Raw genomic sequence first — 71904 nt, 5'->3', positions numbered from 1 at the left:
GAGATGGAACATCAAGCACAATGTCACACCCACGTCATGATGCGTCTCACAATCCAAAACATTTGCACATAAAAATAATTAAACATGGCATGGTGTGGAGGTACGTCATCTCAGGTGAGTGCATGTAGATGGTGCGAGGAGACTTCAATCCTAACTATCCTCTAAATGACATTAACACACTTTACACTACCCGGGGTCTCTCCCTGCCAATCCATTGGCCAACTTACACTATGGGTTCTAAAAACCAATTCCCATTGACCAAACTGTGGTGCCTCCTCAATTTGGGGTCTCACTCCCCCGATGCAACTCCCTGTGCCCTTGCACAATTTCCGGGCTGGGTCGTGCAGCTCTCCCAGCAGGTCTACCCACCTGCACACCTCCACCACTGTAGTTGCCACCCGAGCTTACCTAGCTCCTCACCCTAACCTAACTAACTGGGGAAGGCCCCTTCTGGCTCTGTCACCCCACTCGGTGCCCTCTGGCACTGGGCTACCCGGCTCCGTCCTCCGGATCCTCGGGCCCCATCCACAACAACTCTACCGGCTCCCAGAGCCCACCTGCGGCCTCACCTGGCCGACATCCTCACAGTGGTGGAGTGCCCAAACCAACTACACACACTAACAGGCTACACGCCCAGCCATTTCCACAACACTAATGCACCCATCCAAATACCATTCTTTCACCTCGCACCACAGATGCCAATATCCAACCACAATTTACCTATACCCTCTACCTAACACTTACACTACCCGCCCCGGGTATTCGTGATGGGGGTCCACTCTTCCCCCATTCACACCTCCGCACCATCCACTCCACTCCACAGTTTCCACCATACCCACTCCACTACCATCCATTCCAATACTCCATATACTTCACACTACCATTTATTCCATACACCTGTTCCTCATACCTGTTGTTGCACACCTGTGCACTCACACCTGGTGCCACCTGCACCCTCCTTCCTTCCTGGACCATTTGGTCAACACAACACACCTCACCATCACCATCACTCAAACACTGCTCCATACACCTGTTCAGTTGCACAACTGTGCAATCACACCTGTTCAATCACACCTGTTCACCATACACTTCCACAATACACTTCTGAATACACCTCCAACACTCACACGGCATCATCTGAACTACCTGTTGCCCTGCTAACTTAGTGCTCCCCGTCTTCCCTTTAAACTAAGCACATACCACGTCATTATCATCCACTCTAATCTACCTGCGTCCCCACTACAGGTATCCTTGTCACTACCTAATCTTAACGTTACCTAATGTCAATCTCTAGGGCCCTACACACGATATATCCTAACCCACCTGGGCTAGTTTTTACTGCCATACACCCCATAACCTAGTGCTCCTTTGCCCCCCGCTGTGAGGGATGGTGGATTGGCCATCCCATCACATGGGGCATCTCTTACTATAAATTTTGCTCGTCCAATTTCCACAAATCAAAAATTTGCCAATCATCTGCCAATCACTGTACCATTACCAATCATCACTCTGCCAATCCTTTGCCAATCTTCAAATTTTGTTTTTCTAATTTCGGGGCCAAAACACTATTCTCGTCATTACAGTCTACTTACTAATGCCTCTCGGTGCGCCAATTCACTTCCACAGCCCGGCTTCGTAAAGCCGAGCAATGAATGCGGGTTGTTTGGTGCCGGCGGCTGGATACGTCCCGCATTCGGTGCAGGGAAGGACGCTTACCCGGGCCGAGATCCCACACACCATCTCGGCACAGAGCCGTCCAATGGCCCGATCTCGACCTGCCGGAACGTCTCAACAAAAAGGGGTCGCCATGACGACCCTTCCTATCGGGCTGCCCGCTCCGCCTAGTGGAGCACGGACGCGGCCGTTCAAAGCGATGCCCAGCGTGGATCGCGTACGGCGGTCCTTTCGAACCCGCCGTGGTTAGGATCCCCGCTGGTCCTCGCAGCACGCGAAGCTGCCCGACACGCACCGAGGGCCCGATTCGGCTATATGTCGTTCTAACCGCTAACCCGGTTACCGTCGATGCCTCACCTGCATGCTTACACCCCGCAGCCCGTTCCTTGCTCATACATCCAGCTGTTCCCATGCTCCTCGTCATTGCACCTTCTCTTACACACCCAGGTACACTCATTCCGCTCACAGACTTGGTCACACACCTGACCACCGAACACCTTGGCACACATTTGTCGTTCGCACACCTCACCAACACACCTCTTCGCGCCCCCTCCTCGGCCACCTCCTCTGTGACAACCACAGGTGTGCTCTCTCTCGCACACCCAACCACGTGTCTCACTACCAATTCCAGCGTGCATTCCCACACACGCTCTACCATTTCAGGTGTGCTTCCTTCCATTCCAGGTGTACATCCTCTCTCACCTGTCACAACCAACTCACGCACCGTGTCACTCTTACCACTTTTACCACCACTCTTGATAGCGCACTCACCCTTACTCTCGACAGCACACTCTTTCCTCATGCACCTGTCCGTTACACACCTTTCTCGCGCACACTCTTGCGCACACTCTCCCGTTACACCCTCTGTAACACTCACCACAGGTGTGCATTCTCCCTCATTCTTGACAGCGCACTCTTTCCCCATGCACCTGTCCGTTACACACCTTTCTCGCGCATCCTCTTGCGCACACTCTCCCGTTACTTCCTCCGTAACACTCACCACCGGCGTACATTCTCTCGTTACATCCTCTGTAACACTCCTCACTACGCGCTTCCATGTGCTCCCTCGCACACGCGCTACGACCGACTCACTCTCGACAGCACACTCACTCCTCGGCACGCACTTTTTCCTCACACACCCCAGAGTCGGACATTCTCGCACACCTCCTCCTTCGCACTCTGCTCCTGTCGCACACTTCACCAGCGGCCTCTCACGAACACCCGGATCCAAATCAACCCCCAAGCCGACTGAAGCTTTCCTCACATCATGTACATTTCCACGTATATCGCCACTCACCTAGGCACCTCGTCTCCGCACCTCCTTCGCCACCTGCAAACTCTTTATTTGGTTAGCGAGCACAACATCACGATTTGAGCACCGACCTTGTACCAATTCCATTACTTCCTCCTTTATCTCCCTCTTAGTTTCTGTCCGTCCCTTCTTAATTTCACTCACCTCTTCTTCCACTTCCTCTAATTTTTGCTTCACCTCTTTTATTTCCCGGTGCGTCTCCTCAAGTTCGTCCTCTAAGGCTACCGTGACCGTCTCTATGTGCATCCTCACCTGCCGGTCCTTCGTCTCCATTATCTCTGTCACCTCGTCCAACCTCGTTGTCAGTCCCTCACGTACCATCTGACATTGCCTCTGTGTCGCTATTAAGTCATTTTTGATTTCTTTTTGTGTCGCTTTCAACCCTCCTAGTACCGCAATGTTCCTTTGAACCTGCTCCACTAACTCTTTTTGTCCCTCCGTCAGCTGTTCCACCTCCTCCGTCAGGTCCTCTATTCCCCCCTGTAACCTTGCCGTCCCATTTCTCACCTCTTTCTCTATACGCTTTTCACCTCGCTTTACCTCCTCGCGTACCCCCGAGACCTCCTCACTTACACCTCGTCGTATCTCCTCTTTCATCTCCTCCCTCTCTTTTGTAGATGCCGCCCTCATCTGTCCCAATTCATCCCTCTGAGCATCCAATTTGGTTTCTACCCCGATTTTCACCTCCTCTATCTGCTCTCCCATTTGTTTAATTTCTCGGGCGGATTGCTCCCCTATCTCCCGCAATTTGCCTTCCATCCTATTTTCTAACCCCATTAACCCATTTTTCACCCCCTCTATCTGATTCTCCTGGGCAGCCATTCTATTTTCCACCCCCGTTAACCCATTCTTTACCTCTTTTATCCCGTTGTCTAACCCCTCAAATTTAGCTTCTAGCCGTTCCCCCATTTCTCCCATTTTGCCCCCCATTTCTCCCATTTGGCCCCCCATTTCTCCCATTTTGCCCCCCAATTCATCCCTCAGGTCTTCACTTGTCTGGACCATGAGCGCCTTTATTTGTATCATAAAGAGGTCCCAATTCACCGGTGCTGCTACGGTCACGGGCGCCGCCAGATTTGGTGCCGCTGTAACCGTGTGCGCAAAGGCGCCATTTTGCGCGCCCGTAACCTCGTGCGCGAGAGCGCCATTTTGCGCGTCTGAAACCTCCGCAACCACATTGCCATTTTTCTCCTCCTCCCTTTCCTCCACATACATTTCCCCGAGGTCCTGGGTCGATTCTACCCCGATTTTCTCTCCCACCGGCATCCCGTCGCCTTGACCAGCCATGGCGCGATTTCAAAATTCGGGTTTTGTAAAACAAAAGCAATTTCGGTACTTTGTAATTTTGAGCGCGTTAAACGCTTCAGGTCCGAATCCGACACTCCTGACACCAATTGTTACGGTCCGCGGTTAAGGATGTTATATTTGCCGAGCGGAGGCTCCGCGACCGAACAGTTGTTCCCTGACTAAACCCGATTCACCCAAACGTTGGCCGTATCGCGCCACAGATATTCAATGGGGAAAAGACTAAGACGACGAATGCAAAGAGGAAGACGAAGAAGACGTACAGAAGAGTAACGGGGTTTATTATTATTTACTCACACATAAGCAAAAAGAGCAGTCACGGGTATTTACAGCGGACATGAAAACGCAGGTGACACAGTGAAAATTACTAGCTTATACAGACTTAGTTACTACCCAGGACAGCACGAACAAAACAAACTCACGTACGCAAATGGGGAACTTGCAGGCAGGAATGGCTGGAAAGGATGAGCAGGTGGGATCACAGGGCACAGCGAGCAGGTCCACTCCGGGCGGGAAGCGGGGAGCCGGCAGCTCCTTGTAATCCGCTTTACAGCGCACGCCGGCAGCTCCTGGTATTCGGCTTTACAGCGCACGCCGGCAGCTCCTGGTATTCGGCTTTACAGCGCACGCCGGCAGGGTCACTCGCTGCCCCGTCAGGGCTTCACGCGGCTGGTTGAAACGGGGCTGGACTCATCTGCCGTATCTCTTTGCAACTCGTTCGTAAAAGTTCTTCTGCTTTCTCTTGGACCCTTTCTTTGTCGTGTACCTCTCCACGCAGCTCAGCTCGTATTCCCTTTCTCTCACTTCTCTCCAGCGCGGGACTGACACGCCCTCCTACGCACCTGGACTCATCTGCCGTATCTCTGGTGTCGCTTGTCCCAGCGATCGTCGCACCCTTCTGTCCAAACCTTCAGCGCGGGTCTGACATGCCCCCCTCGGTTTTGGTACCGCCCTCCCCCCCGTGCTCTGTTTCGTGACCTTGTATGGTAATCCCACGGGCTTGTCTCCTTATTTGGGCATGGCGCCGACGGCACGCCCCTCGTGGTGAGCCACGGGCTTGTTTCCTTATTTGGGCATGGGGCTGAACAGCCCCGCCCTTCGTGGCACGCCCTGGGCTTGCCTCTCCCTGGCGACCCCGCCCCTCCTGTTCAAACAGAGCACGGAGCACATATTCACTATCGCAGCGAAATGAGAGGGCGTGCATCCCACGCATGTGAACTGCTTTACCCACAGATGGAGAGTTTGGCTGGGAAATGGAATGATTGAAGGGGAGCTATTCTTAATTGATTCGGTGCAATGGAGTATTATTTTAATGGAAGAGAAGGCCTTACTCTAAAACACATAATAAGATATAAGCTACTGAACAAGGGTTTTATCGGGTCCTGCAATGTGGTGTTTCATGGAATAACTACCGGGACGCCCTTTTTACCTTTACACAACTCTGGAGGCAGGAGGGGCCATATCCAACCAATGTTACACAACAATTTACCACTACAATACACACAATCAAAAAAAATGCAATCCTCATATCCGCAACAATATATTGACTATTGTGGGAGCTATGCTCCCACGATAAAACCGGACAAAATGAACGACGCCAGGAATGAAGTTTCACTGAGCTATTTATTTCCAGCTCACTCAAAAGAACTCAAAAGCACTGAATCAGCCCATCGAACGGGCGGCAATTTTTAAGTAAAGTTCAACACACAAAAGCCACGCCTCTCAGGCGGGGCGTGGTATGCAAATATGTAAGCCAAGTGTTCGCCCGGGAAAGGCAAGTCTGGACACGCCCGGGTGAGTCCGGAAAAGTGACCGCTCGCCGGTTGCGTCATCGGCCGGTGCAAGGTAATTGTGTCATGCTTCCGGTAACCGCTACATGCGCCCCCCCCAGAATTAACATGCACCTGGAGAGTCAGTTTGAGGGGGGTCTTGATGACCTGGCCGAAACGACCCCTGGTGATTCGTGTGGGGGTGGTAGGTGGCGTGGCGGTGGATGATCGGGCGGGGGGCTTGGTTGACGGGGGACGGCCCCGTCGTGGGGGAAGGGCCAACCGTGAAGGTTGGTCGAGGTCCAAATGGGCCGGCTTGAGGCGGTCCATGGAGATGCGGTCCAGCTTGCTGCCGATGTCGATGATTGATAAACGACTTGTCGTCCCTCTTCAGGACCCGGAAAGGTCCATCGTACGGCGGCCGGAGCGGTCCCCGGTGCGCGTCGTGCTGGATAAAAACTTACTCCGCAGTGCGAAGTGCTGGGGGGACGTGGGGTTGGGGGCAGCCGTGGTGGGACGTGGACACGGGGGCAAATCTCCTGGCGGCCTCCTGGAGGACCGAGCGTTGGCGAGCCGCGGACCAGGGGCCGGTGGCGTCAGGGATGAACTCGCCTGGCACGCGCAGTGGCTGGCCGTAGACCAGCTCGGCGGTGGAAGCCTGGAGCGCCTCTTTAGAGGCCGTTCGGAGGCCCAATAGGACCCACGGGAGCCTGTCGGCCCAACCGTCGTCCTGGAGGCTGGCCCTGAGAGCGGCCTTCATCGAGCGGTGGAACCGCTCGCACAAGCCGTTGGCTTGGGGGTGGTAGGCCGTGGTGCGGTATATCTTGACCCCCAAGGCCTGGGCGACCGCGCCCCAAAGCTCGGAGGCGAATTGCGGGCCTCTGTCAGAGGAGATGTCCGAGGGCGCGCCGAAACAGGCAATCCAGGTGCCAATGAAGGCCTGCGCCACGTCGGCGGATGTCGTTGATGCCAGCGGGACGGCCTCCGGCCACCTGGGGGTCCTGTCCACCATCGTGAGGAGGTGGGTGAAGCCCCGCGAGGAGGGAAGGGGTCCCACCAGGTCCACATTGACGTGGTCGAAGCGCCGCACGGGCACGTCGAATGGTGCCAACGGGGCCTGGGTGTGCCGGTGGACCTTCGCGCGCTGGCAGGCAACACAGGCGTTGGCCCAGTCGTGGACTTCCTTACGGAGCCTGTGCCAGACGAACTTTGCTGCCACGAGCTTCTGTGATGCTTTCCGGCCCGGGTGTGAAAGGCCGTGGAGGGCGTCAAAATGTGCCGCTGCCATCCGGTGGGCACGATGGGATGAGGTTGGCCCAGGGAAGTGTCGCACAGGAGAACCGTGCCTGTGTCCTCGAAGGGGACGTCGGCCAATCGCAGGCCTGTGTCCGCTGTCCGGAGGGTTTGCACCGTGGGGTCGGCGGTCTGGTCGGTCGCCATGCGGGCGAAGTCCATACCCAGGTGGACAGCGTTCGCGCCGGACCGGGAGAGGCAATCGGCCACAGCGTTGTCCTTGCCCGCGACGTGCCGGATGTCCGTCGTAAATTCGGACACGGCGGAGAGGTGGCGCTGCTGGCGGGCCGACGACGGCTCCGTAACCTTGGCCATGGCGAAGACCAGGGGTTTGTGGTCCACAAACGCCGTGAACGGGCGGCCCTCTACTAGATGGCGGAAGTGGCGAATGGCCAGGTAAAGGCCAAGGAGCTCGCGGTCGAAAGCGCGATACTTGCGCTCGTTAGGGCGAAGCTGCCGGCTGAAGAAGGCCAGCGGTTCCCAAGCCCCGTTCACCCACTGTTCATGCACGGCGCCCACCGCGTAGTCGGAAGCGTCCGTGGTGAGGGCGATGGGTGCGTCGAGCGCCGGGTGCGCCAGCACGGTCGCGTTGGCGAGGGCCAGCTTAGCGCCCGTGAACGCCGCGTCCATCTCTGTGGTCCAGGCAACGTCGTGCTTGGCCGGCTTGCCCCAGAGGGCTTCGTACAGGGGGCGCATGAGTTGGGCGGCGCGAGGCACGAACCGGTGGAAGAAATTTACCATCCCCAAAAATTCCTGTAGGGCCTTGATGGAGCAGGGGCGCGGGAAACTTGTGACTGCCTCCACCTTGGTAGGCAGCGGAACGGCCCCACGCTTCGTGATGCGGTGCCCCAGGAAGTCGATGGCCGTTACGCCAAACTGGCATTTCGCCGGGTTGATGATGAGGCCGTGCTGGCCGAGGCGCTCAAAACGCGTGCGCAGGTGGATGAGGTGCTCCGCCCGGGAAGTGCTGGCGACGAGAATGTCATCCAAGTAGACAAAGAGGAAGGTGAGGTCGCGCAGCACGCTGTGCATCAGCCGCTGGAAGGCCTGGGCCGCGTTCTTAAGGCCGAACGGCATGCGCAGGAAGTCGAAGAGGCCAAAAGGTGTAATTACCGCCGTCTTCGGCACGTCGGCCGGCCAGACAGGTACCTGGTGGTAGCCCCAAATGAGGTCGACCTTGGAAAAGATCACCCGTCCCGCCAAACGGGCGGAAAAGTCCTGTATGTGTGGTATCGGGTACAAGTCGGGGGTGGTGGCGTCATTGAGGCGGCGGTAATCGCCGCATGGTCGCCATCCGCCACCCGGTTTGGGCACGATGTGCAGGGGCGAGGCCCACGCGCTATTCGAGCGCCGCACAATGCCCAATCGCTCCAGCGCGTCGAATTCCGCCTTCACCACGGCGGGTTTGGCCGGGTCGAGGCGGCGAGCCCTGGCGTAGACCGGTGGACCTGTGGTCAGGATGTGGTGTTCGACGCCGTGCTTGACGGCGACGGCCGAAAACGTCGGCTGCGTGAGGGCGGGAAACTCGACGAGTAGGCGGGTGAAATCGTCCACGGCCGGGAGTGCGCAGGCTAGCTTGGTCGGAGCGGAGCCGCTCAATGAGCAAGCGAGCGAGCTGAAGGTCTCCGCGTTGATGAGCCGACACCGTTTGACGTCGACCAAAAGCCCATGCGCACAAAGAAAATCTGCACCCAGCAAGGCCATGGGCATGTTCGCCGTGATGAAGTCCCACCTGAAGCGCTGGCCCCCGAAGCAGAATGCGACGCTGCGCGAACCGAAGGTGTGGATGGAGGAGCCGTTTGCGGTGACCAAGGCGGGGCCGCAAAGCGCGGCCTGTTTGTCCTGCACCGAGGCGGGTATCACGCTCAGCTGAGCACCGGTGACGCACAAAAAACGCCGCCCGGACGCTGTGTCCGTGATAAACAGAAGGCTGCCAGAATGGCCGACGCTCATGGCAGGCAGCGAGCGCCAGCCTGGTCGTCTCCCGACCTGCCGAAAGTGCACGGTGGGCGGCACGTTCTGGCCTTCTGCCCGCACCTGGCGTGGTAATAGCACATGGTCCGCTGTGGTGGAGGCTCCAGCGGTCGCGTCGGGTTCGGTCGATGGGGCGTCGCGGCAGCCGCTGCTGCCGGTAGTGCTGACTCGGCCGGTGGTGGCGCCGGTCGTGGCGCGGGCGTTGCCTCGGTCGGCCCAGGGTTCCAGGCGGCCGCTCCGACGTGTCGCCTGGCCGAGAAAAATTTATCGGCCTCCTTGGGCAGGGCGCGAGGGTCCGTGATGGGCGAGTTAGCCAAAGCTAACCGTACTTGCCCGGGTAGCTGCCGGAGGAACAGCTCGCGGAAGAGGAAATCCGGGCCGTGGTCGCCGAGTAGAGCCAGCATGTGGTCCATGCACTCGGATGGACGGGCCTCACCCAGCTCCGGGAGGTCGAGTAGTTGTCGCGCGCGTTCGGTCTCCGTGAGTCCAAACGCACCGAGGAGTAGGCCTTTGAGCGCGCCGTATTTGTCGGCGTTCGGCGGGTTCTGTAGGAAGCTCAGGACCCGGGCCGCGGTGGAGGCGTTTAGCGCGGAGACCACATGGTGGTAGCGCGTTGTGTCCTCCGTAATGTTCCGCAGGGCGAATTGGGAAACCGCTTGGGCGAACCAGACGGCCGCGTGCGATTCCCAAAAGCCCGGGAGCTTCAAAGGTGCAGATGACTCCATCGCCATGGTCTTGAAAAGGGGTCACCAATTGTGGGAGCTATGCTCGCATGATAAAACCGGACAAAATGAACGACGCCAGGAATGAAGTTTCACTGAGCTATTTATTTCCAACTCACTCGAAAGAACTCAAAAGCACTGAATCAGCCCATCGAACGGGTGGCAATTTATAAGTAAAGTTCAACACACAAAAGCCATGCTTCTCAGGCGGGGCGTGGTATGCAAATAGGTAAGCCAAGTGTTCGCCCGGGAAAGGCAAATCTGGACATGCCCGGGCGAGGCCGGACAAGTGACCGCTCGCCGCTTCCGTCATCGGCCGGTGCAAGGTAATTGTGTCATGCTTCCGGTAACCGCTACAATGTATATATATATATATATATATATGTATATATATATATATATATTGTAACGATTTTGAGAAGTGTAACGGGTTTTGAGAAGTGTAACGGGTTTTGAGAAGTGTAACGGGTTTTGAGGAGTGTAACAATTTTGGAGGAAGGGTAACGGATGTGAAGAGTATGGTTTTGGTATGGTAACATCCTGGTAATGTAAATAATGGTCGCAGCCGTCCTCCTAATTAATTTCATAGAACATACACGCAGGTCACGATATATCTTTTAAATAGTGTATTTCCTTATTCCATGTAGGCTAAGTATGTGTTTTCCACTAGATTGACTTTGCATTGTATCAAACAAAATAAGCGTAGGCCCTTCCAATTTCCCCAAAACCTCCCTTCCAATTGCCTTCCGCATTTTGGCTGGTTTTCTTCAAACCACCATTGGCCACGAGGTAAGGTTGGAGAAGAAAGGCGTGGCTCCACCTCGTCAGAAGAGGGCAGGAGTGAACCGGCCCTAACAGCCAATCAACACCGCGGTGAGTGACCCGGTAGGCGTGCCCTCGGAGCCGGCGGCTTAATTCCGCCGGAGATGATAAAAGCGACTGCAGGGGACTGCTTTACGAGTCCAGATGAGAGATGACTGGAGAGAGGCCTTGAGAGATACGCTGGGGGATGACCTGGAAGAGGAGCGCAATCCACCGCAAGCCCTACCTACCTACCTCCCTGCCTGCCTGCAATACCCCCCTGTCGTTGGAGAGACGCGCTGAACGGAGGGAGACGGCTCCACCCCAGGAAGAGGAGCAGGTGTGCCGAGCCAGCGCGTGACGGCCGCGGATACGCGACGGAGGTTTTCCCGCCAAAAACCGCGAGGGGTGCTGCGGCCTCCGACCTTGCCTTCCTCCACGCGTCCACCTCAGCTATTCCTTCCTGCAATATCCACCGTGTGAGTGTGAACGTCCTGTCCTACTCGTTTGTCTTGGGGATTAAGTAAATGAAATAGAATAAGTTAACAATGCACTGTGTGACTGCTCTTTTCCATCTATTGCTGTAAATAATATTGGTCGCTCTAAAATATTGCTTGTGTGTGTATAATAAATCTGTTCTTCCTCCAAACTCTGTCTTTCTTCTCTCTTCTTCTCTTTCGGTCGCTTTAGAGATTTCCCGATTGAATATCCGTGGGGCGATCTGGTCAACGTCGGGTGAAATCGGGTTTTAATCGGGGAGTAACTGTTCGGACGCGGTTAAATACACCACCGCTCGGTCCATATAACATCTAAAAGCCGCGTCTGTAACAATTGGTGTCTGGGAGTGGAATTCGGGTCCCGAACCAAATTTTTAAAACATCTAGAAAAAAAAAAATTTTTGGTCAAAATTACGAGCTGCCGAAATTTATTTTGTTTTATAAAGCAAAACCCGAATTTTGAGATCGCGCCATGGACAATCAAGGCGATCGGAAGTCGGTGGGAGAAATAGACAGGGTGGAATCGACCCAGGACCTCGGGGAAATGTATATGGAGGATAGGGAGGAGGAGAAAAATAGCAATGTGGTTGCGGAGGTTTCAGACGCACAGAATGGCGCCCTCGCGCACGTGGTTGAGGGGGCCACGGTCGCGGAACCAATGAGCGCGGCCCAAATGCAAGCCTTCATGGCCCAATTCATGGTGGAAATGCAGAAAAAAAACGACAGTATGGAACAAATGGAAAGCAGAATTATGGGGCAAATGGGGGTAATGAGGGACGAAGCGAGGGGTACCGGTGGGAAGTTAGACAATAATTTTGAGGGATTAGACAAGAAATTTGGGAAGTTAGACAATAATTTTGAGGAGTTAGACAAGAAATTTGGGAAGTTAGACAATAATTTTGAGGGGTTAGACAACGGGATAAAAGAGGTAAAGAATGGGTTAACGGGGGTGGAAAACAGAATGGCTGCCCAGGAGAATCAGTTAGAGGGGGTAAAAAATGGGTTAATGGGGTTAGAAAATAGGATGGAGGACAAATTGCGGGAAATAGGGGAACAATCCGCCCGGGAAATCGAACAGATGGGGAACCAGATGGAGGAAATACGACGAGGGGTGAGTGAGGAGGTCTCGGGGCTACGCGAGGAGGTAAAGCGAGGCGAAAAGCGTATCGAGAAAGAGGTGAGAAATAATACGGTAAAGTTACAGGGGGGAATAGAAGATCTGACGAAAGGAGTAGAACAGCTGACGGTGGGACAAAAAGAACTAGCGGACCAAGTGGAAAAGAACACTGCAATCATCGGGGGTTTAAAAGCAACACAAAAGGACATTAAAAATGAATTAATAGCGACACAAAAGGAATGTCAAATGGTACATGAGGGATTGACGAAGAGGTTGGAAGAGGTGACAGAAGTAATGGAGACGAAGGACCGGGAGGTAAGGACGCACATAGAAACGGTTAAAGTAGCAATGGAGGAAGAAATCGAGGGGGCGCACCGGGAGCTGAAAGAGGTAAAGGAAAAATTAGAGGAGGTGGAAGAAGGGGTGAGTGAAATTAAGAAGAGACGGAGGGAAGCTAAGAGGGAGATAAAGGAGGAAGTCATGGAATATGTACAAGGTCTGTGTTCAAATCATGATGCGGTGCTCACTAACCAAATAAAAAGTTTGCAGGTGGCAGAGGAGGTGCGACGAGGTACGGAGGTGAGTGGCAATGTACATGATGTGAGGGGAGATTCAGTCGGCTTGGGGGGTGGTGTAGACCCGGGTGTTCGTGAGGGACCAATGGTAAGATGTATGACTGGTCCGGAGTGTATGGACAGAAGAGGTGTGCAAGGAGGTTTGGCTATGGGAAGTGAGGGGGGTGCTGGTGAGCAAGGCTGTGGGGGTATGGCATGGGTAGCGGGTTGCGGAGGGGCGACCCAGGCATCGACACCGGGAGGGGTAGTGTTTGGAGGGACGGGGGATGCGCGGGAGCCCCCCGGGAATAGCGTACTGTGGGAGCCCGAGCGGTTTGGTCCCGCGTTGATCCCGCAAGGAGTGACGCGCGGGGTCCGACCTTCGGGCGCCCACAAGGTCCCACTCGCGCCGTATGACGGCAAGAGTGATTTGAGGGCGTACCTGGCGCAGTTTGAGTATGTGTGTAAAGGCAACGGTTGGAATCCGGACGAAGGTGGAGTACACCTGGTGGGGGCACTGCGCGGTGCGGCGGCGGAGGTGCTGACAGCTTTACCACCGGGTGCTCTCACCCTGCCAGCTCTCCGTGCGGCTTTAATTAACCGTTTCGGTATCGAGCAGCAAAGCGAGCTTGTTAAAGCTCAACTTGCGCAGCGTAAACGCAAGCCCCAGGAGACCATCGGGGAACTTGCTCACGATATTCGCCGCGCAGTAGGGATTGCACACGCAGACATGGCAGCGAGTTCCCAGGAAAGCCTGGCGCTGGATCATTTTATTCAGGCCCTTCCGGATCTGGAGCTCCGACAACAGCTCGCCATGTGGCGCCCGCAGACCATGAGTCAGGCGGCCGACGCTGCAGCCCGTTGGGAAGCAGCGAGGCCCCTGGCCCGGGGAGGCGAGCGCCATGCAGTGGCGGTGCGTCAGATGGGGCCCGTGATGGGGGGCGGCCCCCCAAGGGGGCCCGCCCCCGACGGGGGCCCTGATCTGGAAAGCATGGTCCAGAGGTTAGTGGATCGGCGCCTGGCGGGACCTGGACCATGGCAGGCGGCCCCAGCGGTGGCACCCGGTAGTCCCCGACAGAGTACCCCAATTCGGACATACAGGGGGGGGAATTTGGAATACCGGAGGCAAGCACCTTACCAGGTGAGGTGCTATAACTGTGCTCGGATGGGTCACCGTGCGTGGGAGTGTCGAGCTCCGCGCCGGGACGTTTCCCGCCAACCGATGCCCTCAACTCCGCCCAGTATCGATCGGCCTAGCCGACCACAGACACCCCCCCGCCAGGGCCCGGGAAACTAGAACGTGCCGGGCATGCAGGGCGGTGTTCGGCAGTAGGGGATGGAGAGAAGCCCTCGTTGACGCGACAGGTCATTCATTGTGGCCAAATTGGGACGGGTAGTTTGACAATTCGGTGCAAAATTGCCGGCGTGGGGGTAGACGCCGTGGTGGACACGGGAGCCAGCGCCACGATCATCAGCCCCGTGGTCCTTAATTCGAGTGCAGACGGCTGGGGTAAAATCCAGCGTCTGGAAAATCATAGTTTGCAGTTGGCTACCGGGGCAACGGCTCCGATCATAGGGCGTGGTTTTGTGACCCTCAAGTTGGGATCGGTAAAGCAAGAGATCGAGGTTTGGGTGGCGGAGGTGTGCGACCCATGCTTAATAGGGTTGGATTTGTTGACTGCCAGCGGTTGTAAAATCGACTTGAGTCGGGGGATCCTGCGATGGGGAGTGGAAGAGCTACCATTGGAGGGGGTGAGCACGGCCGAGAGGGTGGAGCTGGAGGCTCCTGAGGCCGTGACCATCCCTCCGGGGGCCGAGGCCGTAGTGCCGGCCCGATGGTCAGCTCGCCCGACATGGCAGGAATCCTGCGGCCTGGTCGAACCGGTGGCAGCGCTATCCGTACCTGGTTTAATCGTGGGCCGTACCCTTGTAAAAACGGACGGGCCGGTGGTGGCCGTCCGAGTAATTAATATTAGCACAGAACCACGCACTATAGTGAGGGGCACGAAGGTAGCTGGCTGCACCCCAGTTAGAGAAGTCGCGTCAGTGAGGGGCGAGAACGTCCAGCCGAGCCGGCCCCAGGGGGAGCCTTCAATAAGTTCTAGGAATTGGCCCGATTCCATTTGCGAGATGGTAAATCGTAGTAGCATAGAGTTGGGAGGTACCCAGAGGGAGGCCTTACACAAACTGGTTGGGTCCCATTTGGACCTCTTCTCCCTGTCCACCGAGGATATTGGACGTACGGGCCTGGTGAAACATCAGATCCACACCGGTGAGGCCCGGCCTATTCGTCAGGCCGCCCGACGGCTCCCTTGGAGCAAGAGGGCGGAAGCTGACGAGCAGGTTGAAAAAATGCTCGACGCAGGCGTGATCGAGCCCTCGGGAAGTCCTTGGATGTCACCTGTTGTGCTGGTCAAAAAGAAGGATGGGACCACGCGGTTCTGCGTGGACTATCGCCAGCTAAACAACGTGACACTCAAGGACTCATATCCCCTGCCAAGGATTGATGACACCCTCGATGCCGTTGCGGGCTCAAATTGGTTCACAACTTTGGACCTCAAGAGTGGGTATTGGCAGGTGGAGATGGATAGGGCAGGGAAGGAGAAAACGGCATTTTCCACAGGTAAGGGACTGTACCAGTTTACTGTGATGCCGTTTGGTTTGTGTAACGCCCCCGCCACCTTTGAAAGATTGATGGAGCATGTACTAGGCGGCATGCCATGGCAATCATGCCTGGTGTACCTGGATGACGTCCTGGTACATGCCCAAACGTTCCCCCAGGCAGTAGCGAATTTGGACCAGGTGTTCGGGTGCCTCAGACAGGCAGGGTTGAAGCTGAACCCGAGTAAGTGCACTTTGTTTGCAAGAGAGGTGGCCTATCTAGGTCACGTGATCGGCCGCGAGGGGGTAAAAACGGACCCAGACAAAATTAAAGCGGTAGAGGAGTGGCCCGCACCATGTACCATCAAAGAGGTGCGGGGATTTTTGGGACTCTGCTCCTACTACCGGCGCTTTGTGGCGAAATTTGCGGAGTTGGCCCGTCCCCTCCACCGGCTTACGGAGAAGGGGACGCGATTTAATTGGACACCGGAGTGCCACGAGGCCTTCCAGAAATTGAAGGGGTGTCTAACATCCGCACCCCTTCTAGCTTACCCCACTAGTAACGGGGCATTTACCCTGGACACGGATGCGAGCCAGGAAGGATTGGGCGCAGTTTTGTCCCAGACACAGGAGGGCGTGGAGAGAGTGATTGGTTACTATAGTCGGGCCTTAAGTAGGCCCGAGCGAAATTATTGCGTCACTCGCAAAGAGTTATTGGCCATGCTGGCTGCCATGAACCATTTCCACCCGTACCTGTACGGGCGGAAATTTTTGGTTAGAACTGACCATTCCTCCTTGCAATGGCTCCTTCGGTTCAAGGAACCGGAGGGCCAAATTGCAAGGTGGTTGGAAAAGTTGCAGCAGTACGATTTTGATGTGGCCCATAGGGCCGGGAAGGCCCATGGTAATGCGGACGCACTCTCTCGGCGTCCTTGTCTGGGGGAAAACTGTAAATTTTGTGCGAGACACGAGGAGAGGGAACAATTGGGCGATTCCGCCCCGATTCTCGTCGTCCGGGCAACCCGGGTGAGAGGGCCAATTTTGCCACTAACCGCGGACGAGGAATTTGGAGAGTTGGCTTGGAGCACGGCCCAGCAGGAGGATCCTGTTCTGGGGCCGGTGTTCCAATGGGTCAAATTGGGGCAAAGGCCAAAGGGGGAAGAGGTCACCCCCCTCGGGGCGCAAACAAAGGCATATTGGGCTCAGTGGCAGACCCTGGAGTTGAAAGGCAACATCTTATATCGCAAGTGGGTGGAGGTTCCCTCTGATAGAACTTCCTGGCTGGTGATAGTCCCTGACAAATTCAAGAACGTCATATTGCAACAGGTGCATGGTACCCGCTCCGGCGGCCATTTGGGCAGGACAAAGACAATATCTCGGGTCCGCCGGAGGTTCTATTGGGTGAATATGGGGCGTGACATACAGGACTGGTGTCGGAGATGCGACGCCTGTTCTGCCAAAAAGGGACCAGCACGGAGGATGAGGGCCCCCCTTCAATTACATCAGGTGGGGGCCCCCCTTGAGCGGGTGGCTATGGATATTCTAGGACCGCTGCCCCGCACCCGCCAAGGTAATAAGTATATCCTCGTTGTAATGGACTATTTCACCAAGTGGCCGGAGGCCTATGCCCTCCCCAACCAAGAAGCAGGGGTGGTAGCACAGGCCTTCGTAGAAGGATTTGTATGTCGGCACGGGATTCCACAGGAGCTGCACACCGATCAGGGTCGAAATTTTGAAAGCCAATTGCTAAAAGATGTGTGCAGACTCCTGTCAATTCGGAAAACCAGGACCACGCCCTTGCGGCCACAATCTGACGGGATGGTGGAAAGGTTCAATCGAACATTGATCCAACAACTGGCATTGTTCACCACCACCCGTCAGGATGACTGGGACGAACATCTCCCGTACCTGTTGATGGCCTACCGAACTAGCCAGCACGGGGCCACCGCATGCAGTCCAGCGTTGCTTATGTATGGGCGGGAGTTACGGGCTCCCGCCGACTTGCTATGCGGTCCCGTGCCAGACACCACGGATACACCGCCGAGGGAGGGGTACGCACGTCACCTGGAGGAAGGCATGGAGCGGGTCCATGCCTTCGCCCGCCGCCAGCTCCATCTGGCGGGGGCCAAGATGAAGCGCAGGTACGACGACCGGAGCCAGGGGAGTCAATACGCTCCGGGGATGAAGATTTGGTTCTTTAATCCCCGGAGGCGGAAGGGAAGGTGCCCAAAACTCACCTCCCCCTGGCAAGGCCCAGGAGTCGTCCTGTCGCAAATCTGTGACGTGGTCATTAAGATCAAAATGGGGCCACGGACCCCCCCTCGGATCGTCCATGCCGACCGGATAAGACCTTATGCCGGCGAGCAGGCGCCCTCATGGATCGCCTCGGCTCTAGATGCCGAGGCAGGACCCAGTACCTCTTGCGACGGGGGCTCGTAGCGTCAGAGGACTGGGGGGATGGTAGTAGGAGATGCCCCGCTGTGGGGGGGATGGCAACTCTGTCATCCCTCACCAGTGGGGCAAATGCGCTATAGATTATGGGGTTTATGGCAGTGAAAACGAGCCAGGGAGGGCTTGGATAATGATAGGGATCTAGCGAAGATGACCTTAGGTAACGATAAGGTTAGTTAGTGACTGATACCTGTAGTGGGGACGCAGGTAGGTTAGTGTGGTTGATAATGACGTGGGAGCGCAATAGTTTAAAGGGACGACTGGGAAGCGCAAGTTTCAGAGGGGAGGAGTTAGCTGAGATGATGCCGTGTGTGGGAGTGATTGAACAGGTGTGATTGCACAGGTGTGCAACTGAACAGGTGGATGGAGCAGTGTATGAGTGAGTGATGGTGATTGTGTATTGTGATGACCAAGTGGTCCAGGAAGAAAGGAGGGTGCAGGTGGCACCAGGTGAGATTGCACAGGTGTGCAACGACAGGTGAATGGAGGGCAGGTGTATGGAATAAATGGTATGGAGTATTGGAATGGATGGTCGTGGAGTGAGTATGGTGGAAATTGTGGAGTGGAGTGGATGGTGCGAAGGTGTGAATGGGGGAAGAGTGGACCCCCATCACGGATACCCGGGGCGGGTAGTGTAAGTGGTAGGTAGAGGGTATAGGTAAATTGTAGTTGGATATTGGCATCTGTGGTGCGGGTGACAGAATGGTATGTGGATGGGTGCGTTGGTGTTGTGGAAATGGCTGGGCGTGTAGCCTGTTAGTGTGTGTAGTTGGTTTGGGCACTCCACCACTGTAAGGATGTCGGCCAGGTGAGGCCGCAGGTGGGCTCTGGGAGCCGGTAGTAGTTGTGTGGATGGGGCCCGAGGATCCGGAGGACGGACCCGGGTAGCCCAGTGCCAGAGGGCACCAAGGGGTGACAGAGCCAGGAGAGGGGCTGCCCCCAGTTAGATAGGTTAGGGTGAGGAGCTAGGTAAGCTCGGGTGGCAACTACAGTGGTGGAGGTGTGCAGGTGGGTAGACCTGTTGGGAGAGGTACACGTCGCAGCCCAGAAATTGTGCTAGAGCACCGGGAGATGAATCGGGGGAGTGAGACCCCAAAATTGAGGAGCACCACAGTTTGGCCAATGGGAATTGGTTATTAGAACCCATAGTGTAAGTTGGCCAATGAATTGGCAGGGAAAGACCCCGGGTAGTGTAAAGTGTGTTAAAATCATTTAGAGGATAGTTAGGATGAAGGATCTCCTCACACCATCTGCATCCACTCACCTGAGGTGACAGGTACTCCACACCATGCCATGTTTTGATTATTTTTTATGATGCAAATGTTTGGATTGTGAGACGCATCATGACGTGGGTGTGACATTGTGCTTTGATGTTCCATCTCTGCCTCCTTATGAGGATTGGTGATGAATTTGGTGATGGCAAATTTTGAAGTAGAGGGATTGTGGTGACGAATTTGGTATAAGGGAAATATGGGGAGGACGTGACAGTAGTGACGAATTTGTAAATGGGTAGATTTTGTAAATATGGGGTAAGAGCAAGGGTAGTGTAGGTGACAGGGGGGTGACGTACGGTAGGGACGAGCTTTCTCACTTCGCCCTCCGTACGCATTTCACCTTGCATTGCCTTGTTTGACGTGTACCCTTGTGACCTTACCCCTCGCTCAATTGTCTTTCTTTTGTCTCCCACATGACCTGTGCGCCATTGGGTGCCGAGGGGAGCGTGCGTGAGGTGGCCATTGTGCGCCCGAGATTCCCAGAACCAGCATGCATTGCGTTGATGTACCACTTTATGGACCGCTGTTCTGCGGCCAAGTACCACTTGATGGACCCCAGGTTCTGGGGCAGGGCACCTCTGTTGGAAACCGGCCATAGTGGCCAGGGAATCTTGCTTGCGGACCTCGGTAAGGTGGCACCTATGCCAAGGAGGTGGACCACCCTTAGTTGGCCCCTGAGGCCCTAAATAAAAATGGACACAAGTTGTGCTTTTTATTATGTCCAAATAGGCCGCATGAAGCCTGAAGACGTCGGGAAGAACATCGGCCCAGCAGAGAAAGAGAAGACCACCACCAGTTGTTTTGTTGTGTTTATTATGAACCATGGTAACCGCACCGGATGGTGTTTTTGGGTGCTTTGTGGTGTTTGGGTGCTTTTGGGTGCTTTGGTGGTATTGGTACTGGTGCATCGATGCAATGCGTGCTGTCTCCTCCCTCCCAACAGGAATTTCTTTTTCTTGTTCCCTAAAAAGAAAAAAAAAAAAAAAGAGAAAAACACAGGTCCTGGGTTGCGTTGTAAATAAGAAATCACGTCATTGTAAATAATGCTCCCCACCGTAAATGTATAGTTTGAGAATAATCCCGTAATTCGGTTAGCTGTGGGCTTGAGTCTGTTAGACAGGATGCAATGCAATAGGGGGACATACTTATTTGTGTTTTAAAATTGTCACACTCAGGGTCAGGTTAATTGTAGAGGGAATTACACCTACATGTCACACTCAGTTAAGTCTAGTAGGCCCGAGGACGTGCCTGAAGAAAGGAGGGTGCAGTGTAACGATTTTGAGAAGTGTAACGGGTTTTGAGAAGTGTAACGGGTTTTGAGAAGTGTAACGGGTTTTGAGGAGTGTAACAATTTTGGAGGAAGGGTAACGGATGTGAAGAGTATGGTTTTGGTATGGTAACATCCTGGTAATGTAAATAATGGTCGCAGCCGTCCTCCTAATTAATTTCATAGAACATACACGCAGGTCACGATATATCTTTTAAATAGTGTATTTCCTTATTCCATGTAGGCTAAGTATGTGTTTTCCACTAGATTGACTTTGCATTGTATCAAACAAAATAAGCGTAGGCCCTTCCAATTTCCCCAAAACCTCCCTTCCAATTGCCTTCCGCATTTTGGCTGGTTTTCTTCAAACCACCATTGGCCACGAGGTAAGGTTGGAGAAGAAAGGCGTGGCTCCACCTCGTCAGAAGAGGGCAGGAGTGAACCGGCCCTAACAGCCAATCAACACCGCGGTGAGTGACCCGGTAGGCGTGCCCTCGGAGCCGGCGGCTTAATTCCGCCGGAGATGATAAAAGCGACTGCAGGGGACTGCTTTACGAGTCCAGATGAGAGATGACTGGAGAGAGGCCTTGAGAGATACGCTGGGGGATGACCTGGAAGAGGAGCGCAATCCACCGCAAGCCCTACCTACCTACCTCCCTGCCTGCCTGCAATACCCCCCTGTCGTTGGAGAGACGCGCTGAACGGAGGGAGACGGCTCCACCCCAGGAAGAGGAGCAGGTGTGCCGAGCCAGCGCGTGACGGCCGCGGATACGCGACGGAGGTTTTCCCGCCAAAAACCGCGAGGGGTGCTGCGGCCTCCGACCTTGCCTTCCTCCACGCGTCCACCTCAGCTATTCCTTCCTGCAATATCCACCGTGTGAGTGTGAACGTCCTGTCCTACTCGTTTGTCTTGGGGATTAAGTAAATGAAATAGAATAAGTTAACAATGCACTGTGTGACTGCTCTTTTCCATCTATTGCTGTAAATAATATTGGTCGCTCTAAAATATTGCTTGTGTGTGTATAATAAATCTGTTCTTCCTCCAAACTCTGTCTTTCTTCTCTCTTCTTCTCTTTCGGTCGCTTTAGAGATTTCCCGATTGAATATCCGTGGGGCGATCTGGTCAACGTCGGGTGAAATCGGGTTTTAATCGGGGAGTAACTGTTCGGACGCGGTTAAATACACCACCGCTCGGTCCATATAACATCTAAAAGCCGCGTCTGTAACAATATATATATATATATATATATATATATATATATATATATATATATATATATATATATATATATATATATATATATATATATACATGTATATATATATATATATATATGTAGGGAGCTGTAATGCCCCTCCCCCTTTGTATATCCTTGCTGCTTTACCAATTACCAAGTATAACCAATTTTATGTTTTGTTTTGACTTACTATTGTACTCTTTTATGATACTGAGTTCTTTCTTGTGCATTGAGGATGTGTAATATCCTAATAAGGAGTTCTCTGCCTGTGTGCTCTGGCCTGCGTGGGCACAATCTCTAGTTCCCCTTCCCAGGCCTTGGAGGCAACTGTTATCTCTCTTTGCCTTTCTCCTGACTTTTCCATTATCTTGCAAGCTGACAGTTTTATGAGTGTCCACTCCCTTTGTACTTTCCCAAGCTAGCTTCTATACAGAAAGTTGTAAACATGTTGCCACATAATGCTGACCATCTCCTTATCAGAGCTAACCCATGACTGGCCTTGGATGAACTTCCTTTAATTAACTGAACAACAGGATGGGACTATGGTGGGAGGCCCAATGAGCCCATTCTGTCTCTGTGTCTTGTGAGCTAACTCCACCCCTGACTTTCTTTATATAAAGCAATGTTAATTGAATTATTTCAGAGCATCTTGTTGTACTGTTGGTCATTCCTTGTGAGTTTCAATACAACTTTGCTGTCCTCAAGCTTGTGTACTCGAGTTCCAATAAATATATCCGTTGCTCCTTTCTTCTGAGTCTTCTGAGTCCCAAGTCCTAAGTCCCAATCCGACAAGTGGTGGCAGCGGTGGGATCAGTCTGGGCAGTCCGGGACGCGGTCCCAGGCAAGTGAGTGGTGAGAGACCAGCTGGCAGTTGATCCGGGTCAGGTGAGCTGTGGTTTTCTTTTGTTTTTCCTTTTTAGCCTGGGGGTCAGTCCAAATTGTAACCCACTCTCTCTTGCTCGGTTGCCGTTTGTTCCGTTCCCTGCTCATACCTGTTCCACGAACCTAAATTTAATTACGGACCGCTTGGGTCCTGGAGCAACTGATTGTTTATGGACTCGTTAGGGTAACGTTACGTAAGGGAAAGTGCCCCACGTTGGGCGCCTGAGGTTAAGGGGTAATAGATCTCTGGGTTGTGAGGGTAAGGATAAGGGCGGCGTCCCGATCCGAGGCCTACCCGGGAGACGTCGGGATTTTAAGTAAGATCAGAACTATTACACGGGCGTAGGACGCCAGGAAAGTGCAGTAAGGGTAGGATAGACGGCTGTGTAGGCGGACGAGCCTCTCAGGAGAGTAGGTAGCGCGGCCGTACCACGCGAGGCGGGCGAACCTCACGGGTACAAGGCTGCGAGCCTCTCAGAGTTAGGTAGTGTAGCTGTGCCGCGAGGCGGGAGATCCTCACGAGTACAAGGCTACGTCGGTAAACTAAGGTTTCTTAGGATGGGTAACAGTATGGGTAATAAGACAGTAAAGGCAGGTGAACCGCTTAGACATACCCCAGCATTTTTTATGTTTAAGAGGCATGGCTATGATGCTGTGAGACCAGGGAAGTCATGGGTTGCATTGACGAAGGATTTAGGAGAACCGTGGCCCGAAGGAGGGTCTTTTGCGCTGGAAAAATTGGACGTGTTGTATGAGACATTAGACAAGTTTGAACAGACCACGAAACACTTCCCGCCGGACTACTGGAAAGTCTTTGGCTGGTGGAAGGAAGAAGCGATGAAGCGACACGCAAAGTCGAAACAGGCCAGCTTGGCCGGTGAGGTAACAAAACTCAAGGGTCTGAGGAAACAGGCGAATAAAGAGCAGGATGAAGCGCTTAAGGAAATAGAAAAGCAGGCCAACGCGCGACTGATGCCGCTCGTTGAAAACCCAGACCCCGCGAGAGGGGAGGTAGCGACCAATCTACCCTCCCCAGCCCCAGACCTAAACCCTGTCCCGGGGTTTCAGGCACCACCTATCCTTTCTGCGCCCCTGCTACCACCCCCCTATAACCCCGCTACCATCGCGCCCCAGATACCCCAGAACCACCCGAGCCAGGAAAGACTGTTTGCACAACTCGGGGCTAATGGAATAGATGACGGGACCGACATCGCAGGGTTCCCGCCACCGATAGGACCGGATGGGTTATACCCCTCACTGGTAGGTTGTAATGAGAAAAGGACCTCACAAACTACCCCATTGGAATGTCAGGAAATAAAGGGAAGAAAAACATTGTGCCCCGTACAAGTTATCGGAGTTGACGCCCAAGGACAGGGGGTTCGAGAAAGGGTACCATGGAAAGAATCCTCTTTAACTGTAATGCGGGAAAGGATTCAACATTTGCTTATTGAGGATCCACGGCAGATAGTGCCGACCATGTCGAATTGGTTTATAGCTGGCGAGTGCGACTATCGAGACATAACTCATATGGGAGTATCCGTGCTCCCACCCAAAGTATGGGAAAGGGCTAGACTAAGGGCACACTGGCCGCCGGCCGATCCAAGGGCGGTGGGTGCAAACCCCCAGATAACACTAGTGCAATGGGATGCACTGAAGGTCCGGCTGCTGGGTGCCATCGAACATGCGCTGTTGCCAGCAGGGGGTCCGGATTGGGGAAAAATTGGGGCCATAAAACAAAAGGCAGGAGAACCAATTGGAGAGTACCGAGAAAGGTTGGAAAAGGCCATTGCGCGCTGGGGAGGACTGGGTCCGATGCAGCTGGTAGGGCTACCCCAACCATTGGTAAATCAATATCTAATCGAGGGGCTTCGGCCGGTATTAAAGAAACAGGTACAGACCGTCCTTTTCGGCTGGAAGGGAATGACAACCAACGAATTATGCGACAAACTGGAACAATGCCCGGGCTCCTCCCTAGAGGAGAAGAAGGATATTAAGGAGGAAATATTGCAAATGTTTGTCCAAGAGAAACGGGCTCAATTTAATCAGAATAAAAAGGGGGATCAGAGTCAGAACTACATACACGAACAGTGCCAGAAGTGGGGACCTGTTCGAGGTCCAGAGGAACATAGGAGGAGTTGTTATCCTCTTTTCTATAAGGGCCAATTTCCCAACGGAGAGTGGATCCACAACGAAAATGAAAACTGCGACGGTTGTACTGAGGAAGACTTTGGACTAATTAATATGAACGAGGTAAAACAACAATGGACAATACCACCCCCTCTTCCCCCTCCTCCTCAAAACCCTCAAACTTGGACTGTGCAAGGGCCCCCTCCCCAAAATTGGTATCCACCAAGACCCCTTCTCCAAAACCCCGGACCACCCCCCAATAGTGGGATGCAGAACGGACCAAGGGGGAACTGGGCTCCGCCTCGGGGCCCGCCGCAGTGGCAACCAGTGAACCAGTCACATTGGGGGCCGCCAGAACGCCGGCAGGGCGGAAGGGGCGCTGTAGAGGGACGACCTATGCCCTCCGCACCACCGGTTCCGCAGGAACCGTGCCATTATTGCAAGCAGATGGGACACTGGATACGTGATTGCCCAAAGGCTCGTAAGGGGTTTCAGCCCCAATACAATAGAGGGGCCTATTGACGGGACGCTGGCGAGTCGCCCAAGGAGTGTCCTCTCTTGACCATGACACCGGCAGAGGAACCAACCATGATGTTGGACGTGGAGGGAAGACAATTAGAATTCCTCGTAGATACGGGTGCGACTCGCAGCACAATTAACAAGGGGCAATTGCCCTCTTTGCGCCCTACGGCCAGGAACGTTCAAATACTGGGTGTTTCGGGTTTACCCCAAGCGCTTCCTATTTCGGAGGAAGTGCGAGTAACATGCGGCCCGCTGGAGGCTAAACATGCTTTCTTGATGACCACTACCGCCCCGACGAATTTGCTGGGACGGGATTTGTTGTGCCGATTGGGCTGTCAGATCTCATGTACCGAGGAGGGAGTTTTTGTAGACGTCGCGGAATCTAAACGCGACTTGGTAATGACGGCCTTGTCTCGGCCCGGCCCCACCGTGTATTGGTGGCGCATGGATGAATGGGCTCTGGCTACCTGGACGCATATCATAGATAATGTGTGTTTGGACAATGCAGTTCTGCGAGATTGGCTACAACTGCACGAAATTTCGATAAAAACCTTAAAGGATAATCCACCCCATTGCACTGCGTACTATGATGCAACGGGCGACGACGAGAATTATCGAGAAAAGGTTAAGGAAAAGCTGGGCGAACGCACGCCCATACACTTATCACGGATGTGGATCGGCCGCGAGGGAATAGGAATTGAGGCAGTCCTAACCTCGAGTCAGCGTGCGTTGACCCAATACCCCGAAGGAGCGGCCGCCCATGTTACCCTCACTACTGCCAAGGGGTGGCCGCCGGAAAGTGTAGGTTGGATGGTAGGGAGGTTACGAGAAGTCCCCCTACAAGGCTATCGGAGTAAGAAAGGCCGCTGGACTTTGAAACGGCTCCAAAATGGCGAAGGTTTTTCAATTGACTTCAAGACACAACGGAGGGATGGAGTGTTCGAAGCGACAGAGTTGCCTCCTAAGGGCACCTATGCCATGAGGGCAGTGCTGACGGACCCGGGTGAGTCGGATTACCTCCTAGCGGAGGTGCCAGACAATTTATGGCCCAAAAGCGACGGCGAGGTTGGACGGATGCGAGACGCCGAACCTCTAGTGATAGCAGTGCAGCCGGGGATGCGCTTGCCAAATGTAAAACAGTATAAGCTACGACCTGAGGCCGACGTAGGCATAGCACCAGTGATTCAATCCCTAGTGGAACAGAAGATTATCGTGGAAACTAACAGCCCATGTAATACACCAATTTTGCCAGTTAAAAAGCCGTCAAAGGACAAATGGAGGTTTGTACAGGATTTAAGGGAGGTGAACAAGGTGATACAGGGCATACACCCACTAGTTCCAAACGGAGAAACCCTCATGATGTCAATTCCGCCGGACGCAACATACTTCACGGTCATCGACCTTTGTTCTGCGTTTTTCTCTGTGCCCATCGCGCCTGAGTCACAATACTTGTTCGCTTTCACCCATAGGGGGCGCCAGTATACTTGGACAGTACTACCTCAGGGGTTTTCAGATAGCCCCACTCTGTTTTCCCGGGCGCTGCACCGCGACCTAGCGGATGTGGAATTGAAGGGAGGGTCAGTGTTGCTGCAATACGTTGACGATTTGTTGATTTGCTCCCCTTCAAAGGAGGCGTGCGAAATGGATTCTTTGGCCCTATTAAAGGCCTTGGCGGCCAAAGGCCACAAAGTAGGCAGACCAAAACTTCAGTTTGTGCGGCAGGTTGTAACTTACTTGGGACATGCCATTTCGCACGGAAAACGAGAATTGGATGCTGGACGAGTGACCGCTATTATGGAGCTGCCTCGCCCTTACTCGCAACGGCAACTGCTGCGCTTCCTAGGTATGACGGGATATTGCCGCACTTGGATACTTGATTTTGCGCTGCTAGCTAAGCCACTATACGAGGCAACCAGATCAACCGCCTCGGACGAATTGGTATGGACACCAGAAATGAGGCGAGGTTTTGACGGGCTGAAACAGGCGCTGGTTACGGCACCGTCATTAGGACTCCCGGATTATGCGAAACCATTTACCCTTTACACTCACGCCGTGGGAGGTTTCGCCCAGTCAGTTTTGACACAGACCCATGGGGATAAGGAGCGGCCGGTAGCCTACTTTAGTAAAAGGTTAGACCCGGTCGAACAAGGGTTTCCGGTGTGCCTGCAAGCCGTGGCAGCGGCCAGGTACGCAGTAGAAAGAACAGCGGACATTGTTATGGGACACCCAGTAACGCTACGGGTACCACATTGCGTCACTTCGCTGTTGTTACAGCGAAGCACACAGCATTTGTCTAACACTAGATTAATGCAATACGAATCCGCACTGATCACTGCAGCCAACATCACGATCGAACGTTGCACGACACTCAACCCAGCCTCACTGATGCCCACCCCAGAGGAGGGCGAACCTCATGTGTGCACCGACGTTGTGCAGCTAGTCTCCACGGTGCGATCGGATTTAAAGGACAATCCCTTAGAATATCCCGACTGTACATATTATGTCGATGGATCAGCTAGGCGCGCATGGGACGGGTCTCTGTTGTCCGGGTACGCCGTGTGCTCGGATAGCGAAACGGTAGAGAGCGGGCGTCTTCCACCTACATTTTCCGCACAGCAGGCGGAGCTGTGCGCCTTGACCAGAGCGTGCAGCTTGGCGGAAGGCCTTGCCGTCAACATTTACACAGATTCGGCCTACGCTCACGGCGTTGTCCACGATAAAGGGGCCATCTGGAAGATGAGAGGTTTTCTCACATCTGCCGGTTCAGTAATAAAGAATGGCGCGCTAGTAGAAGGGCTCCTCCGAAGTATTTTACTTCCCCGCGCTATCGCGGTAATTAAGTGTCGTGGCCACCAAAGGGCGGACACTGACGTTGCCCGGGGCAATGCAAGGGCGGACGAGGCGGCAGGAAAGGCCGCCAACCAACAGATAGAACGCAACATGCCGATGGTGACACGAGCACAGAAGACAGCCGCACAGATTGCTGACATACCGACTGTGGGACCACCCGCCACACCAACTAAGGACGATATCATAAATTTGCAAAATGCTGCACCGACGGCCGAACACGAGGTCTGGCTCAAACGAGGAGCGATACGCCCTGGGCCAGGGGAAATGTGGACCCTTGATGAAAAACCTATAGCACCCCAGGCTTTACTACCTTGGCTGGCACGCATGGCTCATCAGAATGGTCATGTGTGCCAGAGGGGGGTGATGGGACAGATAGACTACACTTGGGCAGCGCCAGGACTGTCACGGATTGTATCCGAAGTGTGCCGATCGTGTGTGGTCTGCCAGCAACACAATAGAGGGGCGCCACCGAGACATGCACATGATGGGGGACGGCCCCCGCCTAGTGGGCCGTTCGCAACTATTGAGTTCGATTTTACAGAATTGGAACCAAGCATGTCGTTTCGCTATGTGTTGGTAATCATAGATACGTTCACCAAATGGGTCGAAGCATACCCATGCGTCAAATCCGATGCTCCGACAGTAGTGAAGCGCCTCGTGCGGGATTTTATGTGCAGATTTGGCATTCCCCAGATAATTTCGTCAGATCAAGGAGGCCATTTCACGGCGCAGGTGGTTAAGGGCATCCTGAAGGCGTTGGGCGTTAAACAATCCTTCCATTGCGTCTACCACCCACAGTCCTCAGGACTTGTGGAACGAACGAACAAGACTTTAAAGAATAAACTAGCGAAACTTTGCGCAGACACAGGCTTGAGGTGGCCAGAGGCTCTTCCGCTTGCATTGATGAGCATTCGTTCCACCCCGGGTCGCACTACGGGCCTTTCCCCCCACGAAATATTAATGGGACGACCTATGAGCTTGCCCGTTTCGGCACCAACAGACATGTCCACCCTTGCTTTGCCAGTAATGGATGACATGCTTTTGAGATTTTGCATAGGCTTGTCGAATGTGGCACGCAGCATCCATGCTCGAGTACGAGAGGCGCTGCCTGAACCAATAGGCCACGCCATCCACAACTTCCAGGCCGGCGACTGGGTGCTTGTAAAGCACTTCACCCGCAAGGCTGCTTTGGAGCCACGGTGGAAGGGACCATTCCAGGTGCTACTAGTCACACCGACGGCAGTCTTCTGCGAGGGTAAACCTTCGTGGATCCACGCCACCCATTGTAAGTTGTCCATTCCCGCACCACAAGTCACACAAGACACCGCACCCCTCACTGCTGAAGACACCGCACCTCACACTGCCGAAGACAATGCATCGCCTAGGGCACCACAGTCTCCTAAGGGCGGCGATGACGGTCATGATGATGGGAATTCTGGGTAGCTGCCTCAAACCCCCTGCCGGAGATAGGCTCTTGAACTTTGAGCGACTGAGAAAGGACCTCCCCAAGTACCCAGGACCCGACAACTATTCAGCATTTTCCCTCTACCCCGTCAAGTATATAACGGCTAACTGGGGAGACAAAATAGCGGTGAATTGCTGCAACCTGGAAACGAGCTTTAAGTGGTTATCTGTAAGATGGGCGGAAGCTATAGTGGTACACAATAACACACCGCAGGCACGCATGACAAGCACACGCCTAGTCCTGACTAAGGTTAGGAAAGTGGAAAATGGAACATATGGGGACATAAGCGGCCGACATGCCCGAGGATATGGATGGGGCAAGGGTGTTGAGAATACTACCCTCATGTTGCATTATGCCCCCATTGGTCCGGATACAACAATGATACTTGAATGTGGAATATGGCCCCCTCGCACGACAATCCCAAATGGAACCACATCTTACCTTCGACCTAGTTGCGCCGCTTACGTTATTAAGACTCCGCCTGCCCAGAAAGTAAGAAAGAAGCCAGAGGAGAACACATACTGGAAGGTCGCACGGCATATGGCCACATTACAAAATAGGACACGGTGTTGGATGTGTATGCACCTTCCCCGCACCAGCACAACAGGAATACCAATGGTAGCGTTACCCCTATCACTCAATGATTTGTGCTCAAAGCCACTAGACACCAAATGCCTTAGTACAACCCTGACAAGCCAAGGTTCTGACGGAACTGCGTGTAAACGAGTTTTCCAGTACTCGCCCCCCATCCAGTCCCAACACTTTGAGGAACGCCCGGCGCCGGTTTGGGTTAAACCGGCTAGGGGGGCCCTCTGCTTAGAAGGAAAGGGCCAAATAACGGTAGGCAAATCTGTGTGTAGAGCTACCCTCCTCGCGGACCCTAGGGAAGGGAAACACATGCTGTTAGTAAATGTTACGAGTTCGCCCTTACATAATCTCACACACCTCCAGTTGGCATGGGAGGGGGTAAACGGAACAAACACTATCGCAGACCGTCGCACTTGCATGACCACTCATTTAGTGGCTCCACACGGAACCATGTTTGTATGCGGGAACAAAGCTTACCCATATTTACCTGATAATTGGGGAGGACGTTGCTATTTAGGATCAGTTTTCCCAGAAATGGAAATGCGACAACACTTGCATAATACCCCCGCACTCATAAGGACACAACGAAGCACCCATTGGAACGACGACGGCACCACCACCTTACATGGCGCTGATTGGGAGAAGGCCGTTAGTTTCTTTTTCCCATGGGCTGGGACGGTCATGAGCAGTTACCGCATTGACAAAATTGCGTTAATCTTAGAAACTGTGGCCAACGCCACCGCTACAGCACACGACGAAATGTTGGACACAGTTGTCCATCTGCGTACAATGGTTATGCAAAATAGGGTTGCATTAGATATGCTATTGGCAGAACGAGGAGGGGTATGTGGGATAATTGAGGGTAAATGTTGCACTTTTATTCCTGACCCCTCACAGGGCGTCAGTGCTGCTATTATAACGTTAAGGGAAAGCGCTCACTCATTGACAAGGGATCGACTGGATCGGGAAGCCTCCCACCAGTGGCTTACCGACTGGTTCAAAGGGTGGACAGGCACAATTGTAAAGTGGGTACTAACCGCCTTGTCAATAGTCCTTGGAATCGTGGTTTGTTGTGTAATAATCAAGGCTTTAGTCCTTGCGTGTGTGAGGAAGTTTTCCACAGGATGGACACTGAAGACGACAACAGAAAAGGCCATGGTGATGCTTGAAAAGCTGAACGCGGGTCCAGATGACACACTGGCCATCGACGTGACTGCAGACCGCGGATCCTGGAACGACGACCCGGACGAGCCACTGGGCCGCGACAATGAGATCTCCGCTTCCGAAGATTGTTCTTCCATTGTTGATATTACCGATAATGATGTCGAGTACACTTATGCGGACCTCGAAGCATTTCAGGCTGCCAGGAGGCCGTTTAAACTGGGCCCCGACACGTCGAATGAAGAAATCGACGATTTCCTGAAGGATTCCTCTCGTTTCTTCACGATATGCCATGCCGTGGCTATGACTATGGGTGGCCGTCCAAGCCGCAGGCCTACGCCACCTGAGAATAATGTTACTGATGATGTTACCAATGATGATGTGGGCCACTTGCGAGGGTCCCCGACTGATGTTTATATTTCAATGCAGGCTTTGCCTCCCCATGTCTCACAAGCCCACAGTGAATCAAACGCCACTGACCCAGTCCGGGATTTGGACCCAGCTGTGAACCCAAGCCCGGATGGAGAGGAACTCGATCGTGAAAATACTCTGAGTTCCGAGTCTGATTGTTTTGGAGATTCGCCCGTGGATAACAGCGAAGCAAGCAGCATCGCCTCGGACGATCTCGACTTTGATCCAAAGGAAGTTTCTCTCCCACCTTTGGATCGTTATGCTTTATTTCATGGCCATAGGTTTGAGCCACCTGATACTGACGATGTTGTGTCTTCCCCAGATCACCAACACGTAAGAGACCTCATGAACATGAATATCGATTGAGCGCTGAAGATCTACAAGGATTTCACTTGGGGAAGCCTGGGCGAGCTCCAGTTGGGGAGGAGTCCGGCTGCACCTCTGTGGACCAAGGGTGGGTCGGAGATCTTCCTGGGTGTGGACCCCGGTGGAACCAGAGGTCTTCGTTGTGGATTTGGCGCGCTATTCGATCTTCATGTCTCTACGGTCTCACCTCATACACCCATTTACACCCGCCTTACATCATACATCCACTTACACCCACTTGCACCCACACACCCGCGGATCATCCTGCTGAGTGCGCTGTGCGGTACGGGGGTACGGGACATGCTCACTGGGATGCATTCGTGTGGTACGTTGCGTTTAGTGAATCCTTTACACTGTCTCTTCCACCTCTCTTGGTGGATTTTGTGTGCCATTTGATCACTCTGCTTTTACGGCCTTACATTGCATACTCACATACAGACGCGAATCATCCTACTGAGTTTGTGTGGTGCTTTGGTACGGGACATTCTTACGGGGCTGCCTTCGCGTGATATGTTGAATGATTTTTCTGTTTTGTTTGAAATAAAGGCCTTTGATTGGCTCGTAGATAACTTTGTATCTTAGATCCAAAAGGGCGGTATGTAGGGAGCTGTAATGCCCCTCCCCCTTTGTATATCCTTGCTGCTTTACCAATTACCAAGTATAACCAATTTTATGTTTTGTTTTGACTTACTATTGTACTCTTTTATGATACTGAGTTCTTTCTTGTGCATTGAGGATGTGTAATATCCTAATAAGGAGTTCTCTGCCTGTGTGCTCTGGCCTGCGTGGGCACAATCTCTAGTTCCCCTTCCCAGGCCTTGGAGGCAACTGTTATCTCTCTTTGCCTTTCTCCTGACTTTTCCATTATCTTGCAAGCTGACAGTTTTATGAGTGTCCACTCCCTTTGTACTTTCCCAAGCTAGCTTCTATACAGAAAGTTGTAAACATGTTGCCACATAATGCTGACCATCTCCTTATCAGAGCTAACCCATGACTGGCCTTGGATGAACTTCCTTTAATTAACTGAACAACAGGATGGGACTATGGTGGGAGGCCCAATGAGCCCATTCTGTCTCTGTGTCTTGTGAGCTAACTCCACCCCTGACTTTCTTTATATAAAGCAATGTTAATTGAATTATTTCAGAGCATCTTGTTGTACTGTTGGTCATTCCTTGTGAGTTTCAATACAACTTTGCTGTCCTCAAGCTTGTGTACTCGAGTTCCAATAAATATATCCGTTGCTCCTTTCTTCTGAGTCTTCTGAGTCCCAAGTCCTAAGTCCCAATCCGACATATATATATATATATATATATATATATATATATATATATATATATATATATATATATATATATATATATATATCTATCTATCTATAATTCCAGTAATCTCTGTGTGTGTGTGTGTATGTGTGTGTGTATGTCTGTGACCGCTGTTTCTCGACAACCACGGGTCCGATATACTTTAAACTTGCCAGGTATATTGCTGGGGACCTGAGGATGTGCCTTTTCAAGGTTTCATATTAATCGGACAAGTAGTTACCGAGCTATGTCCAAAAAACGATTCAACCAATCAGAGAGCAGCGAGCTATCACGTGTGCCGAACGTGGCGAACAGACTCTGCCTCGGACGGCACATTTGAGAGCGTATTCATTTATTTCACGTTGGCAAACTACGTTGCCGCTATGTTGGCGTTAAACTATGTTTTAAAACTAATTAAAACTAATTTGCGATTCTTTCGCTTTCCTGCGCGTTTGTGCACGCTATGGCGATTTCTTTACCAAACTCCGCAAGCCGTTCGCTTTGGACCAAACCATTTCATGTAAATAGAGGGGGGGGATTGTCACCGTACTCGCAAGCCGTTCGCTTTGGACCAAACCATTACATGTAAATAGAGGGGGGGGATTGTCACCGTACTCGCAAGCCGTTCGCTTTGGACCAAACCATTTCATGTAAATAGAGGGGGGGGATATAATTTTAGATATCTATCTATAATGCCAGTAATCTCTGTGTGTCTGTCTGTGACCGCTGTTTCTCGACAACCACGGGTCCGATATACTTGAAACTTGCCAGGTATATTGCTGGGGACCCGAGGATGTGCCTTTTCAAGGTTTCATATTAATCGGACAAGTAGTTAGCGAGCTATGTCCAAAAAACGATTCAACCAATCAGAGAGCAGCGAGCTATCACGTGTGCCGAACGTGGCGAACAGACTCTGCCTCGGACGGCACATTTGAGAGCGTATTCATTTATTTCACATTGGCAAACTATGTTGCCGCTATGTTGGCGTTAAACTATGTTTTAAAACTAATTAAAACTAATTTGCGATTCTTTCGCTTTCCTGCGCGTTTGTGCACGCTATGGCGATTTCTTTACCAAACTCCGCAAGCCGTTCGCTTTGGACCAAACCATTTCATGTAAATAGAGGGGGGGGATTGTCACCGTACTCGCAAGCCGTTCGCTTTGGACCAAACCATTTCATGTAAATAGAGGGGGGGGGGGGGGATTGTCACCGTACTCGCAAGCCGTTCGCTTTGGACCAAACCATTTCATGTAAATAGAGGGGGGGGATTGTCACCGTACTCGCAAGGCGTTCGCTTTGGCTTTGCGAATGGACCAAACCATTTCATGTAAATAGAGGGGGGGGATATAATTTTAGATATATATATAGTACGGGCATGCCCTCGTATATATAGTACGGGCATGCCCTAGTATATATAATCGGGAGATTGAATAAGACGCGGACGTAGCTTCAGGGCTTCGATCTTTAATTCGACAAGCTTTCGACCAACAAAGGTCTTCTGCTGAGTCGGCCCCAAGTTCAACGGAAGTGAAGCGCAGCTTACAGTTACGGTTTTGCGTAACTGTAAGCTGCGCTTCACTTCCGTTGAACTTGGGGCCGACTCAAAAGAAGACCTTTGTTGGTCGAAAGCTTGTCGAATTAAAGATCGAAGCCCTGAAGCTACGTCCGCGTCTTATTCAATCTCCCGATTATTTATTCAATGCAAATGAGACACCCTGCTCGTACTGTGGAGTTTCTACTATTTCTCACAGTTATTATATATATATATATATATATATATATATATATATATATATATATATATATATATATATATGAAGGAGCTGGGGCTCCCACGTCGATCGGAAGAATGGACGCGACAAAAAGCTGGAATTCATCTGAGTTGCTTTAATCAAACCAAACACTCAGGCACTCTCCAAAAGCCCGTTTATCGGGCAGCAATATATATACATATTATCCCGGAGCGTTTGCCCCGGAAAGGCGAGAGGGGGCGTGGCCCAGCGTCCTGGCTGCGGCCTGGCAAGTTGAGGGCGAGCCTGCCCGGGCATGCCCGGGCGTCCCGACCGAGGCCTGGCAAGTTGAGCGCGGGCCTGCCCGGGCGTCCTCGACGAGCCCGGCATGGTGATCGCTCCGCGTCCTTGATAGGTGCAAGGCGATTGTGAAAACCCAGCGGTAGCCGCTACACACGTCCCCCCAGAATCGACTTGCACCGGCAGGGTCAATTTGAGGGGGGTCCTGATGACCCGGCCGAAGCGACCCCTGGCGGGTCGTGGGAGGGGGTCCGGTGTGGTGGTGGGCGGTCGAGTGGGGGGCACCGTGGATGGGGGGCGGCCTCGCCGCGGCGGAAGGGCCACCCGTGGTGGGTGGTCGACGTCCACGTGCGCCGGCTTGAGGCGGTCCACCGCAATCCGGTCCGACCTGCCGCCGATGTCGATGACGAACGACTTGTCGTCCCGTCGCAGCACCCGGAAGGGCCCGTCGTACGGCGGCCGGAGTGGCCCCCGATGTGTGTCGTGACGCACAAAAACATACTCCGCTGTGCGAAGTGCTGGGGGGACGTAGGACTGGGGGTCACCGTGGTGGGATGTTGGCACGGGGGCAAACCGTCGGGTGGCCTCCTGGAGGTCCGAGCGCTGGTGAGCTGCGGACCAGGGACTGGTAGCGTCGGGCACGAATTCACCCGGGACGCGTAGCGCCTGGCCATAGACAAGCTCGGCGGTGGATGCCTGGAGGTCCTCCTTGGGGGCCGTGCGGAGGCCCAAAAGGACCCACGGCAGCCGGTCGGCCCAACCGCCGTCTTGAAGGCCGGCCATGAGCGCGGCCTTCATGGAGCGGTGGAATCGCTCGCACAACCCGTTTGCTTGGGGGTGGTAGGCCGTAGTACGGTGGAGCTTGACCCCCAGGTTGCGGTCGACCGCGCCCCACAGCTCGGAGGTGAACTGTGGTCCGCGGTCTGACGAGATGTCCGCCGGTGCGCCGAAGCGGGCGACCCAGGTGGCGATGAAAGCCTGCGCCACGTCGGCGGTGGTGGTGGAGATGAGGGGGAACGGCCTCCGGCCACCTGGTGGTCCTGTCCACCATGGTGAGCAGGTGTGTGAACCCCCGTGACGGGGGGAGGGGGCCCACCAGATCTACGTTGACGTGGTCGAAACGTCGTTCGGGCACGGTGAAAGGTGCCAGCGGGGCCTGGGTGTGTCGGTGGACCTTGGCCCGTTGGCAGGCCGTGCAGGTGCTGGTCCAATCGCGGACGTCCCGACGAAGGCCGTGCCAGACGAATCGCGCCGACACCAGCTTCTGGGAAGCTTTCCGGCCCGGGTGGGAAAGGCCGTGGAGGGAGGCGAAGATGCGGCGTTGCCAGGTGACGGGCACGATGGGGCGAGGCTGGCCTTGGGAGACGTCGCAGAGCAGGACAGTGTCCGCGAAGGGGATGTCGGCCAGGCGGAGGCCCGTGTCCGCCGCCCGGAGGGCTTGCACCATGGTGTCGGTGGTTTGGTCCGCCGCCATAAGCGCAAAGTCCACGCCCAGGTGGACCGCGTTCGCGCTGGCCCGGGAAAGACAGTCGGCCACGGCGTTGTTTTTGCCGGCGACGTGCCGGATGTCCGTGGTAAACTCCGACACGGCGGAGAGGTGGCGTTGTTGGCGGGCCGACCACGGCTCCGTGACCTTGGCCATGGCGTAAACCAACGGCTTGTGGTCGACGAACGCCGTGAAAGGTCGGCCCTCCAGGAGGTGGCGGAAATGGCGGACGGCCAGGTGTAGACCGAGGAGCTCCCGGTCAAACGTGCTGTATTTGAGCTCGTTCGGCCGGAGCTGCCGGCTGAAAAAAGCGAGTGGCTGCCAAACCCCGTTCACCCATTGCTCATGTACGGCGCCCACCGCGTAGTCGGAGGCATCCGTGGTGAGGGCGATGGGAGCGTTGAGCACCGGGTGAGCGAGCAGTGTTGCGTCGGCGAGGGCCCGCTTTGAGCTTTGGAAGGCCGCATCCATTGCTGCGGACCAGGCGATGTCGTGCTTGGCCGGCTTGCCCCGGAGGGCTTCGTAGAGGGGCCGCATGAGTTGAGCAGCGCGGGGCACGAAGCGGTGATAAAAATTCACCATTCCCAGGAATTCCTGCAGGGCCTTTATGGTGCGGGGACGCGGGAACGTGGTGATGGCCTCGACCTTGGTTTGGCAGCGGCACGGCCCCGTTCTTGGTGATGTGGTGGCCCAAAAAATCAACGGCCGTCGTGCCGAAGTGGCATTTGGCCGGGTTGACGATGAGGCCATGCTCGCTGAGGCGCCCGAACAGTGTTCGGAGGTGGAGGAGGTGCTCGGCCCGGGAACGTGCTGGCGACGAGGATGTCGTCCAGGTAAACGAAAAGGAACGGCAGGTCATGCAGCACGCCGTCCATCAAGCGCTGGAAACGCCTGAGCCGCGTTCTTGAGACCAAACGGCATCCGCAAGAATTCGAATAAGCCGAACGGCGTGATGACTGCCGTTTTAGGGACGTCGGCCGCCCTGACAGGTACCTTGTGATATCCCCGTATGAGATCAATTTTCGAAAAAATGACCCGTCCCGCCAGACGGGCGGAGAAGTCTTGGATATGCGGGATCGGGTACCTGTCGGGGGGTGGGTAGCGTCATTGAGACGGCGGTAGTCGCCACACGGGCGCCATCCACCCCCCGGCTTTGGCACGATGTGCAGTGGCGAGGCCCACGCGCTATCGGAGCGCCGCACGATGCCGAGGTGCTCCAACGCGTCGAATTCGGCCTTCGCCACGGCGAGCTTGGCTGGGTCGAGGCGGCGGGCCTGGCGTAGACCGGCGGGCCCGTGGTTGGTATGTGGTGCTCGATCCCATGCCGTACTGCGACGTCCGAAAACGTCGGCCGCGTGAGGGCCGGGAACTCCGTGAGCAGGCGAGCAAACTCGTTCGCCGCCGGGACGGCGCATGCCAGCTCGGTCGGGCGCGGAGCTGCTCAATGTGCATACCAGGGGAGCTGAAGGTTTCGGCGTTGATTAAACGACGCCGTTGGACGTCCACCAGCAGTCCGTGTGCACAGAGGAAGTCGGCGCCTAGCAGAGCCATGGGCACGTTTGCGGTTACAAACGTCCAAGCAAAGCGTTGGCCGCCGAAGCAGAGGGTGACGTTGCGCGGGGCCGAAGGTGCGGATGGTCGATCCGTTGGCCGCAACCAAGGAGGGGCCGCAAACCGCGGATTGCCTGTCCTGGTCAGAGGCGGGTATGACGCTCAGTTGGGCGCCGGTGTCGCACAGGAAGCGCCGTCCGGACGCTTTATCCGTGATGAACAGTAAGTTGCCCGTGTGGCCGGCGCTCATGGCTGGTAAGGAACGCCGGCCCGGCCGTTTCCCGGCCTGGCGAAGGTGCACGGGGGGTCGGCATGTCCGGGCCTTCTGTCCGAACCTGGCATGATAGTAACACCACGCTTGGTCAGGTGGAGGCCCCCGTCGTCATGCTGGAGGTGGTCGGCTCGGTGTAGCGGCCGCCAATTGCGTCGGCAGTTCGGTTCGTCGACCGTGCCGGGTGCTCGGGCGCCATGGGTGTTGGGTCGGGACGGCGGTGGGTCCCATGTCGCCGCTGCGATGCGCTGTCCTGCGGCGGAGATCTTGTCGGCTTCTCTGGCAAGGGCCTGGGGATCTGTGATCGTCGTGCTTGCCAGGGCGAGGCGTACCGGGTTAGGCAGCTGACGGAGGAACAGCTCCCGGAACAGGAATGCCGGAGAGTGCTCGCCGAGCAGTGAAAGCATGTAGTCCATTCGCTCGGAAGGGCGCGTGTCGCCGAGCTCGGGCAGGTCGAGCAGGCGCCGTGCGCGTTCCGCCGATGGGAGGGCGAAAGCGTCGAGGAGAAGCTTCTTAATCGCGCACGTATTTGTCAGCGGCTGGCGGGCTCTCGAGGAGGCTCAGGGCGCGGGGCCGCGGTGGCCGAACCGAGCGCTGCTACCACATGGTGGAAGCGGGTGTCGTCGGCCGTGATGCCCTCGCAGGGCGAACAGGGAATCCGCCTGTGCGAACCAAACCGCCACGTGAGCCTCCCAGAAGGTAGGCAGTTTAAGGGCGACTGCCGTGTCCCATGTCGGTAGGTCACCAATGAAGGAGCTGGGGCTCCCACGTCGATCGGAAGAATGGACGCGACAAAAAGCTGGAATTCATCCGAGTTGCTTTAATCAAACCAAACACTCAGGCACTCTGAAAAGCCCGTTTATCGGGCAGCAATATATATACATATTATCCCGGAGCGTTTGCCCCGGAAAGGCGAGAGGGGGCGTGGCCCCAGCGTCCTGGCTGCGGCCTGGCAAGTTGAGGGCGAGCCTGCCCGGGCATGCCCGGGCATGCCCGGGCGTCCCGACCGAGGCCTGGCAAGTTGAGCGCGGGCCTGCCCGGGCGTCCTGGACGAGCCCGGCATGGTGATCGCTCCGCGTCCTTGATAGGTGCAAGGCGATTGTGAAAACCCAGCGGTAGCCGCTACATATATATATATTTATATATATATATTGTTACAGATCGCGGTTTAGATGTTATGATGACCGAGCGGTGGTGTATGACCGCGACCTAACAGGATCCCTGACTCACCCGATTCACCCAGGACTTTGGCCGGATCGCACCACAGCTAGTCAATAGGGAAAAGACAAAGGCGACACGGATGTGAAGAAGAAAAAGAAGACAAAAAGGTTGGAAATGCTACTGAATTTATTTACTATTTACACACATAAGCAAAAAGAAGCAATCAAGTTTATTTACAACACATAAGACGCAGGTGACACAGTGCAAATTTTAGCTTACCTACAGACTTAATTAAATACCCAGGGACAGAACAAACAAAACAAACTCACGTATACAAGAAGGGTGGAAAGGCAGGAGGTGGATGGTTGGAGGGAGAGGAAAGGTCCAAGGGGGTCCTGCAGCTCAACCGGCGCGTTTAGCAGCCGCCGTTCCTTTTCGGCCCTGCTCCAAACCGCCGTTCAGGCCCCCTTTGGCTGTTGGGTGTTCTTGCTGCTGCGGGCCTCCGTCCGCTGCGTTCCCAGGACTTGTCTGACTCGTTGGTCCAAACCCTCAACTCTTTCTTGGTTCACTCACTCCTCACCACCCGACTCCTCACCGCAACCAACTGACCACCGACTCCACTGACTGACTCTTCACGACTCTCTCTTGACGACCAACTCCCTCTGGCAACCGACTCAGACCAACTCCCTCTGGCAACCGACTCAGACCAACTCACTACTCACTTCCGTTTTGCGCCTTTTATAGCGCCTCCAGCGATTACGCCGCCGGCGTTTTGGACACGCCCATCGGGGTGCTCACCTCGGCCCCTGGTTGGTCGCGCGACCCTCGGGCTCCGCCCTGGATGACGACGGGCGGGCACGCCCCTCCTCCCCGCTATGACGAGGTGGAGACACGCCTTTCTTCTCCGACTCAAGCACATGGTCAATGGCGGTTATTGGAGGGGAGGTGATTGGGAATCGAGGGCTCAGCAATGACGAGAGGGGATGTAATATGGAAATGGAGGTTTTGGGGATGGGAAGGAAAGGGAGATTTTGGGGATGGGAAGGAAAGGGGATCTATTCTCTTTCACTGGTGCAATGGAGTATTTCAATTAATGGAAGACACAGCCTTACACTAATACACATAATAAGGATATAACTGTCAAAAAAGATATATCGTGTCCTGCATGTATGTTTTATGGACTAACTACGGGAACGCCCTTTGACCTTTATACAACCACAAACGGAGGGAGGAGGGGTGATATTTTACAACAACCTTTTACAACAACATTTTACCACAACAATAAAATTAAAAAACATTCTCATATCCACAACAATATATATATATATATATATATATATATATATATATATATATATATATATATATATATATATCTATATAGCACCCCCGCACCCTTCCCTCCCCCCTTCCCCTCCCCCCTCCCCCCCTTCCCCCTCCCCCCCCATTCCCCTCCCCTCCTCTTCCCCCTCCCCTCCTCCTCCCCCGCTTCCCCCTCCCCCCTCCCCCCCGTTCCCCTCCCCTCCTCTTCCCCCTCCCCTCCTCCTCCCACTCCCGTGCAAAGCCGGGTACCTCTGCTAGTATATATATATATATATATATATAGAGATATATATATTTATATATATATTTTTATATATATATATATTTATATATATATATATATATATTTATATATACAGTATATATATATTTATATTTATATATATATTTATATATATATATATTTATATAATTATATATATATACATATATATGTATATCTCAGACCGAATCTGTTGTTAAGGTCTCAACTAATTATATTTTGACCAAATTCGGGGTTTTTTTGGTTGACGTATTTGTCCACAAAGTACTAAATATGGTTTCACTGCATGATCTCATTATTGGTGTATCGTTTAGCTAGGCGTGTATATCCTCCCGCCTTCCATTTCACCCCCAGCTCCGTGAAAGTGAAACGAGAATGGTTAATTTAAAGAATTGCGACACAAAACATTACAAGAGTTCACCTGAATTGTATTTATATGTACAGGTGTGGCAGCGATTTCATTTATTTTTGTAGTTGTGGAGAGATGAACGCAAACTGACTGAAGCTGTGAAGCACCAAGCACCATCAGGTCCACGCGCTGATCGTCATGGACCGAAACGGGCTGAGCAAGTCGGTCTCTGATGGAGGGAACACAGGGGGTCCGGGAGGGGTCCATGGGATCTGCGGGTTCAGGATCCTGGACGTTCAGAAGCTTCGTGAAGGAGGGGACGGGACGGACCAGGAACCAGGTACGGGGTTCTCTCATGATGGAGAAACCACGTGGATAAATATGGAGGAGAGAAAATAAAGGAAGAGTTTAAAACTACAGTAGTTTGTTTTAAATTAACAACTCCGAGGTTGATGTTTGTTTAAAACAGGTTTTGTTTCGCTGCAGATCCTATAGTGGTGGTGAAGGTGGAACCTGAACCTACAGGTGGTTTCCCCTCACCAGGTAAGAACCCATAATAACATTGTACAAGTTGAAGATGACGATACTAGATGATGGAAATGGCGGGATCGGGTGTGTTGAGTTTGGTTTCAGACTCGATTTATCTTGTTGTAGATTTAAATGAGGAGGTGAAGGTGAAACTTGAACTTGGGGAGAATTGTTCTTCACAAGGCGAGTTCACAACGACATTTAAACATTTATTCGTTGAATTTATATTTAGTTTTCAATGTATTATTTATTATTTTATAAAAGAGAAAACGATTTAAATTCCCACAAGATGTACTCGGTATTTAAAATCCTCCACGGCCGTGACGTCATTCCATTTCTCCACAGATGAAACGGGTCGAGTGATACCCGGAGGTTTCCATGGTAACGTTCCTCCGATGTTGAACGTCACACCTGTGAAGGAAGAGTCGTGTGAAGATTCCTTCACAACGGAAGGTGAGAAATGAATGAAACTCTGTGGTTTAGTCTGTGGCTGCACCATTTTTCTGGGGGCTGCTCATGTGCCCCCCATTACCAATCAGCTAGTACTTATTTTGCTGATTTCGCAAGGATGACCGGCTGAGTCAACCCACCAGGTGTTAATTCAACGGCACGACAGGGTCTCAAACTCAGGATCATAATATCTAAATCCAACACCAGGTTAAAGCTCAGTTGATACTCGAGCTTTTTGTACACCGCACTATTCCCATTCCATCTCCAGGTGCTGCATGACGTCATCGCCAGGCACCGAAGGGGGCCCGAAAATGACGCACACCGAAAGGGAGTACTCAGTTTTCATTCCGATTTATTGTTTGTTTGTTTGTTTTCTTGTTTGTTTGTTTGTTTGTTTGTTTATTTGTCCGGGCGATATCTCAGTCATCCTTTGAGCTAGGAAGCTGAAATTTTGGCGCAATAGTGAGCAAGTACTTTGGCAAAAACTTAATTTTTTGTTTGTTGATTAATCAATTAATTGATTAGTTACTTCATTATTATCGATTTATTAATCACTTATTTATTTTCTTTCTCATCTGGGCATTATCTCAGGCACCTTTTGAGCTAGGAAGCTGATATTTGGACACGACAATGACCAAGTGATGTGGCTATAAAGGCTATTTTAGATTTATTGATTAATCGATTAATTTATTTATTGATTAATCGATTAATTATTTATTTATTAATCAATTAATTTTTTGATTAATGACTTCTTTCTGTTTTTTGTATACAACATCGAGGCTCGTGTTAGAGCTAAAATTCATCACAAAAAAACAAACTGACACGTAAAACATATGATAAAGGGAGCGGGAGAAGATGGGGAGAGAGAGGGGAGCACATAAGGGAGGGGGATTGGGGGAGGAGGCATGGGAAGGGGGGAGGTGAGAGAGGTATAAAACACATGGACAATGCTAGGACATCAACCCTCCTGCTTTTCTACTCTTCATTGCTTTTATTGCTTCCTCAACTTCCTTCTCAATTATCTTCTATCTCCCAATGGTGAAGAATCACTTAATAAATTGTACTAGCCGGATCCGAATCCGGATCTTCACCAAAATCTAATCATTTCATCCTTGTTACAAAACACATCTCTGCCAAATTTCGTTCGAATCCATCCACAACCTTTTGAGGTATTTTGTTCACCAACGGACAGACAAACAGACAGACAGACAGGGGTGAAAACACAACCTCCATCCCCCCTTGGCGGCGGACGTAATAACATCAGGTGGGTTCATCCTTCTGACAGTGATAAAAAAAGGAGTACCAGTTTACTGGGACGAATGAGCCATTCAGGTATCCTACGTCGGAGTGGTGACCCATCCAGGATTGCACACCGTAGCCATGGAAAAAATGCCTTGGCAGCCCTCCTATGTGTCTGAAAAAGAAGTGCTTCTTCTACTTCTTGTTTTTGTTCTTCTTATTTTGTTACTCACTTCCCTCATTTGATGAAAAAGCTAACAGAAAGTAGCTTTGATGACTAACATAGTTATACTCTAAAATGAAAGACAAAACTCACACGTTTTAAATATATTTATTTATTTATATTTATATATTTTTATATATTTATTTATATTTATATTTTATATATATTTATAATATTTATAATATATATTTATTTTATATTTATAATATTATAATATTTATAATATATATTTTATATATAATTTTATATTTATTTAAATTTAAAAGACAAAATACTGAAATTTTTTAATATTTTTTATTTTAATCGTCTGTCACTCAACAACCCTCAGTGAGACATGCCCTTCAGCATTGGAACACAGGAGAAGAAATAAGCACTCTATCAGAAAGTCACTCGACAGCCTCTTCCTTCTCTTCAGACCTTGGGAAAAAAAAAAACAAGATGGTGAAACACTTGGAATATGTCTTTTCATCCTGACAAATGTCGCACTCTCACTAACTCTCTCCGTGTGGCAAACCCGGTGTGTGGCAAACCCTCCTATCTACTTTCTTTAACAATCCTCTTGAGCAGGGTCTCATCATTATTCAGGAGGGTCATTCAAACTCCTGGATCTCATTATAAGCCACAAACCTTCTTGGACAAACCACATTTCAAAGTTGACCTCCAAAGTCAGCCGCCGACTGGGCAACCTCCGTTGTACAAAGCCCTTCCTTGGCACACCTGAACTTCTATCTACCTGCAAGGCTTTCCTCCACATCTTGCTCAGGGGAAACCAAGGTCTTCAAGATCATTGGTATCTCCCGTGATTATGCTGAGTCTATGCACCTATCACTCACCATCACAGAGAGGTCGGTGGACTCTGTCTTCTACCTCCTTCTTTCTGGTTTTGCACCCTCTGCTCTTTCCGTGCTTTTCCCCCAACCCTTCCCACCCCCCTTGCCACCCCCCGCCCCCCCACCTCCCCTCCCCCAGGTTTCTGCACAGCTCACACCGTCCACCATCAACCCTCTTCTGGGTAAACTACCTGAATCCACAATCGCTGCTCACCTCCACTGATTTGTTCTTTTTTTCTCACCTGTGGGATCAACTTCCACATCCTCTTCAATCTCATTCTTCCCTTTTCTACCCTCGCTAACCCCACCCAAATCCCTCATTTTCCAGTGTTCCTCCTTGGGGTTTCCATGCAGGTTTTGCATCCTGTTGTTGTCTGTGACGTCCTGATCCACTTGGTGTGCTCGGTCTTCCCCGAGCCTTGACTTTGTATATAAAAACAACAAAGACTAGAACGCCACTCAGTAGAGCGCATACTCCCGCCGTGGGTTTAGTTGGAATAATACGTTTTGTTTCACATCCCCTCTCCCCAAAACAATAAATGAAAAGAAAGTAAGCCCTAACTGTGAGATAATTTATTTTGATATATCTCGGAATTAGAGGAGAAAAACATCATTTAAGAATAAGAATAAAAGCTTTAATGCAGTAAAACAGAAAAAATCTTTCCCAAAAAAAATTCCTGGATCCGGAATAATATCCTGAGCTTCACCAAGAACTAACCAATTCTTCCTTATCCCAAGGGCAATAATCCCACCAACTTTCATCCAAATCCGTTCAGAACTTTTCCAGATATCTTGTTCACAAACACACGAACACACACACACACACACACACACACACACACACACACACACACACGGACGGACACGATTGAATGCGTTACTCCCTAGCGGGAGTAATAAACCTGAAAATCGCAGAGCCAGAACCAGAATTATTTATTTGGTCTGGGAAGCCCATGTGAGGTTTCTTCTTCTTCAGCCTCTCACAACCCTGGGTGAATATGCGATCTTTTTTTTAAAAAAGTTGGAATTTTGCCAAATCTGTTTTATTCGTTTGTTAATATACCTCAGCCATTGACAAATCTGGAACTAAGTCTTTATAAGTTCATCAAATACTGACACCGCGAATGACATTCGCTGAGGTAAATGTTGATATCTCTTCTGAGGTTAAAAAAAAAACAAAAAAACGGTTTTGAAGCATTATACGTATCAAACGATACATTTTATGAAACGGGGAAACCTAATACACACTTTGGTGGTTTTAAAATGACAGAATATGTCTTTATTAGAAGAAAAAAAAATGAACATTGAAGACGATGCTACTAAAAAAAAATACACCGCTCTAACGCATAACCACGAGTTTAAACTACATTTACACCAAATATGAAAACTATTTTCATATCGCAATGTTAAATATAGAATACTAGCAGAAGTACCCGGCATTGCCTGGGCGGGGGAGTGGAGGGGAGGGGAACGGGGGGGGGGGAGGGGAGAAGAGGGGGGGGGAGGGGAGAAGAGGGGGAGGGGGAGGGGGAGAGGGGAGAAGAGGGGGGATGGGGAGGGATGGGAGGGGGGGAGGGGGAGGGTGAGGGATGGGAGGGTGAGGGGGGTCGGAGGGGGGAGGGCGAGGGGGAGGGGGACGGGAGGGCCAGTCAACAATGACGTTGCAGTTCTCATGGTCGGAGAGCAGCACAACAATCGCGACATCGTCCTGCATCTTTGCAAGAGCACGAAGCGGATTTTGGAGACTCACCGATCCTGTGACCCACGCCCTCCAGTACCGGCGTTGCCGGGCGGGGGAAGGGAGACCCGTACTTTCCCAGCCCGTACATTCGCCGTCTCGACTCAAGCTCGTATTCGATTCGTATTCGAAATCGAAAGGGGAAAGGGGAAATCCTTCGTATTCGAATTCGTCAACACGAAATAAGAAGACGAGCAGAAGTACCCGGCATTGCCGGGCGGGGGAGGGGAGGGGAGGGAAACGGGGGGGATTGGAGGAGAGGGGGGGAGGGGAGAAGAGGGGGGGGGTGGGAAGTACCCGGCATTCCGTGTATAAACGTGAGGGAGAAGAGTGGGGAGGGGGAGGGATGGGAGAGGGGAGGGGGGAGGGGGGATGGGTAGGGGGGAGGGGAACGAGTAGAGAGGAGGGGGAAAAGGGAGGGGGAGGAGGTAGGGTGGAGGGGCAAGGGAGGAGGGAAGGGGAGGGCCAGTCAACAATGACGTTGCGGTTCTCATGGTCGGAGAGCAGCACAACAATCGCGACATCGTCCTGAATCTTCGCAACAGCACGAAGCGGATTTTGGAGACTCACCGATCCTGTGACGCCCTCCAGTACCGGCGTTGCCGGGTGGGGGAAGGGAGACCCGTACATTCCCAACCCGTACATTCGCCCTCTCGACTCAAGCTCACTCGGACAAAAGCCTCGCACAAATTATACCGTGAAGGCCCAATGGCCATGTCTATGCCACAAATCAAGTACGTGAGCGAGTCGGGCGCACTGAATTGAAAATATATAGAACGCTCATACTCCGTGAAAAGTGAAGCCAACTGGCGGCGGAGATGGAACATCACGTGATCGCTCTGAGCGAATCAGCGCGCTGCTCTGCCACCGGTCAGTATCCGTGTATAATATTCCTCGCTGAAAAAAAATCTATGTGAAACATGCTACTATCTATGCTAAATCATGCTAAATGCTAATCATGCTAAAATCTATGCTACTTGCTGTGAGTTTATGGCGGCAAGGAACATCACGTGATCACGTCACGAACATCATTCGTGATCACGTCATCACGTGATCGTGATCGTCATCAATGAGCGCGAATCAGCGAATCAGCGCACTGGAAATTTTCCTTCCTTACTCATGGCGTAAATAAATATACTGCCGTAAATATGGTACATTATTAAAAAATAAATGTACTACAATATTTTTGAAAAATTTCATTGGTTGCTAGGACACGGCAGCATGTAAAAACCGTTTGAATATTTGAAATACAGTTTGATCCAGAGGTAAGTGGTATGGTCTTGCTGGTTGGTGGACACGATATGTGTAAGGGAAATTATTTTGGTGTCCTGTATCTGGTCGTGCTAGTTGGTGAACACGATAAATTTAAGGGAAATGATTTTCTATCATTCTTCTGAGTGGTTGCTTCTCCTTCCCCGTATTTTTGTTCATTTTATTGTTTTTTTCCACTCTTGAGTTGTGGGCCTTCCTTGAGTGGTATTACTGGTATTTGCTCAGCGCACTCCCGCTCATCGTCCCAGCGCACCTGGTCACAACAACGCACACAATCGCACCGCCTGCCTACGAACCCTGGCTAAATCACCTGAATTCATCCCTGCTGTTCAAAACAACATCAAGCTCACCCTGTTCAACACCCGGTCCCTCAACAACAAATGCCTCATCCTGAACGAATACATCCTGGATAACAAACTGGACTTTCTCTGTCACACCGAAACCTGGCAACAACCTCTGGACTACTACACACTCAACCTCACCACACCCAATGGATATTCCTACGTCAATAAACCACGCTCGGGGGGCCGAGGTGGTGGAATTGCCGTTATCCACCGTCAAGACATCAGGACCAGCCTCATCCCCATCGCCTCATCCTCATCATTTGAACACCTGGCTTTTAAACTCTCTGGTCGCACGCAGTCAGTCATGGCTGTCGTCTACCGCCCTCCCAAACCACACCCATCATTCCTGTCTGACTTCTCCTACTTTCTGACCCAGCTATGTTCCCTCTCCCCCTCAATCCTCCTCCTCGGTGATTTCAATATCCACATGGACTCCACTGACTCCAGAATAACCACTGACTTCACTGATTTACTCACCTGCTTTAACCTCACTCAACATGTCGACTTTGCTACCCATATCCGTGGTCACATTTTGGACCTTGTCTGCTCCACTGGATTAAATTTTCACCATCTCTCTGGCTCCGACCTCACCCTCTCTGACCACTTAGCTATCACTATGACCATCAACATCCCCACCCCAACACCAAGACATTATCGCACTATCAACTTCCGTAAGCTAAACACTCTTTCACCTACCTCATTCTCATCCACCCTCTCTGAAAAAATGTCCACTTCTCCCTTCGTTGACCTCCACACCCCTTCCGACCTCACTGACTACTACAACCACACTCTCTCCTCCTGCCTTGACCAGCTTGCGCCTGTAAAAACCAAAACAGTTTCTTTCACCCATTCTGCTCCCTGGTTTACCCCTGAACTCCGCCTGATGAAAACTCGTGCTCGCCAACTTGAAAGACTCTGCAATAAAACAGGTCTCACAGTTCACTCCCAAGCCTACAAGGACCACCAACAACACTACAAAGATGCCCTCTCCCGCGCCCGCTCCGCCTACTACTCTCAAATTATCCACTCTGGCTCCGGAAACCCAAAAGCACTCTTCTCGACAATAAACAAACTCCTCCGCCCCCTGAACACCACCACCCAGTCATTCACAGTAGACAACAGCATCTCCTTCCTCTCTTTCTTCCAATGCAAAATTGACAACATCTACAACAGCTTGACCACCGCCGCACCCGCTCCCCCTCCAACCACCTGCCCCCCCCTTGTCCTGCCATCCCCTGTCTCGGTTCTCCCCAATCTCCCCTACTGACCTCTCTGAACTCCTCATAGGAATGAAAACTGCCACCTGCACTCTTGACCCCATCCCCTCCAGCTTTGTCAAGGCCTCCCTCCCTGCTCTCTCTCCACTTATCATTGCAACAATAAACTCCTCCCTGTCTACAGGCATTGTCCCACCTTCCCTCAAAATTGCTGCTGTTACCCCCATTCTAAAAAAACCTGGTCTAAACCCTGACACCCTAAACAACGTCAGACCCATCTCCAACCTACCCTTTCTGTCAAAAGGTTTGGAACGCGCTGTAGCCACTCAACTCAAACATCACCTCTCTGCCAATAACCTGTATGAAACATTCCAATCCGGATTCCGCTCCAACCACAGTACTGAAACTGCTCTCCTCAAAATCACCAATGACCTTCTCCTCTCCTCTGACGCTGGCAACCTCAACATTCTCGTCCTCCTCGACCTCAGCGCTGCCTTTGACACCATCGATCACACCATCCTCCTCACCCGACTTGAATCCACCTTTAACGTTACCGGCACTGCCCTCTCTTGGATTAAATCATACCTCTCTGACAGACGCCAGTTCATCTCCATCAATAACTGCAAATCCCCCACTGCTCCCCTCCCCCAAGGTGTCCCCCAAGGTTCAGTTCTTGGCCCTCCTCTTCATCCTTTACCTGTCCCCCCTCGGTCACCTAATCCGCCGTCATGGTCTCCAATTCCACTGCTTCGCCGATGACATCCAGCTTTTCATCTCCACCAAGTCCGTCTCCACCGACACCCACTCTATCCTGACAAACTGCATCACTGAAATAAAATCCTGGCTTCAAATCAACTTCCTCAAGCTTAACTGTGATAAATCTGAAATAATCATCATTGGCCCAAAAACGCTCACAAAATCCACCCATAACTTTGCCCTCAACATCGACGGTATCCCAGTATCCACCTCCCCTCACATCCGGAATCTTGGCGTCATCTTTGACCAAATCCTCTCCTTCGACAAATACACTAAACAGATCACAAAGTCAGCCTTCTTTCACCTGAAAAACATTGCCCGTCTCCGCTCATCCCTCTCCTCCACGGCTGCAGAAACCCTCATCCACGCCTTCATCACCTCCCGTCTGGACTACTGCAATAGCCTCCTCTATGGTTCACCCTCAAAAAATCACCAATAAACTCCAATACATTCAGATCTCCGCTGCCCATCTACTCACCCATTTGCGAACCCGTGACCACATCACCCCCGTCCTTTACAAGCTTCACTGGCTCCCCATCCCCCAGAGAATCCAGTACAAAATCCTCCTCTTGACATACAAAGCCCTCCATAACCTGGCCCCATCCTACCTGGCTGACCTCCTCTCCAGACACACTCCCATCCGCAACCTCCGCTCTGCTGGTACCAACCTCCTGACCCCCTCCATCCGGACCAAATTCAGATCCTGGGGGGACAGGGCCTTCTCCATCGCTGCTCCCACCCTCTGGAACTCACTACCTCACACCATCAGAGACTCCTCCTCACTCACCACATTCAAAACATCACTCAAGACCCACCTGTTCAACACTGCATTCAACATTCAACCCACAGCATTTAACCCCTGACTATCTCTTCTCCTTCTCCCTCCTTTTGCTTTAAATATTTCCCTATTGATTGTTGTCTTTTTGCAATTGTTGTTTTCATGTATTGTTATGCATTATGTTTTCCACTCTGTCAAAGCGCTTTTGGGCTTCTTGAAAAGCGCTATACAAAATAAATGAATTATTATTATTATTATTATTACATTTATCATCATCATCATTGGAATGTCTGTTGTAAAGATACGGACATCAAGTCCGTATCTTGACGCAGAGCATCAAGCACCATCTTTTTATACCAGGCAACGGCAACGGCAACGCACTAACGCAGACCTCGCTCGGCCCCGCCCACAGCGACCTCTCTCGGCCCCGCCCATAGCTGCCTCGCTCGGCCCCGCCCACAGCGACCTCGCTCGGTCCCGCCCACAGCGACCTCGCCCGGCCCCGCCCACAGCGACCTCGCTCGGTCCCGCCCACAGCGACCTTGCTCGGTCCCTCCCACAGCGGCATCACTCCGCCCTACACGGCACTATCTATATATTATTCGTACAATGCCGGGTACTTCTGCTCGCTGAAAAAAAATCTATGTGAAACATGCTACTATCTATGCTAAATCATGCTAAATCATGCTAAATGCTAATCAACCGGGTACTTCTGCATGATTAGTAATCATGCAGAAGTACCCGGCAAAAACGTAATCGCTTTTCGCTCTGAAATACGTGCGAACGCGTAACTGAGTTAATGGCGGCAACGAACATCACGTGATCGCTCTGAGCGAATCAGCGCACTGCTCTGCTACCGGTCAGATTCCGGTCATAATATTCCGCGCTGAGGTAAAAATATGGTAAAAAAAATATTATGAAATACATTTTTAGGTCGGCCATGTTCTTCCCAGGCTCAATGGCCATGTCTGTGCCAAATATCAAGTACGTGAGCCTCTCCGTTTAGGAGTCTATCGGTAACATTACACACACACACACACACACACACACACACACACACACACACACACACACACACACAAACTGTGTTTTATATATATAGATAATGTTAAAAAAAAATGAGCCCTATCTTCCAATGGTAAAAAAAATCCTTCAAAAAATTCCTGGATCGGGAATAATATCCTGAGCTACACCAAAAACTAATCAATTCTTCCTTATTCCAAGGGCAATCATCCCACCAACTTTCATCCAAATCCGTTCAGAACTTTTCCAGATATCTTGTTCACAAACACACGAACACACACACACACATGGACACGAGTGAATGCATTACTCCCTGGCGGGAGTAAAAATGATGGGATGGACACCCCATAGGTTTAATACAACACAAATCCTCAAATATCTTCCAAGATACAAAGTTATAAACCTATAAAATACCTACCAGTCTGTGGATGATTTCACTCATTAAACTTTTGGACAGCATCGCTAATCTACGAAACTGACCGACTCAAAGTAGTCCGATTGTAATTCTTCTTCTGCTTCTTTTCAGATGGCCTAACTCAAAATTGGGTTAAGCTCAGGACTTTCGTTGAACACATATGTACTGCATTTAATAGTGGTAAGGTCAAACTACTAAAAAATTTCATAACTTGAAAGGAATCCACGTAAAGTAGGCATAACTGCTTTTAACTACGCATATAAATATTCAGGGAAACAAGGGATGGTGGGATCACACTTGTCAATCAGCCTGGTGAGGTCGCGGCCACGGCGACCCAATTGCCCGAGGGCCAGTCACACCTAATTTGGTGTGGTTAAAAGTGTAAGAATTACGCACCGTCTGTCGACCATTACCAATAATTATCACATAAGTACGATTATTATGACAGGCATGATGGCACATGGACAGAGTGCACAAACTTTCTTCCGTCTATAAAGATGGCAGGCATGCACACACACAGCCATGTCATGCAGTTTGGGACCATCCCCACATCTTTCTTTGAATAATGGTTGTGCAATTCACAATCATGACAAACACTAGCTAATAAACTGCGTGTGGGCGTGCGCGTCGTTTGTGGTTATCTCCACATGCGGGTTTCAGAAGGTGGAACGGAGTCCTCTCAGGGCTCAAAGTATCCATCCCCGTTTTGGGAAAGGATCACGATTCATGGACCAAGCCGTGAAGTTTTCTTGTTCTCAAAGTTTTGTTCCGAGGGCTCTTCAGGATCATCACTGAGCCCCTGACAGCTTCCATCTGCAGTTTGTTTGTTCCCAGGGATGGTTTTGGAAATCTCCGTAAGGTTCTTCTTTATTTATTATTCCCTTTACTCCAATTATCACTTACAGTGCATCTGCATGTGCATCTGTCAGTCATAACGTTTTACCATTTGAGGTTTTGTCATCAAGAATTGGAAAAATTGTAAAAGCCTGCTGTGTATTCGCCCGACTGTGCCCCATATGGATGTCAAACCAGTATTGCTTGAAAACAAAGATCAGACTGTACAATATCAACATCAAATCCATTATTTTGTATGGATCAGAATGTTGGCGTGCCATCGAGACTGATATCAATAAGATAGTCATTTCATAACGGATGTCTTTGGAAAATATGTCGCATCTTCTGGCTTGCCTCTTCGCCACGTGGGACTTGCCTCTTCGCCAAGTGTGACTTGCCTCTTCGCCAAGTGGGACTTGTCTCTTCGCCAAGTGGGACTTGCCTCTTCGCCAAGTGGGACTTGCCTCTTCGCCAAGTGGGACTTGCCTCTTCGCCAAGTGGGACTTGCCTCTTCGCCAAGTGGGACTGGCCTCTTCGCCAAGTGGGACTTGCCTCTTCGCCAAGTGGGACTTGCCTCTTCGCCAAGTGGGACTTGCCTCTTCGCCAAGTGGGACTTGCCTCTTTGCCAAGTGGGACTTGCCTCTTCGCCACGTGGGACTTGCCTCTTCGCCACGTGGGACTTGCCTCTTCGCCAAGTGTGACTTGCCTCTTCGCCAAGTGGGACTTGCCTCTTCGCCAAGTGTGACTTGCCTCTTCGCCAAGTGGGACTTGCCTCTTCGCCAAGTGGGACTTGCCTCTTCGTCAAGTGTGACTTGCCTCTTCGCCAAGTGTGACTTGTCTCTTCGCCAAGTGGGACTAGCCTCTTCGCCAAGTGGGACTTGCCTCTTCGCCAAGTGGGACTTGCCTCTTCGCCAAGTGGGACTTGCCTCTTCGCCAAGTGGGACTTGCCTCTTCGCCAAGTGGGACTTGCCTCTTCGCCAAGTGGGACTTGCCTCTTCGCCAAGTGGGACTTGCCTCTTCGCCAAGTGGGACTTGCCTCTTCGCCAAGTGGGACTTGCCTCTTCGCCAAGTGGGACTTGCCTCTTCGCCAAGTGGGACTTGCCTCTTCGCCAAGTGGGACTTGCCTCTTCGCCAAGTGGGACTTGCCTCTTCGCCAAGTGGGACTTGCCTCTTCGCCAAGTGGGACATGCCTCTTCGCCAAGTGGGACTTGCCTCTTCGCCAAGTGGGACTTGCCTCTTCGCCAAGTGGGACTTGCCTCTTCGCCAAGTGGGACTTGCCTCTTCGCCAAGTGGGACTTACCTCTTTGCCAAGTGGGACTTTTTCTGTTCTACTTGTGACTTTTCCCTATGCCACTAACCAAAATGATGAAGACAAATAAAGACAAATTGAGGAAGACAAATGATGAATTGCGAAAGATGATGGGAATAGAGCCTGTGATTGATGCTGTGAAGAGGAACAGGTTGAGATGGTTTGGTCATGTGTTGAGGAAGGATGAAAGTGACTGGTTGAGAAGAGTGATGGAAATGAATGTAGAAGGAAGTAGAGGACGGGGAAGACCGAGAAAGACTTGGCTGAAGATGGTGGAAGAAGAAATGCGGGCAAGGGGGTTAACAAGGAGATATGCAGAAAATAGGGCAAAACGGAGAAGATTGTCATGGGGACCGCAAGGCTAACCTAGCTTCCCGCTCTAGCAGGGAAAATGGCCTTAAAATGCATGTTGTTGTGTTGTACTAACCAAGATGAGCAGAACCTCAAAAAAAATGAAAAGAAAATTAATGAATTATATATTGCACCCTCTTAGCTTGGTGCTGATGTGATTTACCAATAGGGGGCCTTCTGATTATGACTGGTGAACCTCAAGTGTTATTGCTGAAAGCCCTCAGACAGAAGGTCCAACATGGTCTTTGGGTCTTGGGGGACTAAGTGTTCTAATAGGTTCCTCGATGTCTTAGGGATATAAAAGGTCTTCAGGTTATAAATGTCTTGTGGGTCTTTGGGGTCTGAAAGATATTTCGGATCTTTGGGTCTTAAAGGTTGTTGGGGGTCTTTCGGGTCTTATGGGACCAGTAAGCCTCTGGGAACATTTCATAGGCTTTAAGAATTGCCGTTTTTACCTCGTCATACTGTGCATACAGATCAATAGGTAAAGCAAAGTAAACATCTTGAGCTTTCCCTGCAAAAACACTTTGCAATAACATAGTCCAAGATTCTTTAGGCCATTGCAAGGTTTTTGCCACTTTTTCAAAGTGAAGGAAAGTACTTATCTACTTCTCTTTCATTAAAGGGGTGTTCTTTAAACAAGTCCACATGTCTGGTAATGTCCCAAGATTTTTGACCTGTCTACAGAGATTGGGGCCCCATGATCGCAGGCAGAGATCGAAATGAGCCCCAAATATAGTCTATTTCCACTCTGTAATTCTAATTCCCTTAGTTTAATCTGTCCCTGCATCTCCGGTCCTTTAATTTCCATTGCTTTAATATCCATTTGTTTAATCCTTCCTCTCTCCTGAATCTCCATTTCTTTTCTCTTATGTTCCCTTTCTTCCTCTTGGCCCTAAATCTCTTTTTCTTGGAAATGTAACTCCAATCGCATCTCCACATTTTCACCCTTTTCATCTTTTAACAACTGCAATGTTTGTGCTTCCCATCGCTTCTCCTCTACCAAATAGTTTACCACCAATGTCAGAATTTCTGCTTTCTTTGAACGTGGTCTAACCTCGATGTCACAATATGTAGTCAACTCCAAAATCGGATTTCTTTAACTTGCATCTCGTGAATCAACAAACTATTTTGCATTAAATGCCATTATCGTTTTTGGGTTTCACCTGGTTATCTTTTAATCACTTTAGTATTAGTATTTAGCAAATTGGTTTCTTATCCTGGATAAGAATCACTTTAGAATTATTGGTAAATTGATTTTGTATCGTATGAGCCACCAATTTAGATTACGTGTCCACCTTGAGACATCAGAGCGAGTGTACCAGGTACCCTGAGGATGTCATGGTAGAAAATATTTAATGACAATAATTTGCCATGTTTGTTGTTTTACCGGTGAAACCAACATATGACAAGAGACAGAAGGATCCTTTATTAGTAATACTTATTAATACCTAATGTCTACCTTTAAAACAATAATACTGATTCAAAAAATGAGCCCTCAATGACTTTCCTAAGAATCCCCAAATTAATAAAATACAAACGTTATAGTTATCAATGCAGCTATGAATTAACTCACGAATTTCAAGGTCGCAAATGATCTCAGGTAACCAGTTTATAAAATAAACCCTAGCAGGTTACAAATGGGTAAAGGGTCAGGTGTTAACACATTTGAAAGGATTTTTTTCCAGTGGGTGGGCCTCAGGATGAATCTGACAGGCCAGATGCATTACATAAGCCCTCAGAGGGTGAAGCCTTGCTTCACCAAAGTATGCAGAAGAACCTTTAGAGGCCTTTAGAGGCCATTTTTCCCCGCAGAGCAGAGGTTGGCCTTTTTCGGGTACCTTGGTCCCCTTTTTTGAAGCAATGTTTTATGGCTGGATGACCTTCCTGCCGCCAACCCTGTTGGTCGCCTCTTGCAACACACAGGGAATTACCAGTGACTGGTACTCAATTTGCCGGCCTCGGAAGGATGACAGGCCGAGTCAACCCCCCTGGCGTTAATTCAGTGATCGACCGGGACTCGAACCCAGGATCCTCGGATCCCAAGCCAGCACCCTAACCGCTAAGCCAACACCAGGCTCTAGAAGAGCCCCAGTCCAGAGATTAAATTGTGTGCGACATTGCAGACGGGATGCACACTGTGAAATATAATGCGTACCAGAAGCAGGTTGAGGAGAGAGTGAAGGAACGGGCAGGCTGCCACCTTTATGCAGCCAGCAAGGAGATGCCTGCTGTCCTTCACTCTGTTTAAAAAAAAAGAAAAAAATAATTTAATAAAAATAATTTCATTTAGATTTTAGAACAACACTCAAGGATGCCATGACGTCGACCGATATGCCTCCGCCCACATTATTACATCATTATAATACTTCTACCAAGTTTGATTTAAATCCATTCAGCTGTTCTCAAGTTATAAACCTATTACAGACTTTGACATTTGACCTTTGACCTCTTGACTCCAAAATCTAACCAGTTCATCTTTACATCATTATACATATTTGTATTAAGTTTGAATTAGATCACTTCAGCTGTTCTCAAGTTATAGACCTGTTACAGACTTTGACCTTTGACCTCTTTACCCCACATTCTAATCAGTTAATCTTTACATCATTATACATACCTGTACCAAGTTTGAATTAGATCACTTCAGCCATTCTCAAGTTAGACCTATTACAGACTTTGACATTTGACCGTTGACCTCTTGACCCCAAAATCTATTCTGTTCATCTTTACATAATTGTACCTGGTGTTGGGCTAGCGGCTAGGGTGCCAGCTTAGGATCCTAGGATCCTGGGTTCGAATCCCGGTCGATCGCTGAATTAACGCCAGGGGGGTTGACTCAGCCTGTCATCCTTCCGAGGTCGGCAAATTGAGTACCAGTTCACTGGTAATTCCCTGTTTGTCGTAAAAAGGCGACAAAAAGGGTTGGCGGCAGGAAGGGCATCCGGCTGTAAAACATTGCTTCAAAAAAAAAAGGGGACCAAAAAAAAACAAAACAACAACCACGGTCCCCGAAAAAGGCCAACCCTCGCTTGCAGGGAAAAATGGCCTCTAAAGGTGTTTTTTTATTTTTTTTATTTTTTACATAATTGTACCAAATTTGGTCACAATCCCATCACTGGTTCACAAGTTATTTCAGGTGTGTGTGTATGTGTTCTCTGCTCACATTCTCTCTGCTCCCCTTCCCTCCTTCATTCCTCTTTTCTCCCGCCTCTGGAACAAACTCCCTCACTCTCTTCAATCCCACTCCTCCCTCCAGGTCTTTAAAACAGCTGTTCACCACCATCTCTTATCTTCCCGCATCCAAAACCTTGATATCTTCTACCCCCGTTAATTCACCCCAGATCCACTTTTTTGTGTCCGTTTTTTTTTGCGATTGATGTTGGCTCTTAAACGAGCCTCGATCTTGTATACAAAAAAAGATTTTTTTTATTTATCGCATAACAGGATTTTTGCCTAACATGACTTCTGACCTTTGACCTTATGACCCCAAAGTCTAATCAGTTCATCTTTACCTCATTATACATATTAGAATATATGACCTGTCGCTTCACTGACGGAAATACCAATCTTTGCTGCGATGTCTAATCTATGGGGGAAGAAGAAAAAAAAAAAAAAGGATTCCTAGGAGATCTTTTTTTTTTTTCTTTTTTTTTTTTGATCACAAATCACTCCCGGGAGTTACCCGAATCCACCGTAGTTGGATTTATTGAAATCCGTTCTCAAGTTATAACACAACAGACAGCCAGACATGGCTCCTTTTATAACATAGATGTGCACCAGGTTTGACTAAGATCCCTTCAGCCGTCCTCAAGTTATCGCAGTAATGAAAACCTATCCCGAATGGACGACGGGACAGCCGGACGGACAACCTGAAAACATAATGCCTCCGTTGACTTAGTCGGCGGAGGCATAAAATAATTAATGGTGGAAAAATAGGATCGTTTTATAAAACAAACATGTTTTTGTCCTTTTGTTTTCTTTCTTACTTTGCAGAGACATCTGCAGAGCATCCTGTAAACTTGTGTTCAAGTTGGGCTCAGTCGTTTTCACACAGCGCGATATTCAAAAGAAATTCGGACAGAAGGAGAACCTCATTTGCTCTGAAGAAATGCGAAATTAATCACATTGGTGAGAATATACAGCAACGTGCTGTTTTTGAAAAAGCCTTCACAAGTTCTGAATCTGCCTTAAATATCCTTGAGATCACTCTTATTGATGAAAAGCTGCACAAATGTTCTCTTTGTGAAAAATCCTTCACATCTTCATCCCACCTCAAGAAACACGAGCTGATTCATAAAGGACAAAACATGCACATATGTTGTGTTTGTAAAAAATCCTTTCCAAGTGTATATGAATTTAATATTCATGTGATGCTTCATGCTTCAGGAAAGCCTCACGAATATTCTGTTTGTCAAATATCTCCTATGTCCCCAAGCCATTTAAAGAAGCATGAGATTATTCACAAGAGGGAAACGTCACACAAATGTTCGGTTTGTAAAAAATCCTTTTCATCTTCAACCTACCTCAAGACGCATGAGATGATACACAGGGGAGAAAAGCCACACAAATGTTCCGTTTGTCAAAAATCCTTTTTGCACTCATCTGATATAAGGAGACATGACTTTATTCACAGTGGAGAAAAGCCACATAAATGTTTTGCTTGTGAAAAATTATTTGCATCTTCATCCTACCTCAAGAAACACGAGATGATTCACAGGTTAGAAAAGCTGCACAAATGTTCTGTTTGTGATAAATCCTTTTTATTTTCTTACGATCTAAAGAGACATTATTCCGTTCATAGGGGAGAAAAGCCTTACAAATGTTCTGTTTGTAAAAAATCCTTTATATCCTCATCAGGTCTAAAGAGACATGATTTAATTCACAGTGGGGAAAAGCCACACAAATGTTCTTTTTGTAAAAAGTCCTTTATATCCTCATCGGCTCTAAAAATACATAATTTTATTCACAGTGGGGAAAAGCCGCACCAATGTTCTGTTTGTAAAAAATCCTTCACTACAATGGGTAAATTAAAGATACACGAGAGGATACACAGTGGAGACAAACCGCACAAATGTTCTGTTTGTAAAAAATCCTTTGCATCTTCATCCTACCTCAAAAAACATGAGATGATTCACACTGCAGAAAAGCTGCACAGGTGTTCTGTTTGTCAAAAATCCTTCATATTCGCATCCGACCTAAAGAAACATGATTTGATTCATAGTGGAGAAAAGCCGCACAAATGTCCCATTTGTCAAAAATCTTTCACAACGAGGCGGAACGTAAAGCTACATTTCGGGATTCACATGGGAGAGAAGCCACACAAATGTTCTGTTTGTCAAAAATCCTTCATATCTTCATCCTACTTCAAAAAACACGAGATGAATCACAAGGGAGAAAAGCTGCACAAATGTTCAATTTGTCAAAAATCCTTTTCATCTTCATCCAATCTAAGCAGACATGATTTGATTCACAGTCGACAAAAGCTACATAAATGTTCTGTTTGTCAAAAATCCTTCATGACCTCATATGACCTAAAGAGACATGATTTGATTCACAGTGGAAAAAAGCCACATAAATGTTCTATTTGTCAAAAATCCTTTGTAGGAGCTCATGACCTAAAGAGACATGATTTTGTTCACAGTGGAGAAAAGCCACACAAATGTTCTCATTGTAAAAAATCATACATTACGAAGTGGAAATTAAAGTTACATGATTTTGTTCATAGGGGAGAAAAGCCACACAAATGTTCTATTTGTCAAAAATTCTTCACAGCAAAGTGGAAATTAAAGTTACATGATTTTGTTCACAAGGGAGAAAAGCCACACAAATGTTCTTTTTGTCAAAAAGCCTTCACTATGACGTGGAAATTAAAGATACACGAGAGGATACACAGTGGGGAAGATCCACACAAATGTTCTCTTTGTCAAAAAAGTTTCATGTCCACATATGACCGAAAGAGACACGAGTTGATTCACAGGGAAGAAAAGCCGCACAATGTTCTTTATGTCAAAAAGCCTTCAATATGACATGGAAATTAAAGATACACGAGAGGATAAACAGTGGGGAAGATCCACACAAATGTTCTCTTTGTCAAAAAAAGTTTCATGTCCACATATGACCGAAAGAGACATGAGTTGATTCACAGGGAAGAAAAGCCGCACAAAGAAGAAAGCCACTCTCTTTGTCAAAAATCCTTTGTATCCACATCAGATCTCAAGAGACATGATTTGTCTCACAGGAGAGATACACCGCACAAATGCTCCATTTGTCCAAAATCCTTCACAAGGAAGCAGAACTTAAAGCTACATGAAGGGAATCACAGGGGAGAAAAGCCGCACAAATGTTCAGTTTGTGAGAAGCCTTTCACGTCTTCATCTTACCTCAAGAAACACGAGATGATTCATCGTGGAGAAAAACCACACAAACGCTCCATTTGTGAAAAATCCCTTGCAACGAGTCAGAAATTAAAACTACATGAAGGGAGTCACATGGGAGAAAAGCCACACAAATGTTCTATTTGTAAAAAATCTTATTTCACCTCATATGACCAAAAGAGACATGATTTGACTCAGAGGAGAAAAGCTGCATAAATGTTCTGTTTGTCAAAAATCCTTTATATCTTCATCCTACCTCAAAAAACATGAGATGAGTCACAAGACGGAGAAGCTGCACAAATGTTGTCTGTGTCAAAAATACTTCACTACGTCATGGAAATTGAAGATACATGAGAGGATACACAGTGGAGAAAGTCTACATAAATGTTCTGTTTGTAAAAAATCCTTCATGTCCTCATTTGATGTAAAGAGACATGATTTGATTCACAGGGGGATAAAAGCCACATAAATGTTCCGTTTGTAAAAAGTCTTTTATAGCATCATCAGATCTAAAAAGACATGAATTTGTTCACAGTGGAGAAAAGCCGCACAAATGCTCTGTTTGTGAGAAATCCTTCACATCTTCATCCTACCTCAAGAAACATGAGATGCTTCATAGTGTGGAAAATCCACACAAATGTTCTGTCTGACAAAAATCGTTCAAATATTTATCCTACTTCAAGAAACATGAGATGATTCACAAGGGGAGAAAAGCCACACAAACGTTCCGTTTGTCAAAAATGCTTTATATCCTCATCTGGACTAAAGAGACATCAGAGAGTTCATAGGGGAGTAAAGCACAAAAGCACAAATATTCTGTTTGTGAAGAGACTTTCAAACATCAGCACATTTGAAGATTCATAAAAAATTTAATGAACATGGAAAAGCACGTGTCTTTTCTTATTGTAAGAAGTGCTTCACATTGTCATCCTACGAAAAGAAACGTGAAACGATTCACAAGGAAAAATAGACACACAAATGATCTGTTTGTGAAAAAGCCTTTATATCCTCATCCAATCTAAAAAGACACGATTTCATACATTGGGGAGAAAAACTGCACAAATGTTCTGTTTATGAAAAGTGTTTCAAAACACCAGCACGTTTGAAGACCCATGTAAATATTAATGAAGATGGAAAGGCACATATCTAGGCTAACCCCCGCTCTAGCAGGGAAAATGGCCTCAAAATGCATGTTGCTGTTGTTGTTGAAAAGCACATAACTGTTCTCATTGTAAGAAATGCTTGACATGAAAAGCTTGAAATTATTCAAGAGGGAGAAAAAATGTCAGGACCGTAATTAAATGATGATTAAAGCATACCAGCCCTGGACCCTGAATGCGCCCAAATTTGACTTTAAAAGCTGAGCCTGAAACGAATGTGTTTTCATCCACAGAATTGTTAATATTTTTAAAAAACTAACAGTTTCGTGTGATAATTCACTCACATTAATGTTAAAACATAATTGATCGTAACAATCCTAACTTAAAGATTCATTGCACACCTCGAGTACAACCACCAGGTTTAAACTCATTCCATCCAGCAGGTTAGTGCGAACAGAGACAGACAGTATTGTATTTTACTATAAACATCCGCTCTCCATGAGAGCGGCCAGGGGGAATCATGTTGTTATCCTTTTTATTATAATTATTGCCAATCATTATTAGTATTATTATTGTTAATATTATTAGTACTAATAATATTAAATTTATATTGTTAACATCCAAGCAGGCGACCCTGAAACAACTCACGAGATTGGCCGAGAACTTTCTTATTGTCTCGCGAATCCCACCAGTCTATCTATTGCCGCATGAATGGAAGCCTTAAGGTCTTAGTTAATTAAGACTCTTGTGATAGTTTGTTTGGTTGGTGGGCACATATGGACAATTGTTATTATTGTACACTGTTTTGCTTCTTTGTAATCCTGCCCTTGTTGGTGTTCCAGTTGATGTTCCACAATACACTATACAAACCTGACTTGGCCTCAGGGTTGATTCTGTTTGCATATGATGGTTTCATCTAACGGCTCTATCGTTAGATACACTCATTATATTATACATACCTGCACCAAAGGCACTTTTCCTGTTTGACTAATTGATTGAATAGATAAAATCGCATCACGTGACTTGGTTGTTCGGCCAAAAATTAAGATCTGTCATGTGACTGCCTATCGGCAACAGCACTCACCTGGCCCAAGGACTTCAATTTGTATGGTGACGTGGCTCTGGATGCGGGATCCGGCAGGAAGTCTCTGAGGCAGGGACTGTCGTGGTCATTTTGGCATGACCCCAGATTCGAACCGGGCAACCTGGATGGTCTGGTGACCCTTACAGTATATTTTAATTACGATTTCGAGACTTGTATGATAAATGTTTCCCAATTTGTTCTCTCCTCTGGGCTGGTTCCACTGCCTCACACCTTGCTCAACTTCATGCCGTGGAAACTAAGGCTTTCAAGATCATTGGAATCTCACGATGAAGCAGGGTCTATGGGCCTATCACTTTGCCATCGCCGACAGGCCGGTGGTCTTTCTGTCTTCTTTCGCCTCATTTCTGGTCTTGCACCCTCTGCCCTCTCCTTGCTCTGTCTCCCCAGGTATTTGCGGATGCACTTGGTCCACCAGTAACCCTCTGTTAGTGAAACTGCCTCAATCCAGAACCACTGCTCACCTCCACTCATTTATTCCTCTTTTTTTTTTTTCCCTGCCCGTGGAACCACTTTCCACACTCTCTTCAATCTCTTTCTTCCCTCCATGTCTTCAAGGAGCTGTTCACCACCATCTCATCCCACATCTAACCCCATGATATTTTCTACATTCGTTCCCCACCTCTCCCAAAAATTTGCTTATGTATCCATCTTGTTAACCCTTGCTTTCCCTCCTATCATTACCTGCATCCCTTGTTTGCCATCTCCATCAACTTTCTCCTTCCACCCTGTTGGTAGCATTACCCCTTTCTCCTGCTGTTTCCTTTGCTCTATGTTCTGTGTCCTAGCTCTTCCACGATCGTAGACCATGTATAATAGAAAAAAGAAAATAACAAAGAACATAAATTAAATACATAAATTGACAATTAAATGACCAATTACAGGGGTACTCACCAAAATGTAGCGGTGATTGCTTGGCAGGATGAGGGTGTGAAAGAATTCACAATACGGTTCGATTAATAAATTTATTATAACAGAGTTGATACATTAAATCATGCATGCTTGGAGAAACGGAAACACACTGTGAACAGTATTAAACCCTTCTACTGGGTCCTTCAGTTATTTTCCTTATATACAAAGTGAAGATGAGTGGGAGTCACATTGGGGTAGAAAGAGAATGCTGATGCCTTGAGAAATATCAGATAAGGAATTTTCTGATGCCCTTCTCTTGGTTCGGGAGTCATTACTTGCACAAGGCCTCAGACAGATAAGGAGGAGTCATACAAGGTTCAACCAATGGGAAGGCACAGATAATGCTTAAGGCAGACAAGTGTCAGGTGAAACTGAGTTTACCCAATGATTAAGTATCAACATTTCCAAGACAGTTTGGTGACAGCTCTTGTGAAGCAAAATTTTAGACATCTAAGTTGTTGACAGATGGCTAGCTGTGGGGAAAAGGAGGGGTGAAACACAGGACACACACATTGCTCAAGGTGACAAAAACAAGAAAACTCAGTCGCAAAGTTTAAGCAAGATGGTAAAATACATGCAAGTATCCTCTTCTTCCAACGGGATTACAGAAAGTTGCACACCGCTTTGTGTCGACTGAGGGACATGGGTGCAAACCCAGCAACTACTTTTATTCACGTTCCTTGCATGTTGTATAGAGATGGCTAAGTAAGTATAAATTCCATGTAATCCATCTGGATGTGAATGTGCTGTTACCCTCTTAGGTAGTTCCCTTTTATGTATATTCTTATGTGGCTGATGTATACGCTTATGTTGATCAGAAGCATTTCCAATACGCACATCAGGTTGTATATCAGCATACTTTCCATCTGTTTCAACAAAAAGCATAATCATAGCAAGTACAAAACAAAAGTTCACAATTTTTCCCCAAAGTCTTCTCCCCGTGAGCTTTCTTGCACTGGGAGGAGTGGATCCATGTCGCTTTTCCTTGGTACTTTACTGCTATGTGAGTGGTCAGAAAAACTTATATAGGTCCCGTCCACCTCGGCTGGAGGGCGTCCTACCTTTTATGAGCCTTTATGAAAACAAAGCCACCAGGCTGGAAGTTGTGACAGTCAGCTACAGCTGGTTCCAGTAATGCTTCCTTCACCTGTGCATGAAAAGCTTTAACAGCTTTAAATTCACCTTTAAAATTCACCATGAAAAGCTTTAAATCACCATCAAATCAAACTTTGGGGACTCTCGCGAGATCTTGGAGACGGCGGCAGGGATTTTCGAAGCTCCACACGGTCTCCACGTTTTTCGAAGTTAAGTCTGTTCACAATTGTATTTTGTCGAAACTGTATTTATCTTTCGGTGTGTGAAGTTGTGTGCAAATTTGGTTGTTTCTCGGTGTTTATCTTTCATAAATTGATCGTCTGTTTGCCGTGTCGTGTCTTGAGGCCTTGTACAGTGTGCACTGTACAACCTTGAGGCTTTGTTTTTTATCTCAGCGGTCCGTCTTTTGTGATCCAATAACTTTCGTTCTCTGTATTCCCAGGCTTTTCACCCATAGCCTACCTACTTCCTTGTGTAAATCTCAACTCAAAAAAAAAAAACAAAAAAAAAAAAACATTTTCCTTCTCTGTTATCATTCGTTTATTCATTCTTATTCGTTCGTTCGTTCTTCGACCACGTGTTTCTCCCCCATTTCCCCAGATAGTTTTCACTCATTAACCTTCAATGTTTACACTTTCCCCTCAAGTTATGTATTCCGTCATATTTTATAACACCTTGTTCTTCTTCTTCTTTAAAAGGCTGCTTTCGACTTGCTCACCAAATCAATTCATCCCAAAAAAAATATCCATCTCCTATAGTGCCTTTTTTCTACATTCCCTAAACTCTCCTGCACTCCATCCTCCATCCAGCGTCCTTAAACGTCTTTTTAACTCGAAGGTCACAAGCAACTCATTTTGCAATAAATGTTCGTTTCCCATAAATCGTACACTTTCAAAAATCCAATCTCACCCCTCCCCTCCAAATCTTCCCCATAACCCCTCCCCTCCAAATCTTCCCCATCACCCCTCCCCTCCAAATCTTCCCCATCACCCATCCCTTTCAAATCTCCCCCCTTGCCCCCTCCCTCCTAAACGACCCCCTCACCCCTCCCCGCCAAGACGCCCCCTCGCCCCTCCCCTCCTAGACTCCTGCCTCAACCCTCCCCTCCAAATCTCCCCCATATCCCATCCCTTTCAAATCCCTCCCCTTGCCCCTTCCCTCCCAAACTTCCCCCTCACCCCTCCCCTTCAAATCTCCCCACCCTCATTGCTTCTCAATTTCCCCCCTCTCACTCCCCCTCCTCAAAGCGTCCTCCCCGCTTCTTCCCCCTTCAAACTCTCACCTCCATCTCCCCCAACCTTCTGCCTCGCTCTTCCCCCTCCTCAAATAACACCTCATTGTGGCTCACCCAATCACCATCAAACCTTTTGTCCGCCCCATCCTTCCCTTTCTCCGAGCTATTCTGAAATCTCTGACACACCTTCAACAGCTCTCCCTACCTCTTCCACCTCTTCCACATCTTACCCTACCCCTCCTCCCCCCTGTTCTGTATCTGATGCTCCCCCTTCCTCTTCATTAACGGTATGGACCTCAAACATCCGGGGCCTTCGTTCAAACTTAACTGATCTCTCCATACAGGTTGCTTCTGTCAAACCAGACGTGATCTGCTTAACAGAAACTTTCCTCCTTTATGATGTCTCTGATTCCATAGTATCTCTCCCGGGCTACTCCCTCCTCCGGTATGATAGACCTGAGCCTCGTCCTGGAGGCGGGGTTGCTATCTTTATCAAAAACTCTCTTCCTCACTCGCCCTGCACTGCACTCTCTCCACCTCACCCCCAGGAATACCTCTGGCTACGGCTTCCCCTTCGCTCCCACCTCTTGTTCATATGTGTGTTGTACCGTCCACCAAACAGTGATGACTCCATCTACATCTCGCTGTCTGATGATATGGACCAACTTCTATCTACTCATCCCAACTCTCTCTTCCTCATATGTGGTGATTTCAACTGTCATCATGCCAGTTGGCTGGGTGTGGGTACCTCTCTCACCAGCCATGGCTCCTCAGCAAAGGACTTCTGCGACTCACTGGGACTGACACAATCTGTCAATTTCCCGACCCGGATCTCAGTCAACGGAACATCTTCTCTTCTGGACTTGGTTATGACTAACTTCCCTGAAAATGTCTGCTGCTCTTCTTCTGCTCCGATCGGATCATCTGATCATGTCCTTGTTAAAGTGGACATCTCTCTGACCATCCTCAGGGAGCCTGCTCAGCGTCGACGAGTCTGGCATTTCACTCAGGCCAACTGGCACGGTCTTCAAGCAGCCATCAATCATCTGGACTGGTCTCCCATCTCTACCACCTCTGACATCAACTCATCCTGGGAATTCTTCCAAAGTAAATTGCTCTCTCTCATGCACAGATTTATCCCATCTCGTCTTCAGTTGTCATACCCTTCCTCCCGTCCATGGTACACGGAATCTTGTGGTGAGGCTGTTGCCCAGAAACAACTTGCCTTCGTCTCCTGGAAAGCAAATCCAACGGAAGGAAATCTCATTTCCTTTCACAAAGCCCGAAACAAGTGTGTGTCCACCCTCAGGAGAGCCAGGAAACAATATCTCTCCATTCTCAAGACCGAACTCTCTTATCTGTCTCCCTCTTCCAAATCCTGGTGGCGTCTGGTCAAATCCGTTTCTGGTGTTTGTTCCCCCTCCATCCCCTCCCTTACCTCAAACGGCTACACAGCTGACTCCGCACGTGAAAAAGCTGAATGCCTCAACTCTGTGTTTGCCTCTAAATCTTGTGTCCCAAACCCATCCCTCTCTGTACCCACCATACCCAGTCGTACCCTGCTGCTCCTGGACTCCGTGCCCTTTCCTCCTGACAAGGTGGAAAAGTTTCTGTCAACCCTCGACTCTGATTCTGCAACTGGACCCGACGGCATCAGCCCACGGGTCCTAAAATCCTGCTCTGCTGCTCTATCTCACCCTCTCTCTGTTCTCTTCACCCTCTCTTTTGCTCAAGGTCAACTGCCATCTGCTTGGAAATCAGCCAACATCACCGCTTTGCACAAAAAAGGTGCAAAAACAGATCCTAGCAACTACAGACCAATCAGCCTTCTCCCAATTTATCAGCAAAGTCATGGAATCCATCATTGCTTCGGATATGAAATCTTTCCTCTTCTCCAATGGCTTGATCTCTGATCATCAATTTGGTTTCAGACCAGGTCACTCTACTCTGGACATGCTGCTTCTGCTGTCTCAACAATGGATGGAGGTCCTCAATGCCAAACAGGAAATTAGAGCTGTCTCCCTCGACATATCACGTGCCTTCGACACGGTCTGGCACCCCGCTCTGCTCACCAAACTCTCCTCCTTTGGTATCCATGGAAATCTCCACGCATGGCTGGCGGACTTCCTCTCTAGTCGTCGTCAACGTGTGGCCCTGAATGGGTTTCTCTCATCTCCTCTTCCTGTTCAGGCTGGAGTTCCCCAAGGCAGTGTTCTGGGCCCCGTGCTTTTTCTGGTCTTCATCAATGATCTCTCTGACTCTCTCGAAAATCCTCTCTATCTCTTTGCTGATGACTCCACTCTCTGCCGCTCCATTCCTCTTCCCTCAGATCGGCAGTCTGCTGCCTCCTCACTCTCTGAAGACCTGGACAAAATCACAGACTGGTCAAACAAGTGGAACATGTCTTTCAATCCTGACAAATCTCACACTCTTACTATGTCTCTCCGAAAAGATCGACTGGACAACCCTCCCATCTACTTTCTCAACAATCCTCTCCAAGAAGTTCTGTCGCTCAAGATTTTGGGTCTCACTATCTGCCATGATCTTTCTTGGGAAAACCACATTTCCAAGCTGGCCTCCAAAGCCAGTCGCCGACTGGGCATCCTCCGTCGTGCGAAGTCCTTCCTCGGCACACCTGAGCTCCTCACCACATACAAGGCTTTCATCCGCAGCTCAATGGAATACTGTTCTCCCCTATGGGCCGGTGTTCCTGCCTCACACCTAGCTCGGCTTCACGCTGTTGAAACCAAAGCTTTCAGAATTATTGGAATCTCCCGCGATGAAGCTATCTCTGAGGGCCTTTCACTCACTCACCGCAGGCAGGTAGGTGGTCTTTCTGTCTTCTACCGACTCCTCTCCGGCCTTGCACCCCCAGCTCTCTCTGTGCTCTGTCCCCCAAATATTCCTACAGGTCGCACAAGATCTGCCAGCAACCCTCTGATGGTTAAACTGCCGAAATCTCGGCTCTCTGCTCACCTTTACTCTTTCATTCCTCTTTTCTCCCGCCTCTGGAACAAACTCCCTCACTCCCTTCAATCCCACTCCTCCCTCCAGGTCTTTAAAACAGCTGTTCACCACCATCTCTTATCTTCCCCCATCCAAAACCTTGATCTTTTCTACCCCCGCTAATTCACCCCAGATCCACCTTGTTTGAAATTCCAACTTCTTTCCTGGAAGTCCTGGCAGTGTCCATATGTTTTATACCTCTCCCACCGCCCCCTTCCCACGCCCCCCCCCAAAGCCCTCGCCCTCTCTCAGATCTCTCGATGTCTCCATGTCTCTCGGTCCCTGCTCTCAAATGTTGTGTTTGTGTCCTTCCCCCTCTCTCCCCATCTTGTCTACCGCTCCCTATGTTATATGTTTTATGTGTCGGTTTGTCTTTCTGTGTGATTAATGTTCGCTCTTTCACGAGCCTCGACCTTGTATACAAAAAAAACAAAAAAAAAAAAACAGCATTTGTTAAAGCAATGCAAAATGCAAACATTGTATCATCCATCTGATGGATATCCATTTATTTTTTAGTTAACGGGGCAGAGGATGGCACTCTCATCGGGCGTCCCATAATAATTTTGTGTGGGGAGAGGCCAGTCTTTCTTTCTATTAGCATTGGACTTCCGTTTCCGGTCTTGCTGGCGACGGTTCGTTTTTTCGCAGGTCTCCACGCTCTCCATCGAAATCGAAGTTAAGTCATTGTTCCAATTTGTATTTTCGTTATATCTGTATTTCTTTTATGGTGTATGTACGTTTATTGTCCCGTCAAAGATTTTCGGTGCAAATCTTTCATACCTGTATTGAAAATCGCGTTAATTCGTGTCGTCTCGAGGTCTTGTACAGTGTACACTGTACAACCTTGAGGCTTTGTTTTTCTCTCAGCGCCTGTCGTTTGTGATCCAATAACTTTCGTTCTCTGTTTTCGCAGTCTTTCCACCCCAAAGCCTACTTCCTTATGTAAATCTCAACTCAAAAAAAAAAGAAAAAAAAAAAGACTACCTTCTCTGTGCTCATTCGTTTATTCATTCTTATTCGTTCGTTCGTTCTTCGACCACGTGTTTCTCCCCCATTTCCCCAGATAGATTGTCAAATTTCAATTCGTTATTTTATCGTCCATGTGATATTGTTTGATTATAGTTAGTTTTGGTTTGAATTTCCTGTAACTCGTAATTAATTAATCGTTTTCTGCCCTTGTGTGTGGCCTTGTAGTTGTACCCCCGTCGGTGTTTTGTTAACTTAAGTGTGTTTTGCTTGGCTCTTGGTTTTTTCCCTTCTACCCCGAACATAATACTGTCTAACGTTCTAATTCCCCACCCCCCCCCCCCAAAAAAAACAAAAAAAACCAAAAACATTTATTTTATTTTCTCCACGTGTACTGTTGTCTCATCCTGTATTTTCTGTCCAGGTGTGCTGTTCGCCCCACCCCCATTAACTCCTTGCCATCCACCGTTTGCCCTGTTCACGTGACTCATGGTGGTCCCTCTCGGCTCTCCCCCCGTTGGTATTTTTGTGCATATAAGATTGTTCATAGTTCTGTTTAAATATTTTTAAATATGTTTAACCTTTCCCCTTCTGTTTTTTATTCAGTGGTATATTACAACACGCTGTTTTTCTTCCTATTTAAAAGGCTTTTCTCAATTTCCTCTCCAACTCATTCCACTTCAAAAAAAAGAAATTCAATATCTTATACGTCTCCCTCACTACATGGTCTAAATTCACATTCATTCCATCCCTCCTCCATCATCCTGAACCGGATTGCTAACTTGAAAATCACAACAAACCCAATTTGTTATCAATGTTCGTCTTTCATTAATCATCCACTTTCTAAAC

At 49.8% G+C, this 71904-nt stretch overlaps 1 protein-coding gene and 1 long non-coding RNA gene across 2 annotated transcripts; both read left to right on the top strand.

Moving 5' to 3' along the window:
- Positions 1–42269: 42269 nt before the first annotated feature.
- LOC137428651 (uncharacterized) lies at positions 42270–42661 on the top strand. The gene is made up of 3 exons (XR_010984716.2): positions 42270–42296; positions 42443–42499; positions 42611–42661. It is a non-coding gene; the product is annotated as an uncharacterized LOC137428651 (long non-coding RNA).
- A 172-nt stretch (positions 42662–42833) lies between these two features.
- Positions 42834–63614, top strand: LOC137428121 (uncharacterized). Its single transcript, XM_068118052.2, has 2 exons — positions 42834–42937; positions 59260–63614. Exons 1-2 carry the CDS (start codon positions 42880–42882, stop codon positions 61290–61292), a joined length of 2091 nt encoding a protein of 696 aa, XP_067974153.2. The 5' UTR covers positions 42834–42879; the 3' UTR covers positions 61293–63614.
- The last annotated feature ends 8290 nt before the right edge of the window (positions 63615–71904 follow it).

This window comes from Myxine glutinosa, chromosome 5, assembly GCF_964187855.1.
Source record: "Myxine glutinosa chromosome 5, kmMyxGlut1.1, whole genome shotgun sequence".
Taxonomy (NCBI): domain Eukaryota; kingdom Metazoa; phylum Chordata; class Myxini; order Myxiniformes; family Myxinidae; genus Myxine; species Myxine glutinosa.
The sequence above is the reverse complement of the archived record's forward strand: the minus strand, read 5'-3'. Positions and strand labels throughout refer to the sequence as shown.

What these genes read in the sequence shown, in the direction of transcription:
- LOC137428121 (XM_068118052.2), top strand. Translation starts at nt 42,880, where the DNA reads ATGTTGAACGTCACACCTGTGAAGGAAGAGTCGTGTGAAGATTCCTTC. An exon ending in AGATTCCTTCACAACGGAAG is followed by an intron (nt 42,938 to 59,259) that starts GTGAGAAATGAA and finishes CTTACTTTGCAG; the next exon opens with AGACATCTGCAGAGCATCCT.